We start from the raw sequence: 72089 nt of genomic DNA, 5'->3' as shown, positions 1-72089 counted from the left end.
ATTTAAAACGAACCAAGTATCATTTAAGTAAAGACTAAGCAGTAAGTATTATCATTAGTTCACTATTTCAGATTGCTCTATCTCTAATTTGTGGTTTGATGTGCAGTTTGATTGTAAAATTGGTACATTTGCTCAATAAGAACATGAAATATTCACCCGTCTAATAATTTCTCTCCTAAATAAAATTTCCAGCTACGCAAATCAGGTACTACAGTGACACATGTGGTAGAGCAAGTCAGAGGTTCAAACTCTGGAAGTGTCCTTCGCAAGACACTGAACCCTGAATTGTTCACTGGACGTATTTGGAGTGAAATGTGCTATATCTAAATACGATAGCGGTGGAGGGTGGTATAATATACAATGAGAAGCAGAAGTATTTGCACCCCTTGTGATTTTGTAAGCTCACCCACTTGGAAAATAGGTAAAGGTCTGAAATGTCAATCATAGATGCTTTTCCACATATACAGACATAATCTAAAAAAAAATCTGGAACTCACATTGTATGATTTTACAATAATTTCTTTGTTATTTACTGGTATTTGTACCCCTGAGTAAATCACTGCTAATATTTAGTGCAGAAGCCTTTGTTTGCAATTACAGAGGTCAGACGCTTTATGTAGTTCTTCACCAGGTTTTCACATATGGAAACAGGGATTTTGGCCTATTCCTCCACACACACCTCTCTAGATCTGTCAGGTCTTAGGGCTGTCGTTGAGAAACACAAAGTTTCAGCTCCATCCAAAAATTTTCTATCGGACTGAGGTCTGGAGACTGTCTAGGCCACTCCAGAACCTTGATATGCTTTTTATGAATCCTATACTTGGTTATTCTGGCCGTCTGCATCGGGCCATGGTCATATTGGAAGACCCAGTCACGTCCCACTTTTAATGCTCTAACTGAGGGAAGGAGGTTATTCCCCCAAATCTTACAATACATGGCCCTGGTCATCTTCTCTTTAATACAGTGCAGTTGTCAAGTCCCATATGCAGAAAAACACCCCCAAAGCATTATGCTGCTACCTCCATGTTTCACAGTAGGGATGGTGTTCTTTGGATGGTACTCATCATTCATCTTCCACCAAACACTATGAGTGGAAGTAAGACCAAAAAGTTCTATTTTGATCTCATATGACATATCTCACATGACTTTCTGCCATGACGCCTCAGGATCATCCAAATGGTCATTGGCAAACTTAAACCAGGCCTGGACATGTGCTGGTTTAAGCAGGGGAACCTCCCGTGCAATGAATGATTTTAAACCATGACGTCCTAGTGTATTACCAACAGTTATGGTGGTCCAAGGTCCTTTCAGGTCATTGACTAGCTCCTCCTGTGTAGCTCTTGGTTGATTCCTCACCATTCTTAGGATTATTGAGACTACGAGGAAGATCTCACATGGAGACCTAGTCCGAGAGAGATTGACACTCATGTGTAGCTTCTTCCATTTTCTACTAATAGCTCCAATGGTGAATCTTATATAACCAAGCTGCTTGGAGATTAGGTCGTAACCTTGTGCAGCCCTGTAGAGGTCTACAATTCTGTATCTGGTGTCTTTGGACAGCTCTTAAATGTTGCCCATGTTAGCAGTTGGATTATGACATTGTGTGGGGTGCAAAGGTGACAGTAATGAGCTGAAATTGGTGGTGGGTGGGTGGTTACTGATGGGGTAAAGACTTTTTTCAAGGTAGACTGACAACTCTTTGAGTGTCATAATTATTGCTCATTCTCAGGGGTACAAATACTTATGAAACCCAGTAAATTACAAATAAATGATTTGAAAAAATCATATGAATGATTTCTGGATTTTTTTTAAAGATTGTCTCTGTGAGTAGAAGTGCATCTATGATTGAAATTTCAGTTCTATACCTATTTCTCAAGTGGGTGAACTTGCAAGATCACAAGGGGTGCAAATACATCTGCTCCTCATTGTGTATGTATATATCTATACTTTCTAATGGGTGCACACTTTAGTTAATATTTGTCTGAATGCCTATTAGATTTTATTTGCCAGTTTGAGTTAATGACCACAGCTGTGGAAGATCTGGCACCTTCCATTCTGAAGGAGTTATTTAAGTTGATTTAATTATGATTGTTTGGAGTAAAGTTTTCACTGTTTGTTTAAATGTACATTAGTTATTGTTTGAATATATGTGTATTTTCCATATGTTGTTGTTGTATTAAGTTGAAAATGTTTGGTTAATTTGTCATACCTCCTTCAGGTGGTCGTTAGTAGAGTCCGCCCTGATTTAAACAGCCACAGAGATGTGTCTGGATGTCAGGTCAGTTTGGTTGAAGCCTTTTTGTTATGTTGGCCTCTTTTATGTTGGGCTCAAAGTTTGTGTTAAACTGTTTATTTTGTGACTTTATTAAATGGAATTTTTACCTAAGTTGAAACACCAGTGTCCACATGTATGTTGGTCCACTACATATATATATATTAGGGCTGTCAAACGATTAAAATTTTTAATCGAGTTAATTACAGCTTAAAAATTAATTAATCGTAATTAATTGCAATTAATCGCAATTCAAACCATCTATAAAATATGCCATATTTTTCTGTAAATTATATATATATTCTGTAAAATAAATTGTTGGAATGGAAAGATAAGACACAAGATGGATATATTGGCAGTGTATCAAATACTTGTTCTCCCCACTGTACATTCAACATACGGTACATAAGGACTGTAGTGGGCATTTCACTCTACTGTCATTTAAATCTGTCTATGCTGTTCTCACTCCGAAGCGTCTACTTTTTCTAAAGCTAGACAGCTAGTGAACGACGCCTTAATAATCAGACTTCTCCCTTTTTCATCTGATTTATTAATAAAATAGCCTCAAACCATTGTCCTCTTTAGACCGTCGTAAAACTACAACAAAAAAAAGTACACAAGCATTGCATTAGCAACAATGTTAGCTTAGCACGCTATACAGGTTCACTAAACATAAACAAAAAGCGTCTCATACAAAAAATAGAACATTTCGCTTACTAACATAATATGTACATTCTTTACAACAACCATACTTACGGCCAAATCCAAGGATCATATAAGCACAACATTACAACGTAGGCGTCAGCCCGAGACGTAGTGCAGCCATATTGAACTGGCAAGAAAAAAAATAAACCATGTCGCAAAGCGACCACAAGAGTTCACTGTTAGACAGCACAAAAAGCCTGCTGTAAAACTTACCAAAAGGCAGAATACTGTCTGAGCGGGACATGTGCGTTAATTGCGTTAAATATTTTAACGTGATTAATTTAAAAAATTAATTACCGCGCATTAACGAGATAATTTTGACAGCCCTAATATATATATATATATGTGTATATATATATATATATATATATATATATATATATATATATATATATATATATATATATATATATATATATATATACTGGACTGTCTCAGGAAATTAGAATACACAATATTCTAATTTTTTGAGACAGTCCTGTGTATATATACAGGACTGTCTCAGGAAAATTAGAATACACAATATTCTAATTTCCTGACTGTCTCAGGAAATTAGAATATTGTGTCCTGTATATATACACAGGACTGTCTCAAAAAATTAGAATATTGTGTATTCTAATTTTCTGAGACAGTCCAGTATATATATATACGTACAGTGATAAATGACAGCCCAGTGTCATGTCCACTTGTTAGTTGTGTTTTTTGTCTCCCTCTGCTGGCGCATTGGTGCGACTGATTTTATGGGTTTAAGCCCCATATGTAATTATTGAGATAAACAATGGCGAGCTACTAGTTTATTTTTGATTGAAAATTTTACAAATTTTATTAAAACGAAAACATTAAGAGGGGTTTTAATATAACATTTCTATAACTTGTACTAACATTTATCTTTTAAGAAGTAAAAGTCTTTCGATCCATGGATCGCTTTAACAGAATGTTAATGTTAATGCCATCATGTTGATTTATTGTTATGATAAACAAATACAATACTAATGTACAGTATGTTGAATGTATATATCTGTTTTGTGTCTTATCTTTCCATTCCAACAATAATTTACAGAAAAATATGGCATATTTTATAGATGGTTTGAATTGTGATTAATTACAATTCATGAATTTTTAAGCTGTGATTCACTCGATTACAATAACAAGTGCAAATATTTTGGATTAACTAGTGAGTTAATTAGACTTTATGCTCTTGGTTGGAGCTACTTGTTAATAGTAGCGTTGATGAAAGGAAGCTGTACTTTCTTCAGAAACTATGTCCGTTCTTGAATTTGTTGCTTTGTATAGACTGATATTATGATGCTTTTTTTCTTCTTCTTCTTCTTCTTCTTCTTCTTCTTCTTCTTCTTCTTCTTCTTCTTCTTCTTCTTCTTCTTCTTCTTCTTCTTCTTCTTCTTCTCTTCCTTCTTATTCTTATTTTTTTATTATTTTTTTTTAAATCAAATATTATGCGTTTTGAATTTGCTCATAATATGACAGTGGGCAAGTGGCCCAACTACATGCGTCCATAAAACTTACATTGTGGGCAAGCTCCTTGAAGGTCTTGAATGATATCTCCATACGAGGGCGCACATTCCCCACACAAATTTCACAAGAAAATCATTTCATGAAGTAATTTTCATTTTGCGATGGCCATGCGGTCGCCTGCACCAACCATGCGCTTCCCTCTGCACCCACACACTCTGCATTTAATTAAATTAAAACAATAAAATAAATAAATAAATAAAAACGACCACCAATGTGTATGGAATGAAAATTTGGTCCAGATTTTATGCAAAAACAAGAAGAACAAATTAGTTAAATATTAAACATTAAGTTGGCGGACGGACGGATAATTTATAACAAATGATGCACATTCTATATCATGGAATGGGCAATAGGCGCCACCTGCTGGCTGTTTGCCTCTGCACGAGGCCTTCATAATGCTTTGAAAAAATTAGACCATTAGCTCTGCAAATGTGTTTTTTTTCCCCCTTGCCATTGACGGCGTTAGTTGACTACACCTGTGTCAGAGGTAGGCACCCCTCTACTAATACACATAATCAGCTTTTAAGACGTAAAATGCGTCCTGTCCATTCTTTCCTCTTTTCTTCCCTGATCTATAAATACTCTCTCATCAGCTGAGGGTGGCTGTGAGAGGCATTGACCCCCGTCCTCTCTCCGTCCAGCTCAACAGTGATTGATGAGAGACTGTGCTGGAGCTAACCTTGCACTTGGGCCCTGGCAGTATAAATGATGACAGGTCAGTAGCGCCAAGCATGGATGGAGGCCTCTCTATTTCTTTGTGTTGCTCTCTCACTTCTGTCCTGTTATCATCCATGTGATGCAGACATCATCATCACCTCTTCTGAGTATAAATAATAGTGGATCAGGTGACAGCGCCTGCTCTGGCCATTGACGGGAGCTTTAATTTCATGCCTAATTTCTCCAACCACAGAGATGATCAATGCTGCCCTGCTCATGCTCCCCATCACTTTGCTTCCTTTGCTGCACAGAAGGACGAATGTTGATTTATAGACACTCACGCAGATTTTAAGCTTACCTGTAAACACGTATTGTACAGTTTTGTGTCTGGAATCCTTCACAAGGTACAAAAATTGCACGGAGGGATGTGTTCCAGCTAACAATCGATACAGCTGGGATAGATAGCTTTGAAAATAAGCGCAACAAGAAAAATATGAGCAAGCAGCTCCCCACCTGTGTGTTAAAGTGTGTTAACTATCACCTTAGTGATAAATGTCAAGCCTCAGTCCCTGCTCGCAGCCCCATTGGGAGACGTTCAACGCCAGCCCCTCCGTAATGACTTTGTCTACCTATCGATCCAGCTATGATCCATGTACTGTAATTCTTATACCATCAGGCCAAACCCCAACAATAACTCCAAGTCATGTTTTGGCCCGCCCATCCACATGACACCTTATTAGTTTGAGTTTGGACTTTTACCTAGCTTCCTCCCTTCCTTTTTTTTCCTGCTTCTTCCCCTGTAGGCTTCTAATTTTTTCTCCTTGTTCTTCCAAACTAATATCATCAGCGGTGAGCTCTCCTCTCTGAAGACGTCTCACTCTGAGCCACATATCTTCCTCTCCTCACTGCATAGCTCGCAGTATGATACGGGTTAGTGTCTGCAACGGCGCCTCATCTGTCTTTGATTTGGAGCACAGCCCCCGCGGGCTCCCGAGGAGCCGCCGCCATCCCTCTTTAGACTCTGTTCTTTTCTCCCCTTTGAGCCACAACTATATTTCACTTCATTTCAACCCATTCTTTTTTAGCCTGGATGTAATAGCTGCAGATATATGGCTTTGCTTCTGTAGCCTTTTGAGCTTCCTCTGCTTCTTATAAAACATTGTCAGAGTGACAAAACAGCCGCCCATGGGTGTCCTGGAACAGGTGCACCTTCATCCTAAGGCTATTTCTCAGTATCCCAAACGGATCCTTTTAGAAGACGATAACATCTGGGTCCTTGGACAAGAGTTTGAAAAGCCCGGACAGAATCGTAGCTCATCTCTTTTTGGCCACTCTGCCTATAAGCCAAAGATTGTCTGTCAACTGGCTTTTTATGAGTGCTGATTTAAAGAGCAGTGCTTGCGATGGGACCTAAAGCTGTTCTTTTCTGCTGACACGCCTAATAAGTGCTAATCAAAGAGCTTGAGATGAGCAGTTGAAGCTGTCTGTTGAATGAAGTATTTCACGGTGTGAGGGTAAAAGGCATAGAGGTGTGGGGGTTTGTTCATTACTGTCGCTGTTTGAAAGACTCTAATGATGTTCCTCCTGGCCACTGAGACACATAACAACCTACTACCTCTGAGGCATGACTGTGATTGAGATGTGAGTAAAAGCGAAGGAAGGAAAGAAGAGAGCAGATGGGCTCTGCGGAAAATTAAAGCTGCATGTTCTCTATCTTGACTTTACCCGCAGTTTCACTCCCAGCCCCCTTCTTCCCCATTTGCAAGTTTTTCTAACGTGTTTGTAAAGGTTCACATGACCTCAACAAAAGAAGTCGGCGTAGGGGTGTAACGGTACAGAAAAATCTCGGTTCGGTATGTACCTCGGTTTAGAGGTCACGGTTCGGTTCATTTTCGGTACAGTAAGAAAACAAAATGCAAAATATATAATATATACAAATATGCTATTTGTTTATTTCACACTTTTGTGTTTTCAACAATAGGAACATTAGCCTATACTAAGCTAGAATTCTGCTCAAAAGGTAGTGGGTATTCAAAGATAATTCAACAACAATGTGCCTTTCAGACCCCGCGTATTGGTCGGCTTTCTTTCTGAAAGAAAAGAAAAAAGAAGTCCTGTCCTAAAGAGAAAAGCAATCCCAATGACAAAGATTTTAACATGTTTTTCACAAATGAAATGCCTCAATGAAACTTTTTTTTTCCTTCTTATGAACGGTTTTCAAAAGCTTTATTGGTGGACTTTCTCAAGTTAGAGCGCCTCACAAAAATTAATAGATTTAATTGTGTAAGCAGGATGTGTGTGTTATTCTTATTATTTAATTACAGGTGTTTTAGCTCATTTCAATTTATTTTATTTAAATGGGCTATTATTTATTTCAGTATGTGTTTGTATTTTACAAATGTGATGTAGTATTCATTTATATTGTATATTTTATGTTGTATAACTTTAGTTCCTATGTGAATATTAGTTCCTACTTGTTTTGTTGTGGTAGGAGGGTTTTGTATTGAACACGGGGCCATGTTGGTTATTATTATAGCAGAGAAGACAACTGTAAATCAACAAAGACAAGTTAACTGTGCCCCGATCTACTACTCAAGATATCTGATTGATTCAAAAAGTGGGTTACGATGCATATTAGTTTGAAAATCGACCGGATCCACCGTATTTTTACACGAGTGACTTCCGGTCTGCCTGGTCTGCTAGCTAGTAGTGTTGACGCAGGAGGGCCGCGTCTCGCGTCAAATAATAAACTCTGCCGTTCTTTTCGCGTGAATCGCCTTGAGCCGCTTCTGGGACGTGTCTAACACGCGGCCGCACTGCGACTGGTGTGCATTGGCTGACTGACTCTAACGCCCGCGTTTCACTGCGTTCTCGCGGCGGCCACGTTGTCGCGCCGTTGACGTTTCTGGGTTCTATTGTCCTACCGTGTTGGTCCTCATTATAGTAGAGAAGACGGAGTAAATCTACACAAAGAAACTGTAACCCGATCGACTCACAGCCTCGAAAAGTAAGGGTTTTATTACGTCAGAAACTCGTTCGGAACGCGTCCGTTCCGAACCGAGCACCACGTACCGAAACGGTTCAATACTATTACATGTACCGTTAGACCCTTAATATTTATACGTATGGTTGAGAATAATTTCGCCTTGTGGACTTCTGATTTATCACTGAGTACCGTAAGTTTTGCAATATAAGGCGCACCTGTCTATAAGCCGCCACCCACCAAATTTGACATGAAAGCGGCATTTGTTCACAGATAAGCCTATGCCGCAGCGGTCATCACTGTATTGTGGGATATTTACACCAAAATATATTAACCGGTAACACTTTTTTTGACAACGGCATCATACAACTGTCATAACACCAAATGAACCACCATGAACCACCATCATTGCTTCAAGAAGCTTCATATGGTAATCACTGCCACCTTGAGGGAGACAGTCAACCTCTGCTGCCACCACTGTTGTCGTCCAACATGCCTTCTAGTATGCATTGCGGCATTAGAGATGGAAATAACACAGAAAATTTATGATCTTTGCCAATTTTTTCTTCAGTTACTGTTCTGGTTGTTTCAATAATTTCTAGTTACGGTATTTGGTAACACTTTATTTGACAGTGGCTCCATAAGACTGTCATTAGACAATCATAATTATGACATGACACTATCATGAGCATTAATGAATGCTTATAACAGATGTCATTTAGTGTTATCTGGCAAATTATCTCACATTAACAGAATGTACTAAAAGGTCCAAGCTGGATATAAATTAAGTTAGTGACGTAATTTGCCAGATGACACTTAAAGTCATATGCATTCAGTAATGCCCATGATAGTGTCATGTCATAATTATGACTTTCTTATGACAGTCTATGATGCCGGTGTCAAATAAAGTGTTACCTATTAGCCTGGACTATAAGCCGCAAGATTCAAAATGAAGGAAAAAAGTACCGGCTTATAGTCTGAAAATTACGGTAGTCTTTTTCCTTATTCTGATTTATGAATGATAGGTATTCTTTAAATTTCGCTCAGGTTCCACTCAAGTGACACAAAACTTATGTGGATGTAATGTAACTTGTAACAGGGGTATGTTAAACATAGAAAATCCCTTTTTACATGAATCGTATCTAGTTGAAACATATTTGCCATGTCTGTGGAGTATCGTAAGTTTTAAATGTGATGTTTTATGCCTTTTTCACAATGAGAAATGGTTCATGGTATCGTAATAATGTGTCGGTGACATTGTCTACCACACGAGACTGGTTCCTGGACTGTTCTTGGTCAATGACTTATTGGACACACATTTTTCTGTCAAGACCGTTTGGCTACCGGAACTGATCTACTATTCTACAACTTTATTAATGTGATAGTAAAGAAAAAGCAGAAGGTGAAGGAACTCATACCACCAATTCACGTGGCACTGATATAGGCCCACAGGCACAAAGCCTTTCAGCGCTTAGAAGAGCTGTCCAGAGGTTGCCACTTCCTGGTTCTAAAATGTGCCACATTAAGCAGGCAGTACATACAGTACATATAGCACTATTTAAATCTATACATGTTCTTTTACTGTGGTTTAGTACAATACTTTTGTCGCAGGACTAGTTCCTGCCTTTGTCATTTTTTTCCTGTGACCTCCACCCCGTCACTGTTCGGCATCTAGCCGAGAGGCACTTTTCCCGGTTTGCACGCAGGCAAAAGTCGGCCTCCTCGCCTGATCCTCCATCCTCTTTTTTTTTCTGTCGCCTGTTCATTGCCTCCAGACGCCTGCAAGACGACAATGACCTCCAGCCTTGACGCACTGTATGAGAGTGTTAGCGTCAAGTGAAAGGGTACCGTAATTTTTGGACTAAAAGCCGCTACTTTTTTCCATCTTTTTGAACCCTTTGGCTAATAGTCCAGTGTGGCTTATTTGTTTATTTGGTTAGGTAACGCTTTATTTGACAGCGGTGTCATTAGACTGCCATAAGACTGTCATAAGACTGTTATAATTGTGACATGACGCTATCATGGGCATTAATGAATGTTTATGACAGATGTCATTAAGAATCATATGGCGAATTATGTCACTAACTCCATTTATGTCCAGCTCGGATCTTTTACATCTATTCAAAAGTGAAATTTGCCGGATGACACAGAATGACATCTGTCACAAGCTTTCATTAAAGCTCAGTGCATTGTCATGTCATAATAATGATGGTCTTATGACAGTTTTATTGCACCACTGTCGAATAAAGTGTTACTAAATACTAGAGCTAGCAATTAATGAAATAAATGGAAGAGTAACTGAAGAAATAATTAGCACAGAACATGAATTTTTGCTATTCATTCATTCATTCTGTTATTTACCTCTGTAGTCCTGCAGTGCATGGTCGGAGGTATGTTGGACGATAGCAGGTGGCAGAAGAGGTTGACTGCCCCCTCCCCAAGTGATGGCCAAATGAAGCTTCTTTAAGCAATGAAGCTTTGCAGCCAATTGGTTCTCAAATTTTCATGGTAGTTCATTTGGTCTTTTGACAGTGTTATGATGCCGCTGCCAATGTGTTCCGGGTTAATATCTTTTGATGTAAATATCCCATAATACAATAAGGACAGCTGCGGTTTATAATGCAGTGCGGCTTATCTATCAACAAATGCCGTTTTTGTGTCAAATTTGGTGGGTGGTGGCTTATAGTCAGGTGCGCCTTATAGTCCGAAAATTACAGTAATTGAAGAATGACTGTAGTCTGCGTCCCCGCAATGTGCCAAAGTCATCACACGCATTACCAACACCCACAGGCTTCCCACCAACACACCCAGGTCATCGACAACCCAATAAAAGGAAAGAGTTGAAATTTAAAATATTGAATATTCAACAGTCAGCTTCACATGAATGAAAAACTGCACATCTGCAGAAGAGCCCCAAAAGGACCAATTAAAATGCCTTGAAAAATGACATTCTGGGCACTTTCAACACAAATTGTTGAGCAAACCTGGTAAAATGGCATTCAAGGTCAACTTTTGTGCCACTTTAATCCAGGCATTACTTCATCATCGGGCCTGATTTACACTTGTTAATTAGCATGCTGCTCTGTCTATGTATGTGACAAGTGAAGCAGAAAAAAACAACATTTTCCATCATACTGTATGTTCCCAAATTTGATTCTTATAGACAAGTTTCTGAGGTACTTCCACTTTACTTCCGGATTTCAGCTTGAGACTTACGTTTTACACGTTCTCTAACCAAAACAAGAATGGAGCTAGAGTGCCATTACTCGTCAAAATCCCCCCAAAAAGACCATGTGGAAATTCTGCATCCATCTGCCATCATCACGGCATGGGAGGACAATATTAAAAAATGGCTAAGTCGCCACAACCAAAATTTTTTTGTATTTTATTGATTTAATCGCAGTGGATGGAAACACAATCGGGGCATCCTGTGCCTGCACATCAACAAAGTTGAATGTGTCCGAATACATGAATACAGTAATTTATATTCATGAAGGCAGATGTACAACCAAGACAGTACTGCCACAAAGCAATAAGCAATAAGCTAAATGTAACTATACAACAATAAAGAAATGGAAAACAAACACGCATGTATTACAAGTCATACATGGGGTTTTCACCCTAAATGCTTAAATGCAAGTGTTACACGATTTTTGTTCGTTTACAGGTGGAAAACGCTGTTAGGCAAGGGAGGACAACTTGATGTGGCTCACAACAACACTTATGTCGATCGACATATATCGAGACTACGCGCATTCTACCTTGACGATGGAAGGATCGATTTATGCTCCACCTTCGTTAATATTTTTCTAATAATTTTATAAATAAAATATATATTGTTATTATTATTATTATGTTATATATTAACCTGTTTGCACATGCACCAATTGTTATAAATAAAACAAGAAATGGAATCATGTTGTCCAAAAGTTTAATTTGCAATCAATATCTGAAATAAAAAACAAATGACATACTATTTGTGTTTATATGTACATATGTGATGAGCTCATAATACCATAAATATAATCTAACCAGGGGGAAAATACCTTGTAGTATTTCCTTGTCACAACAAAATCCATGTCAGCATTTCTGCATTCGGCAACTGGAATATTATTTGTAATTTTGCCTCATTTTGGTAACTCAAATGGCCGCCGTATATCTACACCTCATGCTTACACAGGCTGCACAGATTGTTAGAATTTTGTCCACAAATGATTAAAGGAGTGATAAGAACAAATATGTAATCTATTAGGTGGATCATTTAGGTTTAAAGCAGCGAGCCACATCCTGTAGCTGGTCAAAAACTTTCCACTTCCAACCACATATAGCCTATATGCACTTCCAGGAGTTCACACCACCACGCCCAGCACAGAAAGTCGTGGAGCCTAATCTACGTCGTGCTGAATCCATTTTTGGAGATTCCGTGGGTTCCTCAGGTTTGATTTTGCAGTTCAACTACACCGTCGACACACCAGTTACTTCAACCACACTTCATGTTGTTCTGTCTAAACCGAAGTCCTTAGCAGGAAATGCCAAAGATGGCGCCACCCATGTTTCACTCAGGAAACATCTATAACATTCTGAAGAATTGGTACACAACCAAATTCAGAAAGCATCAAAATGGCCTTCTCTGGCAAATGCCGTTGAATAGATGATACGCAGGGGTGAAGTTGCATTGTCAGACAAGGTTCTAGCCGCATCAGATCCTCATCATCTGTGTCTCTTTGAGCTCTATTTTCTGGCTGGTTGTTAATTGGACTAAGGCTATGTTGAAATTGCATGACTTCATGTGCAATTTGGAATTTTCATTACCGTAATGTCCCGAATATAACGCACACTTTTTTCCCCCAAAATCAACTTGTAAAATCATGGTGCGCATTACATGGATGGAGACAGAAATATATATAAAAAACCGATTTTTTTTTTCATTGACACGGCCATGTTGTGTTGACGAAACGTATGCGGCGATCCGTTGCCGACCATTACGGTACGTGACGTCACCATTTTGTTTCGGTAATACTTCACTCTGATCGGCCGAATGATTTCGTCTGTGTTAAATTCTGCTTTTTTCACTCTTCATAAAGAACAGAATTTAGTTTCTTGAACTCATTTGAGTCAACCTTTGTTGCAGCTCCGCAACTCGGCCCATAACAAACATAACACAACACACACTTCCTTTGTCCGTCAACTATATCTGTCCCTCGGGAAACTCAAACCCAAATAACAATAGTTCCTATTGTTACTGTTGTGTCGACAGCAACGACGGCTCTCTCGGATTTCCGATTTACGTTCTCACTTTCATTTTACCGTATCAATCCATGGGGGAAACATTTATTCACCATGATGAAACGAGCAAGTTATACAGCAGCCTTTAAAACAGGCATGTCCAAAGTGCGGCCCGGGGGCCAAATGCGGCCCGTGGTCAAATTTCATCCGGCCCCCAGCCTCTGTCATAAGATCAGTAACGTCTGGCCCGCACACAGACTTAATAAATTGGTCAGCAGAACTGCTACCAGCATATGAAGTAGCTTACACACTAAATGCTGCTCCTCATTTACCCACTAAAAGGCAGCAGCTCTCTAAGCAACATTATCCCATGTGATCCTTGACTTCCAATTTTCTAAAATGGCGACAATCAACAACAAAAAAAGTTGACTGCGACGGCTGACGCTTCAAGGATAGGTGGAAATTGGACTATTTCTTCGATAGAATACGCAACAACTGTGTCTGCCTCATTTGCAAAGAGACAGTCGCTGTTTTTAAATAATTCAATGTGAGGCGATATTACCAAACAAGACACGCTGACATGTACAACAAGATTACAGGGAAGATACGCAGCGAGAAAACGTTAAAAACGTTAGAAACTTTTAAAGCTAATTTAATTTCACAGCAGCAGTATTTCACAAGAGCCCGAGAGTCGAACGAGAATGCTAGTTGCGAGATTATTGAAATTATTAATTAAAAAAAAAAAAATAATAAAGCAAATGTGACACACAGAATGGCTTGCTAAAATTTGCTTAAATATACTGTTCCGCGTAAAGGACGTCAGCCTAGGTCGGCCCCCCATATTTTCAGTTTACGGTAATGTTTTGAACTACCAATGTGCTATGCATGTCCTGTGTTTCACCAGTCAGTAAAATGACATTTCTGTATCTGTACACGAGCTCTGTTTTCTTGTATTCTTCTATTTATTGGTGCTAAAATTAGGGTGCGCGTTATACGCGGGTACAATAATTTTCCCTAGATTTTACAAGTAAATTTGGGGTGCGCGTTATACACGGGTGCGCCTTATATTCGGGAAATTACGGTAATTCCAATTATTTTTTTAGCCTTTCGTACCACAAAAAACAAAAGCAACTTTTATGTGGAGAAAAAATGTTGGTGAGATGACATGCATGCACACAAAACCTGTCGTCATATTTTGCAGTAATTTTGCAGAAGTAAATTTGTTGCCTTTGGCTGGTCTGTCTTCATGCTTTTGTGGCAATTTCGATGATTTTTTCCCCTTTATTTTCTTAACCTAATAACTTCGTGTGTGTCATCAAGAAGAAAAATTATTCTCTGTGCCTTCATTCGCCATTACTCATCCGTGCCAGGCATTGGTTTTGTAGAACATTGGTTGTTTTTCGCCTGTTGGTGACATGTAGGTTGGCTGTGTATGGATGAGTGTTCTTACTGCAGACGCACGGCAAAAATATCCGAAATATATCCATATATGAAAGACACCCCAGTCGCATTTGAAAAATTTGAAATTGGACTCCATGGAAAAACCAGATAGGAATACCTGCCGCATATGTGCAAAGAAATGGGAATTGACCTACAGCATGACTGCGTTTTGCTGGACAATGTGGTACTACACTGACAGTACTATAAAACCTTATAAAATGTTCACTTCAAAATCAGCAACATAAGCCCTTTTTCACACATATATCCAGGGAAATTCCCGTGTAAGGTGACGCGGGATTTACTCGTGTCATTGCTTTCACGCATGTAGAGATGTCCCAAGACTTTCACACACTTGTCCCGTGTTGCCCACTGGCGCTCTCTTCGCGGCGAGGGCTGCTGGCACAATTTTATAACCCGGACATTAAATCATTTTTGGTCGGCATCGGCTGTCACAATGTTGGTCAAATCATGTTTTTTAGAGAGCCGTTTGTGGGTGCGATCCCGACGTCGTAACTGCAGCCAATTCAAGCTCATCAATATATATTTCAGCCCAGGCGATCCAAGAGAAGGGTGTCGAGGTTTTAACTTGCTGGGTGCAATTCGACACCTCTGCTGCCCTTGTTTTGAAATCCCTTACGCCGTGCTGGTATTTGAGTGTATTTGTTTTGTTGTCTTATCGGCTCTCTCCCTACCGCTTAGGTTAGTATTATCAATCCCCGTCGAGCTACTGTCATGGACCCATTGTGTTATTCCCCCTTTTCCGCGATCACGTGTATTTTTGTTTGTATTTAATTCCCTCTGTTGTTTTTTGCTTTGAAGTACAACCTTGTTTACGCAGTAGCGAACTCTAACATCGGCAACAAAATAAACCACACATTTTAAAGATGGACGATGGACTCTCTTCCTCGGCTCTACGATCCCTTAGCTATTTAATTTTGTTATGTTTTCAGTTTAATTGAGCTATTTCCAGTTTGCTTTGTTGATAATTGCGATGTTTGTTTTCCACTTTTCGTCTTACTGGGAAGAAAGAGGAAGTGACTATGGGCCTGCCGTGATATTTACGTCATCAGCCACCGTGCTGTGACCCGGGAATTTAACACCTGCTTTCACGCACACCGCTTCCCGGTAAAAGTCCCAGATATTATACTAAGACACGACTCGTGAAATGTTCGCGTAATCTCTGTGTCAGTCGACCCGGGAAATTGTTTTCACATAAATCCCGTTAAATCCCGCGATATTTCCGGTGTTTCGCAGTGTGTGAAAGGGGCTATAGTGTGGGCATCCTGTATATAAGTGGTCTCCAAACCAGCTCTCAAGCGCCACTGTAGGTCCTGGTTTTGGTTTCTACCGATCGGGCACAGACAGTTTAACAAATGAGGTTTCTGCTAAAACAAGCAGCACCTGACTGCAGTAAAACACCCGATTTGGGAAAAGGTTGTTGTCTTGTTTTGTTGGAATGGAATCCTGCACCCACTGCGGCCCTATGTGGGATAGTTTGGAGACCCCTGTTGTAACTGTAGGTGACTCTTGCCTTAGCAGAGGCCTCTGTTCTGAGTTTTTCAATGCCTCATGTTTCTCCATCCAGAGACACTCTCATCCACAAGACACACAGTCTATCTCCTCTCTCGGCACCCCCCAGCCTTAATTGGGAGTCAGGGAGAGCAGTGGAAATCGCATTATCGCGGGCCTTGTCTGGGTGTGCCATCCATCTTCTTTTTTATTACGCCGCGCCGGGGCTGCCTGAGCGCTGCCGTTCGATTTGTCACCGGCCTCGTTCGCTGATAACAGGCATTTGTCATCGCCTTGCCTCCCTGTTAATGTCATCATCTCCTCCCTGACAGCAGCAGCCCTCCGCTGGGGAGCGCTGGCGACAAAGCACATCCGTCACGCGAATATTTCCACGGCTAAGGGGACCGCACACTGCAATAAGCCACATTAAGGCACTTATGAAGGCTGCAAAGCCGGCATGCGCACGCGCCTTTGTGCGCGCGCTTCCTTCAGACGCGTACGCAAGGAGTGTGCTCGTTAGTGTAGCGTTTGGAGTGGAGGTGGGGGAAGACAGGGAGAGGAAGAGGTAATTTGTTGCAATTAATTACACAGCCAGTCTGGCTTTGTTGTGTGGGAGAGCATTTTATCCGTTGGACTTCTTCCTTCGCCAGCCTGTGATGCTATTTGGTTGATTTATCGACTGGTTCTGCCGGAGGCCTGTGCGCTCTCACGTGTTTTATAACACTCTAATGTTATCCACGCAGTCATACAGTGTGGAGTGACAAGGAGCACTTTGTTGGGCAGCCAGTTTCTATTATGTACAACCACAGTTTGTGGTCATCTCTCATGGAATGAAACACTTTGTCATTTAGTGGCAATGCCACAACTCCAATTGTTGGCCTTCAGTGCCCCTCTTTCCCCTTTTGGCTCCACCTTTTTCATTCTTTTCTTACATGACGGCGTAATGCAGCAGAAATACACAAGAGATTGGAACGTGTGGTCCAACAGTCTACGTAGATCGAATTAGCTTATGTTAATAACGCTAGCCTATTAACCTATGAGGGTCCATCAGAAAAATAATTCAAGCATTATTATCGACGCATGTTAATAAAATGCTCTCATACAAACAACAGACAGCCTCGCACGCAAATTACTTTTTTTTCTTTCGTTTTTTTAATAAAACCCACCTCAGACACATGCACTACCAACTCACTCTGTACGCGCACAAACTACTGACCATAGGCATTTCTACACCATTTTGGGAGTGCTCAAGCACCTCTAAATTGAATCTTACCACCCTTAAATGAAATGATGATAAAATAATAATTATTAGTCGAGATGTGACAGAAAATTCGGTGCTGAAAACTTTCGGCCGAACGTTTACCACCGAATAGTGTGAAGAACCGTAGTCCTCTTGTGATGACGCAAATAAAACACGGCGAGAAGCAACACTTCTGGCTCACAGCCAGCATGTCTGCTGTTTGTATGTATTTTGAGGTATCAAAGAAATATCTAAATTAGTAAATGAAGGTAAATAATTTGCTTGTTCGCTGATACACGCTCGTTCTGAAGTTGCTTTCCATTGATGTCCTGCGTCACATCGAGTACAGTGTATTTGAGCCCGTTTGTGAGTACCGGAATTTTCGGACTATAAGCCGCTACTCCCCCCCCCCTCATTTTGAATCCTGCGGCTTATAGTCCAGTGCAGCTTATTTTTAAATTTATTTTAGTTGATAGGTAAAAAAAAAATTCACTCTCATAAGACTGTCATAATTATGTCATGCACTCATGGGCATTATTGAATGCGTATGACAGATGTCATTAAGTGACATCCGGCAAATTTTGTCACTAACTCCATTTCTCTCTTCCTTCCTTCCTTCCTTCCTTCCTTCCTTCCTTCCTTCCTTCCTTCCTTCCTTCCTTCCTTCCTTCCTTCCTTCCTTCCTTCCTTCCTTCCTTCCTTCCTTCCTTCCTTCCTTCCTTCCTTCCTCCCTCCCTCCCTCCCTCCCTCCCTTCCTCCCTCCCTCCCTCCCTCCCTCCCTCCCTCTCATGACAAATCCAAACAAACATACAGCATTTATATGTGTTTAGATTAATTCAACCTGAAAAGAAAAGGGCAGACGGGAGAAGCCGAACCTTATTGAATCCAACCTCCAGTATACCATAGGACGTAGAAAATATCAAATAACAATTTTTGACATTCGGATTGCGTAGTGATTTCAATATTGTTGTTTTGTTTTTTTTCCCCATCCCCATTGATTGTTCATTTTCCCAATAGTCCATTGTCGATCGGCAATGTGCTCATTATGTTGATTAAATCCAGTTGATTTGTTGATAATTCAGAGGTTAGTTCATTCAATTGATTCCATCCAGAAGATAGGGAATAGCTGAGGACCGATGGCAGGCCGTGTCCGCCACCCCCCTTTCGTCGACTTAATCCTCGTCGCTGTTTCCATTCCTTGCTGCATTCTGACGAACATTCATCTCAAAGTTGCGCAGCTTCGTAGTAAGTTTCATTACCATTACGGTTGTGGCAGTGTTGGATGCTGCCAGGTCATTCTTCACCTGTAATATGTCATCACAGGCCTTGTTGAGGCTGACATGCACTCCAGTGATAGCATTGACCGCAGTAGTTGCCAATTCCACCGATGGCTTTTGGCTATCCAACACTTTGAGGATGTTCCGACGAATTAAGTGTGCTCCAACCCCCTGCAGAAGAAACGCAGCCAGCAACGCAACAAAAAGAAAAACATCTTCGATGTCTTTCACTTCGAGTGTGGTCAGACACAGCAGCAGCCATTTTCCCCAGCTCTCCTCCACATATCCAGACTTCAAAGTGTTTCCCGGGCAGGCGCGTTGTCCAGGTTCTGATCACATTGTAGAAAAGATCTTGTCCAGGGCACTCAGTGACCAATAGACCAGTTCCATGTCATTACAGAAAGTCACAATAGTACTATTAGAAGTCAAGTGTCTGTGCATTTACAGCCAAATGATTATCTGTCCTTGTGATGTCTGGATGAGTTCTGTTTGCATTGGCTTTGAGTCCTTTTTTTTTTTTTTTTACCCTCCTTTGTTTTGGGTACACTTGGTTTTGTTTATAAGTTTGAGGTGTCACTCAGACATTATTTCCCTTTTGCACAGTTCTTATCGTGACCAAGAGTAAGCTTGAGTCAGCAACGTAATTGTTTAACAAAATTTGTTTATACCTCCTCTTAAAAACAGCTAATGACCCTGAGCTGGTCACTGCAGAATCTAATTTGTTCCAAAGCTGTACACCAGTGTAACGGATCGAAAATGATTTTAGTGTTGTTCTAGCATAGTTAAGTTTAAATACATTTTCACGGTCTTATGACAGTCATATGACGCCGTTGTCAAATAAAGTGTTACCGGTTGCTGTATTTTCCGCACTAGAAGGCACATCTAAAAGCCCTCCCCAAAAGGCGATCGTATGCCTTATAATCTGTTGTGCCTTATACAGTAAATGGATCGATATTAGTTAATCATGGCATGACGTTCCCTTTAATGCAGCTTCATCTAGTGGATGCATAATGCAACCCCAACAACTACTACTACTGCACCTTATAATGCAGTGCGCCCTACATATAAAACACATATAACAATTTTCAAATTGGCCATTCATTGAAGGTGTGCCTTATATTCCGATCTGCCTCATAATGCGGAAAATACGGTAGTTTGGAGTTTAATCAAGTGAGCAGTATACAAATAAAGCATTTAAATGCATAAATTTGCATTTGCTGTGGTTTAGTACAATAATTTTATGGCCCCCCCACTTCCTCTTTTTGTCACATTTACATATTTCTGCCACTTACACATCCCCTCTCAGTCGCTGTTTAACCCGGTTGGGAGCGACTTCGCTCAGCTTCGTCGCCGCTACGACTCGGCCCATGAGCCTTGGTTTCTATCGATTCCATTTGTTGCACAAGAAAACAGCTAATATTATTTTAAGGAGTACGAGATTGTAATACCCTAATACTAATACTAGTTTCGGCGTGTTTGTTGTGAACTATTACTAGGGTTCCCCGCAAAGGTACGTCGAGATCTCATTTAGCTTAGCAAGTGGAGGTTTGAAACCCATTTTTCGGGTGGCCCAAACTTCCAAGAAAGCTTATTTATTATGGTTTCATCGGCCGTGATGTCAAATGAAAAGAATGCTAGGACGACTATAGGACGCAGTTAGAGTTTTCCACAAAATGCTCACTGCCACCAAGGGGTTTCACAATCTGCACCTTTCAAACAAAATTTCTCGAGCCTCGTGGGTCATAGAACATTTTGTAAAATGTTTGCGTACCTGTGAGAAGGGACCATATTTTATTTTTACATGATCGTTAATTTAAAAAAAAAAAAAAGAAGGCCAAGTCAAATGGCATTAATGTGAAAATAATGAAATTAAATAATTTTATTAAAAAATAAATTAAAAGATGTGTATTATTCGGCCCTTTGGTTTTCGTTTTTTCGGCTAAGTGTTTCCAATATTGGGTTTCGGCCAAGAATTTTGCTTTCGTTGCAACCCTACTTATTATTATTACTACTTTTTTGTTTGTCCTTTTCAAACAAAACTACATCAATAGCTGTTCCATTGGCAATCGGTAATGTTTACTTAAGATTCAGCCGGAACTTGAAAACTAAAGGCCATGATTCTCAATTATTTAAACAAGCATGCCCAAGTGTGCAAAATTTGAGAACCAAAGGCATGCAAAACATTTTGTGTGGAAATATAAGAAGACGCTATAAAACATTACAAAGTACAGTACTGTACCGGACATAAAGACTTGAAGGCTCTAATAAGCCGCAATTGTTCTCTTTTACTAAAATATGTTATTAGAAACACATAAAATATTGCGATTGATTTAAAAATCTATGATATTTAGTACATGTTTTGACCTATGGAGGGCACGTTTTATGCGCCCAATGGATGCTCGGGGTGATGACGTTGTTTGTCACTGTCACGAGACGAACACTACCGATGTTCTGCAATCCCTACGCGGCGAGACGTCCAACACATGCGCACATCAGTTAAAAGCGGCGAGGACTTACTATTTGTTATTATTGAGTCTTTTATTAGCTTTTCATTGCCCTTAGAATACTTTTTGCATGTGTTTCCCTCATACTTTTAAACGTGTTAACGTTTTAAACGCACTGTGTTTTCTTGTGGTAGCTTTAAAGCAGGTTGTTGCTCTGTTAACCACAGTACTGTATTCAAACCACCCTTATTAGATATTACCATGTTTCAGTATTATCTTAGGGCATCTTTAGGATGTTCTGTCTGTATGCTGTATGTTTGTATCTAAACAAAACAAGCTGAAAGCGCACGGTAGTACTTTGGGTGTCAAATTCGCTTCGTGTAGGACATTTCGTCAGTGTAGCACATTTTGGCAGAACACCGGTTTTGTCTTACTCTCGTCTCATCCCGTCTTTCCTGTTCATTTTGCGTTTGCTGCTCATTTTGTGAAATATCGACAGTGCTGTCATGCTCATTAATGTCCCTCTCAGGTTCAAATTGAAAGGGCTGAACAAATGGCATGTTTAGGTCGCTAGAGTCATACTCTGGAAGCCTGGCAGCGTAACCCAGTGACGTCACCGCCCTGCGACGTCAACAACGATAGCGACCTACTAGTTAAGCTAATTTTACAAATTGTATAAAAATGAAAACATCAAGAGGGGTTTTAATATTAAATTATTTTAACTCATAATAACGTTTGTCTTTTAAGAACTACAAGTATTTCTATCCGTAGATCCCTTTAGCAACATGCCCAAAACTGGTTTTACGGGTATTTTAATAAATTGTACATGAAAAAAATGAATAAAATGTGATAATGTTGTCATTTTTCAATGTTCTTGGTGTAGTGTCCCTTTTAAAAAACAGCATACACACAGTACTTGATTGATATGGAATATACGTGTTATCTGGCCCTTTTTAGCTGGACAAGCATGTGACAATAATTTCCCTATTCGTGTGTGTTAGTTCTGCAGGAGGGCTGACAGATGGATCAACTAGCCTAAAGGCAGAAGGAAAGCGATCCTTTAGCATTGTGTATGGCTATCAATGTCACATGACACATGGTGCATTTGTTACCCTTGCTGCAGAGAAGCACTTTTACGACGGCAGCTTTAACACTCTGTGAGAGAGCAATGTCTTACTACAGCTTATTTGCAGCATGATGGCTCAATGCAAGCGCTGGACATTACATTTTTATATGTCGTTTCCATGCTAATGATAAAATAACATGTTCGATTCCAAAGCATGTGGCTCACATGCTGCCTGTTCCATGTTGGAATTTATTACATCATTTGTTAAAATTAATATCTACAGTTTGCATGACTTACTAGAAATGCTTTTCCATAGAGCTGTTATACTGGACTGTCTCAGAAAATTAGAATACACAATATTCTAATTTTTTGAGACAGTCCTGTGTATATATACAGGACTGTCTCAGGAAATTAGAATACACAATATTCTAATTTCCTGACTGTCTCTTTAATTCAAGATTAAAAAAAAAAAAAATTCCGGGTGCTTCAGGGATTATTTTATCATCTGACAACTATTCTGTTCATTCATTATTAGGTTTATAGCTGGTGCATGAATCAATGTGTTCTGACCAGCTACTTACAGTATATGACTTCTTAGATGAGATTTGGTAAGCAATAAAATACACTTTAAAGCTGTAGAAATGGAGCATTATAAAGCAATAATGCTGCCCTATAGGCACTAAGAGGAGAAAATGTTATGAAATATTTGAAACATTAATGGTTTTATAAATTCTTAATTTTATTGAATACTTCACCTTGTATTTGCCTACACATTCTTTTACACATAGTATTTTTTAAAGATAGACCAACACACATGTTGATAAGTTACAATTCAAGACATAAAATGACTACTACAGTAGCCACAATACCATCTCTCTCAAAGGTAGATTATGCAGTTTTCAAAACCATATTGATAGCAGAAAATTATTATTAAAAACAACCCTATGTATTGCCTCTGATTTTATTTTTAATTAAATGGCAAGAACTAGCCAATCAGCGACTTTAGAGACACGAGGCCAGACCGAATAGTTTTGTCAATGTTTTGCTCACGCTCACCTTGGTGCTTACGGAGGCTCATGGGGACACAGCAACCTTGCGCAAGAGAAGTTAATTATAATTACTAGACGGATTATTAAACTCCAGTTAACAACAAAGGTTAAAAATAAGAAATAGGACAACTCTCCACTTAAAATCAAGGGTTAACATATTCATCTTTGTAATGGGCAGGGATTACCTGGCACCGCCAGACTATTTTCCCTGTATTTTTCAAACACTGTGAGAAATAGTCTGGGACCCAGCACATTAACAGCTTCTCGAGCAAGTACAAAATGAATCGTCCAATCAGATTAGTTTATTTGCGTGACGTGTTCTTAACGAGTAACGTCAGTCTTCCGCGCCGAAAGTCGTCTCTACAACAACACAGATGGCGAACGGGAGAGCCGAGAATATGTTCCAATCCGCAGTAAAACCAGTTTTAAATTACCAAAACCACATCGACACAAGTCATTGACAAGGCTCGCGCCATGTTGAATAAACTTCTCCATTCTCTGCTTACGCTAATTACTTGTCGCTTTAACAACGTCACGTCTGCCCGTCGCTGATTGGTCCACTCCGCTTTCTGTTTGTTGTGGCTTGCTCCGCCCTCGGAATTTGATCCGCCGGACGGTCGCCAGACTCAATCGCTGGAACAGCGGTGAGTCTGGTATACCAGGCAAGGGCAGGGATGTTATAGGGTGAGGAGGGAAAGCAATTCAATATTTAAATCTAGCAAGCAGTTTGAAAACGGCAAGATCTACCTTTAAGTAAAAAGAGACCATCACATTTGCAGTAAAAGAAAAGAAAAAGAAAGGTTTGGACAAAACACTCAAAGTGCGTTGTGATTCTGATTCAGTGGTCATTTCCCTCTGATGTGTTTACACACGCAGAATATAAACATTCGTAAAGGGTCGTCTAAAGTTTGCCTACATGTGAAGTTGGGACTCAGGAACAAATTCCTGGAAAAAATGGATCTTTGAAAGCGATTAAGATGCTTTGGACAATTCATTAGAAAGACATGTCTTGTGACCTTGAAATCACACTAAAAACAAGTTTCTCATAACGACCTCTACATGAGGTGAGACCATACAGTAGTGTCTTTGTCTTAACAGTATACATTATTCCTTCACCTCTTACTTTATATTGTGATGGCCCAGCGTCCCATAACCGTTCATCAGAGACATTTTCAAGTGCCCGTTGGATGTCAACTCCTCTTCTAGGATGTTGTTCTTGGAGGCAAACATCTGACTGATCTCCATGAAGGTTTTGTTCCTGGTTTCAGGAATGATGAAGATGGTGTAGATGGCCACTCCAAGGCAGATGGCGCAGAAGATGAGGTAACAGTAAGGACCAGTAGCTTGCTGTAGAGGGCACAAATGAGGAAGAAATGTCTTGAAGTGTGTTGGTCATGTTGTACATCTGAATTACACTGGTATACTCTGCTTAATTACCTCCACCAGTAGTTAAACCCAATGAATGCTGTGGTTATGTATTTGGTTCCGTGTGTCTATTTGTCTGTTTGTTCTTGTTCAAGATAACTCAAGAATAAAGAATAAAGGGAGTATTATCAAACTTGCAAGATACGTCTACAATGAAACAGAAGAAATATTAACCCTTGTATTCTGTTGGGGTCAAAATTGACCAGTTTTCAAGTCTCGGATTGCAAAAATCAATCGTACATTTTAAATATCCAACCCTGAAAATGGGTCAGTCTTGATCTGAAATTTACTGCAAAGGTTTAATATTTTCTGGCTGAGTTGAATCACAGATCAGATTTAATCCACTAGTAGAAATGTGGGCAGATTTCTAACAGAGCACAAGGATTACATTTTGGTATCATGAGGTCAAAGGTCACAGGGTTCAGAAAAGGCATTTCGTGATAACTTGATAACGGATTAGTTTATTCAACTCAAATTTGAAGGACAGGTAATATAATGAGAAGACAAAGGTCACAGAGGTCAGAAATATGGCGATGCTTTGAATTTGGCTGCTTATTCCAAAGTCTGCTCTCTCAGAGTGTTCCTTTAGTTTTTGTTTGTGTTAAAAAAAATTCTTTGTTCCCAGAAAAATTGTATTAACCTGATATTTCCTCATTTTACAAAAAAATGCATTTGGAAATTTCATGGAATCCAAATATTCGAAGAAAATTCAATTCGCAATAACACTTGGGAAGACGTCAATAAACAGCTAAAAATTTCTTTCTCTCTTTTGTTTTGTGAATTCAAAATGGAATTCCTTTACCTTTGTGGCTAAGTAACTTCATGACAACGACCCACTAAGTTCTCTACACCATATCAAAAATAGTCCTTTAAAATATTCTGTTTGGACCAGAGATCACATAAATAGTGAAGAGTGGAAATTTTGATGAGTTCTGACCTCAAGGAAGGGAAAAACAAAGCCGATGGTGAAGTTAGACAACCAGTTGAGACAGCCGCCCAAGGTGTACGCTGATGGTCGGTGTGACTGCTTGAAGAGCTCCGCTGTGATCAGAAAGGGCACGCCGGCTGAAACAGATTGTGGAAAATGTCAATTTCATTTAGCAGACGTTTATAGTAAATGGTGAATAAAAAGCAGTTGGAGCATTTTTTGATACTCTTGAACCTGCTCAAAGTCCAAGTACTACACTATTTTTCTATAGTCAGACAATTCAGGCAACTAACTATCTAACTATGAGAAGGATTTTGAATGTACAGTATTTCAAATGTACAGGTCCTTCTCAAAAAAATTGCATATTGTGATAAGTTCATTATTTTCTGTAATGTACTGATAAACATTTGACTTTCATATATTTTAGATTCATTACACACAACTGAAGTAGTTCAAGCCTTTTATTGTTTTAATATTGATGATTTTGGCAAAAAAGTCACGAAAAATCAAAAATCCCTATCTCAAAAAATTAGCATATCATGAAAAGGTACTCTAAAGAAGCTACTAACCTAATCATCTGAATATACGAATTAACTCAAAACACCTGCGAAAGATTCCTGAGGCTTTTAAAAACTCCCAGCCTGGTTCATTACTTAAAACCGCAATCATGGGCAAGACTGCCGACCTGACTGCTGTCCAGAAGGCCATCATTGATACCGTCAATCAAGAGGCTAAGACACAGAAAGAAATTTCTGAGCGAATAGGCTGTTCCCAGAGTGCTGTATCAAGGCACCTCAGTGGGAAGTCTGTGGGAAGGAAAAGGTGTGGCAGGAAGCGCTGCACAACCAGAAGAGGTGACCGCACCCTGAGAAGGACTGTGGAGAAGGGCCGATTCCAGACCTTGGGGGACCTGCAGAAACAATGGACTGAGTCTGGAGTAGAAACATCTAGAGCCACAGTGCACAGGCGTGTGCTGGAAATGGGCTACAGGTGCCGCATTCCCCAGGTCAAGCAACTTTTGAATCTGAAACAGCGGCAGAAGCGCTTGATCCGAGCTACAGAGAAGCAGCACTGGACTGTTGCTCAGTGGTCCAAAGTACTTTTTTCAGATGAAAGCAAATTTTGCATGTCATTTGGAAATCAAGGTGCCAGAGTTTGGAGGAAGACTGGGAAGAAGGAAATGCCAAAATGCCTGAAGTCCAGTGTCAAGTACCCACAGTCAGTGATGGTCTGGGGTGCTGTGTCAGCTGCTGGTGTTGGTCTGTGTTTTATCAAGGGCAGGGTCAATACAGCTGGCTATCAGGAGATTTTGGAGCACTTCATGCTTCCATCTGCTGAAAAGCTTTATGGAGATGAAGATTTCATTTTTCAGCACGACCTGGCACCTGCTCACAGTGCCAAAACCACTTGTAAATGGTTTACTGACCATAGCATTATTGTGCTCAATTGGCCTGCCAACTATCCTGACCTGAACCCCATAGAGAATCTGTGGGATATTTTGAAGAGGAAGTTGAGAGACACCAGACCCAACACTGTGGATGAGCTTAAGGCCGCTATCGAAGCATCATGGGCCTCCATAACACATCAGCAGTGCCACAGGCTGATTGCCTCAATGCCACGTCGCATTTGAAGCAGTCATTTCTGCAAAAGGATTCCTGACCAAGTATTGAGTGCATAGCTGATATAAATAATTGAAGGTTGACTTTTTTTATATTAAAAAAAAACTTTTTTGTATTGGTCGGATGAAATATGCAAATTTTTTTAGATAGGGATTTTTGGTTTCTCTTGACTTTTTTGCCAAAATCATCAGTATTAAAACAATAAAAGGCTTGAAATACTTCAGTTGTGTGTAATGAATCTAAAATATATGAAAGCCTAATGTTTATCAGTACATTACAGAAAATAATGAACTTCATCACAATATGCAAATTTTTTGAGAAGGACCTGTAATCATTATAACATTGCATGATGCCCCTTGGAGCCATTCTGCGCAGGGATTTTTGAGGCTCCATCAAATTTTTATTATTTTCGGCCAAACCGCACTTCTCTTAAGCTGAAAAGAGCTCTCTGGACATCCAAAAACATTTGCGGCAATGCCCAAACACGAAAAGTCCCAGACTCAAATTTTCAAATGTAATAACTTACGTGCAAGATAAACGATTTGATGCCCCTTGGATACATTCTGCACAGTGGTTTTTGAGATTCCATCAAATTTTTATTATTCAGCCAAAGTGCGCTTCTCTCAAGCTGAAAGGGCACTTAGGAAGTCAAAACTCATTTTGGTCTCTGGGCAAAAACAAAAAGTCCCAGACTCAAATTCCGCCCAATGGTTTTTGAGATTCCATCACATTTTCATTATTCCGCCAAACCATTGGCGCCACCAGGGGGTTGGCCAGGGGTGGCCGCGCCCCCTCCCTATAAATTTGTTGGCCACCCCACTGGCCACCCCACTTATCATCATTAGTAACATCAAATATTACACAATACACCAAAGTATATCAGTAGCCGTGTCCTTAAGTCTTTCTGATAGTTTTCCCCTGACCTTTTTACTGCAATTATATAATGAAAACCTGAAATTATGGCTTTTAGTTTTGGTGTGCCACCCCAAGATTTTAAGTGGCCCCATCTGGCCACCCCTATGAAAAATTCCTGGAGGCGCCACTGCGCCAAACTGCACATCTCTCAAGCTGAAAGGGCACTTAGGAAGTCAAAATTCATTTTGAGCACTGATGAAAACAAACATTTTCAAATCCTGTAATTTTTTTTAGAATATAAACAAGCCAGGGGCTGTAAAATCACCACTAAGTAGCAGATGATAATAATGAACTTTCCTCTGCATCAATCAAAATAAAGCAGTATAATGCTTGCATCATGTCATGCAAAAATACTTAATTTTTCAATGGGTGCTTCATTTTAAGACCTGAAGACATTTGCCAAGTTAGAAAAGAGTGACCAAACCATATGAAGATGATCTTAGTCAGGGCTTGTGCAATTCATTAAGATGCTGTTTTTCCATTTGAAATTGTCCATCACTTTAAATACATGTAATTCTTCATTGTTAAAAGTGAAAGTGATTTAGGAGAAACTGGAATTTCTCTCTACTGCCATAACGTTAAGTATTACAAATGCTGTCCTCGTTATCTGCGCATGATAATTGCGCAGATGAGAGTTTAATATTGTCAGGCTAATAACGAGGCCATAATTTGTCAACATCTGCGGTATGTATGGGAGGCGTCATGTTGCGTGCAGGCTTTAGTCTGACGGAAGCTGCATTCATCACGCCGAGCTGATGAACAATGAGCCATTAAAAGTCTAATTGCGGCAACAGAAACCCTCGTCTGTGCGCTGAAGTATAGATTTTTGCCCGCTTGACGAATGACGTTGTGTACACCAGATTCTCCCCAATTCATCATCCTCGCAGGTCCACTCAACATGGCTCTCAATGTTGTAAATGATTGCCTCTTAATTCACTTCACTCAACTCTTTCTCTTGTATAAATGACTGTGTGAATGGATGTAGTGTGGCACTTAAGACTTCCTAATTTACAAGACTAATGAAATACAATATCAGTGTGCAGGCAAAGGGAGAGAGAGAAGCGGTGCTTCGTTGCATCATCATAAGTGTCCAGGAGGAGGCAGTGTTACCTTACTCACTGGACAAGACCTAGTTGTGTGGGGCTACATCAGATCTGTATTGAGCAGGTTAGTGTATTACGTCACACTGTGTTGCAGAATAACTACCCCAACCCCCCAAAAACAACCCTAAATAGAAATGTTGTATAATACTTTAATAAAACTGTGATTGGCTAGCAACCAATTCAAGGTAAACCCCACCTACTGGCCGTACAGTTGACTGGGATAGGCTCCATTATCTCCGCGACCCTTTGAGGATAGCCAGCGCTTAAGATGAATGAATTAGCCTTAGAAAGTTAAATAAAATTTTATTTTATTTTATTTTATTTATTTTTTGCCCCAATTTTTTTCAGCGTCTGTAAACGAAAGTGTAGGTTCAACATTAACAGTATACTGTATTTTGAAACTCTCATTGCCTATAAATTATAGTATGCAGCAAAGTGTCATTGCATGAAATTGACTTTCCTGTATATAGTATATATATAAAAGTTGTGAAGCAATAAAACTGCAACAAAAATGAATGAAATGAAAAAAAAAAATTTTTTTTTTTATAATGGGTCAAAATTATTTTTCAAACAGATCATGTGACTTTAGATAATTTGCCTTGCATATAATTCCCCCCCCCCAAAATAGGTGAGGCCAAATTTTATGTTTCAAATGAATTTTTTCTTTGATTGATAATTTTTTTTTTTTTTTTTTTTTTTTTGATTGAAGCAACTTTTTGGGGGATTGATTGATTTAGACACAAATGTCCTACCCATAATATGGCCCAAACACAAAAAGGATTGATTCAATCAAATCAAATTTTTTGATTGAAGTGATTTTTCTTTTGAAAATATATTTTTTGTATGAAGAAACTTATTTTTTGATTGAATAATAAAGACAAAAACGCCCTAGCCAAAATGTGGCCCAAACACAAATCAACATTACTTCAATCAAAAAAGTTGCTTGAATAAAAAAAAAAAAAGACCCCTATCAAAAAAAAAAAAAAAAAAAAAATCTAAGAAAAATGGCTTTCCCATGCATTTTTTTAGTTTCAATTTAATTTTTTGCATTTAAACACTTTTTTTTTATTGAAGCGACTTTTGTTTAAATTGAAAATATACGTATATTTTGATTGAAGCAACTTTTCTTTTTATTGAGGCAACTTTTTTTGGATTGAATAATAAAGACACAAATCTACCTCCATATGGCTCTGCCCAGGGGATACAATTTTTGACTGGGGTAACAACATTGGAACGACACCGGCAGGCGTACCATATTCAATGGATGACGATCTTGGCGAAAAGTATGGCTGTCCTAGGCAGCCTGATTTAGAATTCCCCTCAAGAATGATGGTAAACAAAAAATCGCTCATTGTCAACTTATTATTCTAAATATTCTTGTAAGTTAATTTTTTGGCTGACTTTGCATTTTGAGGTCATCAACATGTTGTGCCCCCCCTGCCCCAAAAGTCAAACTCCGCCTATGGGTACTTCTACTTACGAAATTAATTTGTTCTTAGAACTAGTTTTGTAATCTGAAAATTCCGTAAGTAGAGACGCGATTTCCATGAAAATGTCTGTTCCAAGCCTCCCAAAATTCAGACATAAATCTTTTATAGAGCATAAAAATGCATCAAAATATGGAACAAATACATGTTACGATTAGATTATTGCACAACAAAGATAAGATGAGAGTTATGTATAATGTAAAAAACAAAGAATAGAGTAGATAATAAAAGTTAATACACTCCCTTAAAGCTGTCGGAACACCTCATGGCGAATGAAGAGGACACTGGGGGACACACATACACATACAGTAGCGGTCTCTCTTAGCCAATCGGATGCCAGGAAGATGCTAGGCCATAGCCAATGGCAGAGCAGCTATAGGTATGTTACATTTAGTAAACTCCAAAACTTGCGAGTAGCAGTCCATGCTGTATTTTTGCCTTTCATATCGTGAAATGTCTTTCATAAGAAGAGGCAATATTTTCCCGGTGAGGCGTGTCGTAACCTGAAAATTCTGTATGTAGAGAATGTTCGTAAGTAGAGGTATCACTGTAGTGTTAAATTCAATGTCGATCTCCTTCCTGGTCTACTGTTCCAGTGCCACTCTGATGTTTTTGTCTTCAAGATAAATACATATTGGCATTCAAACTTTATGCCCTGAAGACAATTACAGAACATTTTATTTTAAGAGCAAAATGAGCATTAATAATTATTTTTACAGCTCTGTTCAGATCAATTATATACTTTATTGGAAACAAATTAACTCATCGGCTGCCACTGACAACAATGGATGTCCAATCCATTTGAAATGGGAAGGCTAGCAGGGAATGATCAAGGTTCAGTGCCAGTGATGACAATTGTCCAATCTATTTTGATGGGAGGAGCTGGCAGAGAATGATTACTAGTTAAACTATTACAGTAAAAATAGATTGGACGTATATCATCATTAATGGTAGACTAGCCAACAGGGGCGCTGGAAGTTACTCACAGCTGATCTTTTTTAGTTTTTCCCATCCAAAAACAGCAGTTTGGGTCCAAATTCTTCATGCTTGCGCGTTTTCTCCATACAAGGCATGCACAATGGCAGTACACACGCATGCAGGATAATCTACATACTAAAAAGCTACTACAAAGACAGTGTTCTATTTCACCTGCAGTGTTTGTTTAAGTTTTTATATTGTAAATAAAAGCGCCCGTGTTTTATAATACAAATCCCCATAGCTAGACAATGCAATGATACACAAACAGGTTTGAAAACTAAAAAGTCCAATAAGCCTCATTTTAACACCCGGTTTTCACAACACTAAAAATAATTGCACACGATTCTCCAGCAGTGCTCAGCATGGTGGCAGCTCAACAACAATACATACTGCAGACATACATACATACATACATACATACATACATACATACATACAGTACATACTGACATATAACTGTCGCTACTGACATACCTGTCAAGTCGTTTCGGTGTAATTTGTACTAGTGAGCACTGATTTTTAAATGTGTACGCCGTACGTTAAAAATCTGTACGTTTTTCGTGCATTACTTTTTTTTTTCTCTGTTCGGATTTTATCACCATTTCGGCAACGAGACAATGTGCGTTACTATGCGTTACTACGTTGGTTGAATGACGCGAGAAAAGTCAGAGACACGGAGAGAGAAGAGTGTTTGCTGTGACGCTGTAGCAAATGCGATGCTGGGCTAGATGGCTCCAATATTTCCTGACTGAAGCCGACAGCCTACAATCTACGCAAAGATTTCACATGCATACATGCGAAATGACAGAGTCAGCAATGTTAGTAAACAGCTGCCATCTTAAAGCAATAGACTTCTCAGAAAGGCTCTGTTGTAGTGAACCTTCCTAACGAACCTAAGTAACTTTTTTATCTAAAATACTCCTAAATCTGAAAAATCTTGACTTGACTCTATCTTTAAATGACGAAAGTTTTAAAACTTTCACATGTCGAAAGTAGACAGAAGGGGACTAATGCAAAAACTGGAGCAATTTTAACAACTTTAACAGTTGATTCCCAACATTAAATGACTTCCAAACATAGCAAAGGTTACTATGTTTTTTTTTTTTGGGGGGGGGGGGGGGGGGGGGCATGAAAGGTAACACCACTTACTTTGCCAAGTAACTAATTAGTCTTACATTCAGATAACTGAGGTACTAACTCAATTACTTTTTGGGAGAAGTAATATGAAACTGTAATTACTTTATAAAAGTAAGATAAACAACACTGTTCATAAAGATGAAGTCTGCAGAACAAAAAATCACGAAAGCCGAGATTTTATTTTGCCAATTCGTTGTCGAACACAATTTGCCTGCAACTATTGCTTATCACTTCTCAGAATTAGCAAAAGAAATGTTCCTTGACTCAAAGATTGCATCGGTAAGTTAATTTTATCAATTGACCTTGTTAATTTGTAATTGGACACACTAACGAACTACCTTCAATTCAAGCTGAATTGCGAGCTGAAGTGCCATGAAGTGCAGCCATTAAAAGGCATGATAGAAATTGCCAAATGTGCTACATACAATTATAACAAAAGTCTCTGTTAAATTTTAGTAATCATGACGTAGCTGAAGATATTGATTTTTCTTTGATTGCCCCAGGTTATATGTTATAATATTACCAATAAATTCATAGTATTTTAGAAATTGAGTTTTTTCGTTTTGTTTCATATTGCACACTATATACAACGTTGTAAGATTAGTCACCAATTTGTAAGGGCATACGTCACTATTTGTAAGATTGCCAATGGCCTCGGGTTGACAGGTATGCTATGTATATGTCAGTATTTATTTTTCCAATTAATCTAATTTTTCTAATTTCTGTCCTATATTCCTCTTTTCTGTAATAAAATAAGATAAAATAAACACATTTGTAGGATGTAGAAAAAAATGAAAAGCAAACAGTCATAAATGGCTGCCTTAATTTACCTGGACCAATACAGAAACCAGCAATAATCCCAACAACGCAGCCAACGCTGAGGTAGCGCATGAAGGACAGATGCTCCTGTGTTTGGGCAAACAAGTCATCATATTAGTTTACTATAATTGGAATGCTCGTTATTCATTAAAAGGACTGGAAACATATTTTTACTAAAAGTCATTTAACCGGATTGTCTTATGAAAGCGTCGAAAAATTCTCTAAAACAGTCTCTTTTTTTCCATCTGCATTTGTAATAATAAAAATATTAATAATGACAGACTCATAAAGTGCCGTCAAAGGTAACAAAGGAGTTCTCACTATAAGTCATTGGAGGTAATTAAAATGTATCTTAGAGACTGTGTGTCTGCATTCAGTTATTGAACATGTGCTTTGGTGAGCAGCTGGCACTTGATTTGTATTTGGAAGTGAAAGTATTTGTATTTTATATATTTGTAGAATCTGACCAAAAAGAAATGTAAAACCTAAAAGTTAAAACACTACGGGCCCTCTTTTCATACACTTTGCAAGTGCACTCGGGGTAAAACATAATGAATGAAATTCTGAGCCAGTCAGTGTCCCTAGTATGTTTTTGAATTTGGCAGATCGCTCTACCGCAAGAAAAGTGTACCAGCTCAGCAAGGGTATGTCCTGCCTATAGTAAAACTGCCTTAAAGGCCAGCAATCTACACTGCATTGAAACTGCTACTTGGTCTTTTAAATCCAAAATGCATGCAGCAAGCTTTGCACTGACACAAAAAAACCACATACACCATCGGATGGCAGTGTACCTGCAAGAAGAAAGACACGGTGATCCCAGCACAGCACAGGCTCATGAAGATGTAACCGCCAATCATCAGAGGTCTCCGACCTACACGTTCAATTGCAATACACTGCAAGATGGGAAACAAGTTTCCGTCACTATTTTTCGGCATCTACATTTGTTTTCAAAATTATTCAACACCCACAGTGGATAAGTATTTTTGCAAGTTCGACATTCATTTTTCATCTTGTTTATAATCACATCAAATAAATACATGTCAAATAAACAAATACAACGGAAATAACAAAAATATTTTTGGCACCATTACAATTTATGGCCTTTCTGTGATTACCTCATTGACAAAATTGTTCCAACCCCCAATTCCACCACTTTTAAGAACCAAGGTTTCCATCAAGTGTTGTCAAACAGCTGATGAAAGCATCTGTAGTTGTGAACGGAACCATAATAAGCAACAATTAAGCAGATTTCAAAGGACTGTGACACATGGCTCTTATTGGCAGTTAATGACACCTTTGCAAAGTGGTGAAGTCCAAGGAATGGTCAAAAAAGTTCAGGGAGGAGGTCATTTCACTTCATAAGCAAGGATATGGATATAAAAAGATAGCAAAAGGTAGAGAAAAATCCCCGGGTGACAGCTGAGGAACTACGACAGGACATGTCATAGGAAGGTATTCAGGTTTCATCCCAGACAAAAAGACGCACACTGCGAAAGGATGGCTTCCATGCAAGAACCCCCCTGCTGACTCCAAAGCACAAGAAGTATGCCAAAAACCATGTAGACAAACCACAAATACTGTTCTCTAAAGTGATGAGACGAAACTGGAACTTTTTGGGCCAATGGATCAACAGTACTTGTGGAGGAGATAGAATGATGCCTTTAAGAAAAGAACACCCTATCTACTGTAAAGCACGATGGGGGTCAGTCATGCTCTGGGGTTGTTTTGCTTCTTCAGGTACAGGGAGTTTTCAGCGTGTGCAAGGTGTTATGACTTCAGTTCAAGACCAGGAGAACTTGGATGCAAATGTCATGCAGTCATTGACAAAGCTGAGGCTTGGGTGAGGTTGGAACTTCCAACAGGACAATGATCCTAAGCATGCCTCAGCATCTACCACATCTTGGTTGCAAAAGAAGTGTTGGAGGATTCTGGAGTGGCCATCACAATCACCAGACTTAAATCCCATAGAAAATCTCAAGTGGTACTTGAAAAAGACAGTTGCAGCACACAAGCCCAAAAATGTTAACGAACTGGAGGCCTTTGCTCATGAGGAATGGGCAAAGATACCTGTGGATCACTGCAACAAACTTGTATCAAGCTAAGCATTACGTCTAAAGGATGTTATTGTTGCAAAGGATGTTGTACTAAGTACTAAAGTTATACATACTTAAGGGGTTGAATAATTTTGTCAATGAAGTAATCACAGAAAGGCCATAAATTAGAATATTCCCAAAAATATTTTTTTAATTTCAGTTGTATTTGTCTATTTTACATGTCATTATTTAATGTGATTATAAACAATATGAAAAATAAATGTCTAACTTGCAAAAACACCAATGTACTGTGGGGGTTGAATGATTTTGAACACAACTGTACTTACAGTTTTAGTCATCTAGTAATGGTTACATTCCTGTAAATCAATATAATGTTTGCCATAAATTTGTCATTCATTTGTGACAGGTTGTGAAGCATTACTAGTGATGTATTAATATCACACATTGTACTGTACATACAGGTATTCATCTCATAAGAGCACTCACCCCAAGCATTCCAGAGATGACCTCAATGGCTCCAGTTCCCACTGTGGTATACTGAATATGGGGTTCTGGAATTCCGGCATTCTTAAATATATCATTTGTGTAGAACCATATCTGAAATTGAGAATAACATGATGCTTAAAAGTTTGATGCAATTTATCAACATGATCATTATCGTCCAATTGCAGCCTATCAAGGTGCAGTACAAGGAAGGCACCTTGAGAGACCTGTTTGCAACCACTCAGATGAATCTTCTAAGCTCAAGATGCAAGACCTATTGTCTAAGCCCCAGTTGGATCCTGTTAATAACCTTACTGTCAGGGAAAAGGTGAGCTGCATAAAGCTGTGAATATCATGAAACTGAAGGTCACGATCCAGAATTAATCGTACACAAACTGGAGGGTAAAACGGTGAAGCTAATGTCGTTCGTTTTAATATGTCCTTATGTCCTGCTTTGGTTTCCAGCACATCCAATTAAATGACAAAGTACAACAGTTTGTTAAATGACAGATGGAATCTCACATGAGGAACTCCATTTCAACTAACTGCTGTCAGCGCATTTTGTGTAAAGTGTAAATGTTCTTTCTTTGAATGTGTGGAATTACAGTGGGGCAAATAAGTATTTAGTCAACCACTAATTGTGCAAGTTCTCCCACTTGAAAATATTAGAGAGGCCTGTAATTGTCAACATGGGTAAACCTCAACAATGAGGGACAGAATGTGGAAAAAAACAGAAAATCACATTGTTTGATTTTTAAAGAATTTATTTGCAAATCATGGTGGAAAATAAGTATTTGGTCAATACCAAAAGTTCATATCAATACTTTGTTATGTACCCTTTGTTGGCAATAACGGAGGCCAACGTTTTCTGTAACTCCTCACAAGCTTTTCACACACTGTTGCTGGTATTTTGGCCCTTTCCTCCATGCAGATCTCCTCTAGAGCAGTGATGTTTTGGGGCTGTCGTTGGGCAACACGGACTTTCAACTCCCTCCACAGATTTTCTATGGGGTTGAGATCTGGAGACTGGCTCGGCCACTCAAGGACCTTGAAATGCTTCTTAGGAAGCTACTCCTTTGTTGCCCTAGCTTTGTGTTTGGGATCATTGTCATGCTGAAAGACCCAGCCACGTCTCATCTTCATTGCTGATGGAAAGAGATTTTCACTCAAAATCTCTCGATACATAGCCCCATTCATTCTTTCCTTTACACACATCAGTCATCCTGGTCCCTTTGCAGAAAAACAGCTCTAAAGCATGATGTTTCCACCCCCATGCTTCACAGTGGGTATGGTGTTCTTCGGATGCAATTCAGTATTCTTTCTCCTCCAAACACAAGAACCTGTGTTTCTATCAAAAGTTCCATTTTGGTTTCATCTGACCATAACACATTCTCCCAGTCCTCTTCTGGATCATCCAAATGCTCTCTAGCGAACCGCAGACGGGCCTGGACGTGTACTGGCTTTACAGCGGGATACGTCTGGCAGTGGAGGATTTGAGTCCCTGGCGGCGCATTGTGTTACTGATAGTAGCCTTTGTTACTGTGGTCCCAGCTCTCTGTAGGTCATTCACTAGGTGCCCCCGTGTGGTTCAGGGATTTTTGCTCACCGTTGTTGTTATCATTTTGACACCACGAGGTGAGATCTTGCATGGAGCCCCAGATCAAGGGAGATTATCAGTGGTCTTGTATGTCTTCCATTTTCTAATAATTGCTCCCACAGTTGCTTTCTTTACACCAACCATTTTACCTATTGCAGATTCAGTCTTCCCAGCTTGGTGCATGTTTAGAATTTTGTCTCTGGTGTCCTTCGACAGCTCTTTGGTCCTGGCCGTAGTGGAGTTTGGACTGTGACTGACTGAGTTTGTGGACAGGTATCTTTTATACCGATAATGAGTTAAAACAGGTGCCATTAATACAGGTAACGAGTGTAGCCTCGTTAGACCTCGTTAGAAGAAGTTAGACCTCTTTGACAGCCAGAAATCTTTCTTGTTTGTAGGAGACCAAAGACTAATTTTCCACTGTAATTTGTAAATAAATTCTTTAAAAATCAAACAATGTGATTTTCTGTTTTTTATTTCCACGTTCTGTCTCTCATGGTTGAGGTTTTCCCAACCTTGCACAATTTGGTGGTTGACTAAATACTGATTTGCCCCGCTGTAATTGTGTAGATTTTCTCAGCTGATTTTGTCTCGCATAGTCTTTGGAATCATTCCAAGGTACGTTAGATCACATGCTTTCTAAGGATTCAGTAATTTATGTGAAGAATAAAATCTATTATAAGGTAGGGTCCAAGTTCCAAAGTTACTAGAGTAACCTTTTGAGAAAAATATATTTCTAAGAGTAGTTTTACTAAGCCATACATTTACTTTTACTTGAGATTTGTGAAGAAAAAAACACTACTATTTCTCCACTACTTTGGGGTACACAAGAGTCGTTCCATTTTTCCTCTTTATTCTACATATTCACATATTCGCCTGTTCAATCATGTGGCATCTTTAAAGCACCATAAAAAATGAAGTTTTGACATAGAGCATTGCTCTCAATATGACTCGAAAGCGCGGATTTAAACTTTTCTCCCTGTTTTCATCTGGAACCGAGTGACCACGGACAACCGGAGATATGATTAATTGTAACTATGAAGGAGCTATTCACTATTCAAACTAGGAACCCTTTTCTTCACTAGAGGGCACTCATGCTCTTCGGACGAATAATGCTTCAGTTTTTTTGTTTTGTTTTGTATTTCTATGTCTTAATGTGATTATGTAATGGGTTATTATACAGTATCAATATACCAATAGTTCACATAGATACGTTTGTGCTGAGAGAAAACAAATACCATTGTAAAAGAAATACAGTATAAATATATATATATCATAAGCAGTTACTCACAATGTTACTCTTTACTTGAGTATTCTTTTCACCAAACACTTTTTTATCTGCACTTACGTACATTATCTGGATCATTGGTTGTACTTTTACTTGAGTAATATTTTTTTGAAGTAACGCTACTCTTACGTGAGTAAAATTTTTGGCTACCCACCTCTGCCTATGGTCCATTCTGACTCTAAATGAGCTAACGAACTAACATGCGCCGCTGTGTGTTTAGGGTAAACACGGAAAAAACACTGTTCAACAAATTCGCTCATTAAACTGCAGAAAACGGGCAACCGGATTTGTAAATACAAAAGTTTGCTGTACACTCCATGCTGGCCACAAGGTGTTATCCTACTTGAGAAACATAACTTCAAACATGAAGAAACATTTAGAAGCCAGGTCGTGGGAAGTGCAATAAACTGTGTGTTGGAAAGAATATGGTTGTTACAGTATTTATATGTTGAGTCTACTGAATACAGATTTTAAAATGTAACTAGTAGGGCTGTCAAATTCATCCCTTTAACGGACGTTTTTTTTTTTTTTTTTTTTTTTTTTTTTTTTTTTAAATTAATCACCTTAAAATATTTGACCACAATTAACCCTCAAATAGTTTACGATGACGCTGTTTTAGCACATTGAGAGCGAAAAGGCAGAGAAATGCGTTGGGCACAGGCGTTCATTGGACCACGCCTTTTATTGACTTAAGCTTTGGCAGCCACTACTAACAGTCATGGTTCCCATCATGCATTTGGGCGGAGCAGGACACATTCTTTTTCTTAACACTCCTAATTGAACATAACGCAGAACATACAGTATACCATTTGCAGCAACCACTGACAGTCATGGTTGCCCAACGTCCCATCATGCATTTTGGCGGAACAGTTAAGTCACTACAGTATTATTTAGTGAAAGCACAACAAAAATAATATTCCTATCCCTCAAAAAAAGAATGTTCACAAAAAGAAAAGCGATGCGGCTGAAACGAAAATATTTAAAAGGGTTTTAATATAAAAATACTATAACTTGTACTCAAATTTATCTTTTAAGAACTACAAGTCTTTCTATCCGTAGATTCCTTTAAAAGAAAGAATGTTAATAATGTTAATGCCATCTTGTGGATTTATTGTTATAATAAACAAATACAGTACTTATTTACAGTATTTTGAATGTTTAAGTCTGTCTTGTGTCTTATCTTTTCATTCCAACAATAATTTTCAGAAAAAGATGGCATATTTTAGAGATGGTTTGAATTGCGATTAGTTACGATTAATTTATTTTTATGCTGTGATTAACTCAATTAAAAATTTTAATCGTTTGACTGCCCTTGTAACTAGTAATCTAATTTAGTTACTTTTAAAATCGAATGATAAATAACTAAATTGCTTTTCTAACTAGTAATCTGCAATCCATAACCATATTACTAGTTTAACTAGTCTATTCCAGACATCTGCTGTTGGTGATGTTTTTAAATGTTCACATGAGGTTTTTCAGCTTCTTGTGGCTGTAAGTGTAAAGACAATTGTGCTAAGCTAACAATAGCTGTCAACAATAACCAGTTTCAGGAAAAGACTGTGGGGCTGGAGCAGCAGCAGCATCACTCTGACTGAATATAGATATTAATAACCCCCCTTTTTTAGGGGGTGGGTGGCGGTGGGGGTTCTCACACATCTCATTCACTTGCATGGATGGGGGCACCACTGACATTGGGAGTGTACAGGGCCCAGAATTTGGTGCTACACCCCAGATGTCCACACAAAACAAATAGAATATTGAGGGGCCATTACGACCGTGAAAATCTTGCACAGGACCAATGACACTTCGGAGAAATGGCTGATATTGAGATATTATACAAGTAGCTGATCTGACAGCACAGACACACCAGAAAAAGACTTAAGCACCAGATGTTGAGATGGATATTATAAGAGGCTAAATGTTAATTTGTGACATTGTGCACAGAAACTGTTTGTGTTGAGAGTGGGCAAGAAGTCTTTAATTGATGAAAAACTCCTCAATGGTGGTTAAGAATGACCAATTGACATGCGAGCAGTCCAAGTCCTCAAATATGCTGTAATGGGCTTTAACTGTCATGTAATTGGATAAGTTGTAGAGAAAATATAGGTGAAAAATGCATAGCAATGAGTGTTTGAAGATGCACAACACGCTCTATGTTCATGTTCCGGTGTTCCAGTTTGTAACATCTGGGACTGGCAGACCCAGCGGGATGCACCCCTGCTGGGATTTTCTACTAGTATGGGAACCAGCATGCCTGCAGTTTCCAGCGGCACAGTGCAGTGAGTACCAGAGTGTTGCCTGCGTGTATGTCGATGGGTCAACCCTCCAATGGGGGCCAGCGTGGGGAAAAGAGACCTGAAGATAATGAGGCGAGGTTGTTTACCCCCTGCTTACAGGGACTGTGATGTATGGACAGGAAAGCATACAGACGGGGGAGCACAGCGGGGAGCTGTGATAATAACTGCGCAGCCTTTACACAAACATGGGAGAATCAATCCAACTTTTTCCCCCACTCACCGCATCAATGCCAGACAGCTGCATGCCGATGTTGACCACTACAATGGTGATGACTTGCCAGCGAACACAGTGGTCCATAAGGAGTCCACATACGGATACAGTCTGGATGGAGGACAAAGAACGTTGTTCCTCTTGCATCTCCTCCACCTCCAACTGGATGTTGCCTTTAGCACGGAACCACTTGAGGGCTGAAGCCAAGAGCACATGACATTTTCAATCTGGTATGTGAAGGAACAATTAGATTGCTTATGTGACAATTAACAGGCTGGTTAGGCGCAAACCTGCAATGGTGGCGTGAACATTGCCCTTTTCTATCAACAGATAACGTGGGCTCTCAGGAAACCATGGTAACAGCATCAGCTGGACCAGGGTTGGAAATACTATCAGGGACATGAGCAGAGGCCAGTGCTGTTCCTATAAGAAAATGTCCAAATTTTATGGGAACTTTGCAGAAAACAACAGTAATTCCTAGAATGTCCATACATTTCTCAGTCACAATCAGTGTTGTTGATAACGGTATTAGAGTGTAACAGCGTTTCTGGCAGTGTTATTTTTTGAGTAGTGGGTAATCTAATCAATTACTTTTCCCATCTTTGCAACACTGCTACCGTTACTGAGGATGTGAAGGGGCGCTTTACAACTTGGTTGCATGAAGATAGAGAGCAGAGCGGGAGCGGAGTGGAGGAAAGGGGGTGGTGACGCAGCTGCAAACGCAATGATGAAAGGCTAGGAGGCTTGGAGCTTGGACCATAGCGTTTGCGTGCTCGTCATAGACTTCATAATATATTGACGGGACACGGGGCGCGGGGCCGATTAATAGGGGGCCTACCTTTGTCAAAGCTGACCGAGTGGAAACACAAAGAGCTTTTTGCTCATGCTTATTCATTATAGATATGAATGTAAAACAGTCTCGATTCTTGGTTAAAAGCAAAAAAACAGGCTGTTAGCATTTATTTTACATAAATATGTCGAATGTGCTGCTAGTCTATAAGGGACTGTGGCGCCTTATCACCACAAAGAGCTTTTTATGTTGAAAATTCTTGTGAATAAATGCGTAAATCCCTGGACGTAAAAAAAAACGGGCAGTTAGCATTTATTTTACGTAAATATTGTAAATTATGACGCCAATGCCGTAGTGGGTAATTTTTCCCATTGATTTTTTTCACAACGTTTCAAAATCAATGCATGGTACGAAAAATATAATGATTACCTTGGATCCTCGAACAAATCACTCCTGAGACAATCCTTCCTGTTTGTATGTGTTACAGCTTTTGTACTTTTTCAACCAAAATCCGGCGTTGGATCGCTGCATGTGTTTGAGACTTCAACCGACTGAAGCGGACTGTTGGACGGCCCCCTACTTGAAGGCGTGGCGCAGTGTCTGGGGAATGTGTCCCGTCAATATCATTATGAAGTCGTTAGCATTAGCATTTAGCGTGGCGAGCGTCATCTTAAACTCAGGGGCAACTTTTTTTTTTTTTTTTTTTACTTACAGTTCGTGGCATTTAGGTGGGTACAATTAATAGAAAATAATGTACTGTTTTCCAGCTGAGTGTGCATTATCAGCACTAAGTTGGCGTTGTCCTTGTAGACGCAAAAATATAATCTTTTTTTTTTTTTTATTATTATCAAATATAGTCACTTGTCCTAAAGTATTCATGAATGACGTATCCATGAACCTTTAGTGATGTTTTTTAATCAAAACTAGAGATTCAAAGCCTCACCTGCATATTGAAAAATATATATACTAGTATATATTAGGAGTGTTACGATACACTTAAGTCACAAGTTACACACAAGTCAAGGTTCATCAAGTACCTACATACGTACGGATATCATGGTTTGGTGCGGGTTCAGTACAACAGAAAAAACAAAGAGGCTTTTTTTGCACAGCATTTGAAAGTTTGTATACCGGTCCATTACACTCTTATATAGGTGATTTTTTTTTTTTTTTTAAGCAAAAAGTGTGATCTACGTTTTTCCTGTTTTCACGGGAAAAAATCAGTTCAATTTAATCAGTTATTATAAACATATTTGATGTGAAAGATGTTATAGATTGTATAATAAGGTGTAGAACATGAAAAGTAACGTCAATTACTTTGCTGATTAACTAATTACTCTTCCAATGAGGTAACGCAACTCAATTACTTTTTGGGAGAAGTAATTTGCAACTATTGCTAATTACTGTTTCAAACTAAGATGAACAAAGCTGGTCACAATTTCATTCCAAACAGCAGCACAATTTAAATATTTAAGTAACTGATGACCAACAAGATGAAATTCAAAGCATTTTAAGCATAATATTTCAAGATGAATACATCAGAGACTTAAGAACCTGAATATACTGTACACTCATTAAAACACTGCCATTACCATACCTTTCCCATCAGCTCTTTAAGCCCCAGGACCTGAGCAATGAAGACTCCGAGGCAAATATGGATGCTCGGAATCAGACCAAGAAAACCTCGTAGATTCTTGGGGGCAATCTCACCAAGGTACATAGGAACCACACTGAGAGAGATACCTGTTCTTTGAAGACAGAAAACTTACCACCAGCTTTTAACTTCAAGCCCTGATCTTTTTCTATATATCTATATCTAGGGCTGCAAACGATTAATCATAATTAATCGCAATTCAAACCATCTCTACAATATGCCATATTTTTCTGTAAATTATTGTTGGAATGGAAAGATAAGACGGATATAAACATTCAACATACTGTACATAAGTACTGTATTTGTTTATCATAACAAATCCACAAGATGGCATTAACATTATTAACATTTTTTCTGTTAAAAGGATCCTTGCTCCACAGATAGAAAGACGTGTAGTTCTTAAAAGACAAATGTTAGAACAAGTTATAGTAATTTTATATTAAAACCCTCTTAATGTTTTCGTTTTAATACAATTTATAGAATTTTCAATCAAAAAATAAACTAGTAGCTCGCAATCGTTGACGTCGCCGAGCGGTGACGTCACATGGGATCCCTGCCGTTCTTCCTCAGTGTATTTACTGTAGTATTTACTGTAACTATGTAAGGTAGTGATTGAAATACACCACAAGGTGTCAGTGGCAAGTGTTAAATTACAGTACTTAGAAATCAAGGTAATGAGTGTGTTTTGTCCCTTGATGGACACCGTAGCTCCCTGTTTTATTATTCTTGTTTTTTAGAATGGGTCTATTGTCACACACACATACTGTATATATATATATACTACTTTACTTTTCAATACTAAATTGAGTTATTTTGATGATTTTGATTTCTTTCTTATCATTCAGGAGACAGAAAGGCTTACCCGAGTGTACTCCAACAATGAAGCGTCCAATGACGACCATGGATGGCTCCCTCCATGCTCTGCTAAGGCCCATGAGACCTCCTCCAACAAACACGAGGACAGTTGATCTCACCAGCGTCCCCTTCCTGTTCAGAAACATGCACACATTTTGACTACCGTTAGATATACAGTGTATTAAAAAAAGGTTTACTGTGTGTTACACTTTTGCCTTGACATACTAACCTCCCATACTTGGTTACTAGTTTTCCCACTAACAGAGCTCCGAGCATCCCACCAATGGCAAAGATAGACACAGTAAGGGAGTATAAGATTGTGATATACCGCTCATCTGGAATCCAGCCATACTTTTCTTGAAGAGTTTCATTGTAGAAGTCTTTGATATACTGATAGAGGTATAGAAAAATACAGTTATGGTATTTGAAACACAAATCACCAAACTTGCTGTCACTGGACAAGAAAAGAAAATAATGGGGAAAAACAAGTTCCGTCATTCAAATAGTACATGTACAGTATGACGATAGTGCTAATAAAATGCACCATTTTATTCTCATTGCATTCTCTGTGAACATTAAATGAGCAACAATGTTTTTTAGACAATAGTGGCTTCCTCCCATGAAAACCATTCTTGGCCATAGTTTTACATATAGTTGATGTGTGTGATGTGTGAGATATCGGACTGTGGCAGTGATTTCTGTAAGTCTTTAGCAGACACCGTAGGGTCGTCTTTGGTGGACGGCCACTCCTTGGGAGAGAAGCAACAGTGCCAGACTCTCTCCATTTGTAGACAACTTCTCTGACTGTCGATTGATGAACATCCAGACTTTTAGAGATGGTTTTGTATCCTTTCCTAGCTTCATACAAATCAAAAATCCTTGATCGAAGGTCTTCAGACAGCTGTTTTGACCGAGCCATGATGCACATCAGGCAATACTTCTCATCAAGACATTTCTTACCAGGTATGTGCTTTATAGTGAGCAGGGAGCTTTAAACCACTCATCAGTGATTGGGCACACACCTGACTTAAAATTTTTGGTAAATATTGGTTTCAACTGCTCTTTAAGTCTCCTTAGGCAGAGGGTTCACTAACCTAGGGGCCGTTTACATGGTGACTTTCTGAGAATAACAAAAATTTCAAAGTTGCATTTGCGTCTCCATTCGAACAATGTCGCAATTCCGCATGAAAACCAGGCCCTAGGGGGCAGTGCAGATTTACAGGGCGACAGAGAATGATGCACTTTGACCCCACCAAGCTCCCTCAGCCCGGAAAAAAATATGCCCGCCCACTCGAAGCAATGGCATTTTTCTTTTGTTCAAAAAGGCACAAAAATGGATACATTCAACATATTTAATTTAAAAATATTATTAAAACAGTAAATTAAAACCGACATTCCACCATATTTGCTGTTTTTTAATGTTCAGTAGCACCGCTGCGCACGGCCAATGTGACGTGTACGAGTGCTGACATTTCCGCTGCGGTCTCGCGCCGCGGGTGTCTTTGATATGCATGCCGAGGAAGCACCCCTCAATCCCCCGCAATCGGATTCTTCCACTTTGGAGGCAGGATTCAGAATTTTTCGTCTTCGCCTTCCGTCTTCGCCGACATCATATGCACGCGAGGCGAGTCCGCTACTCAGTCATTGCGTCTTTGCGTCGCAGAGTCGACATGTAAACTGCCCCTTATTTTCCCACTTTCTGTCATTGTTTGCATGCTATCCTCATTAAAATATGAAAACCTATAAATGTTTGGGTGGTTTTAGTTAACCCTTTAACACCTAAGCCTATTTTGGCCGAATTTGCAAGCATTTGATGTTGCCTTTATATTTCAAAGAAAACATTGTTTACAATGGCCAAGTTGGGTCCCTTTTTTCAGGACACCTTGAACTTCATGTCTAAACTGTTGTTTTCTTCACTGACCAATTATAATCCACATTTTGGTCCCAAAAAAGACAAAAAAATCCCAAAATCTTTTTTCAAAATTTGTAATGTTGATGTCCCATTGACAACCAAACATGCCCGACCAACCGTTTTGAAGCTTGATAATATTAATTCAACTTGTTAGGATAAACATTCAATAGAAAAAAATAAGATTGAATAGTTTTATGTTTGACAATTCAACACAAACAGCAGGTATGGTCATAGGCGTTTTTTGCCTTTACACATACTATGGTCAAAACAGGTTATATACTGTGCAAAATAGTGAGAAAAAAAATTATATAGGCCTATATATCATCTAACACAAAAAGGGTTTGGAGGATATCTCTTTGTGAAGTTAGGTGTTGTACCCATCACCTTATCAAAAGTATATACGTACATGCAATCAAGCTTCTCCAACACACATCTACATAAAAAGTGAAAAGATTATAGTTAAGAAAAAATATATATAACGTTGAAAAAAAGTATTTTAAAAAATATTGACAAGTAGTTCAGTTCAATCCAAAATTTTCAGGCATGCGACCCAATAAAGTTTTTTTTTTTGGGGGGGCGCACTCAATAAAGCTTCTTCTTGAACAGGTCACGGAGCTGCGTCACACACAACGTCACGCAGCCTACTCTTTCGCTGTTCGCGCGGTGCTGTCACTTCTACTCGCCGAGACGCTGACTCATCCCAAGAAAACAACGACAAATACGGCTCATCTTCTTCCTTGAGTTAATGAAATAATGCATTAGCTTGCGCTAAATGTAGTTTTAGATTAATTCTCCACGTTTCAAAGTCGCTCGCGCGGGGCGGCTATTTTTCGGCACAACACCGGCCGTTGCTTGCTTCGCATGCCTCCCTTTCAATAGTTGGCGCCTCGCTCGAAAATTTATTAATAATGATCACATTCGGTTCGTCCTTCTTGACATCACAACGGCTCTTGGGATATGTAGTCTTTTGTGCTGCTTTCGGTTTTGAAAAAGGACAAGTAATGATGGAAATATGGAGATGGATACATGGTCCATGCAGCGTTTTAATGCATATTTATGAGTGCAATAAAACTATAAAACTCAAATGACATTACAGTGCCTTGCAAAAGTATTCGGCCCCCTTGAACCTTGCAACCTTTCGCCACATTTCAGGCTTCAAACATAAAGATATAAAATTTTAATTTTTTGTCAAGAATCAACAACAAGTGGGACACAATCGTAAAGTGGAACAAAATTTATTGGATAATTTAAACTTTTTTAACAAATAAAAAACTGAAAAGTGGGGCGTGCAATATTATTCGGCCCCCTTGCGTTAATAATTTGTAGCGCCACCTTTTGCTCCAATTACAGCTGCAAGTCGCTTGGGGTATGTTTCTATCAGTTTTGCACATCGAGAGACTGACATTCTTGCCCATTCTTCCTTGCAAAACAGCTCGAGCTCAGTGAGGTTGGATGGAGAGTGTTTGTGAACAGCAGTCTTCAGCTCTTTCCACAGATTCTCGATTGGATTCAGGTCTGGACTTTGACTTGGCCATTCTAACATCTGGATACATTTATTTTTGAACCATTCCATTGTAGATTTGGCTTTATGTTTTGGATCATTGTCCTGTTGGAAGATAAATCTCCGTCCCAGTCTCAGGTCTTGTGCAGATACCAACAGGTTTTCTTCCAGAATGTTCCTGTATTTGGCTGCATCCATCTTCCCGTCAATTTTAACCATCTTCCCTGTCCCTGCTGAAGAAAAGCAGGCCCAAACCATGATGCTGCCACCACCATGTTTGACAGTGGGGATGGTGTGTTCAGGGTGATGAGCTGTGTTGCTTTTACGCCAAACATATCGTTTTGCATTGTGGCCAAAAAGTTCAATTTTGGTTTCATCTGACCAGAGCACCTTCTTCCACATGTTTGGTGTGTCTCCCAGGTGGCTTGTGGCAAACTTTAAACGAGACTTTTTATGAATATCTTTGAGAAATGGCTTTCTTCTTGCCACTCTTCCATAAAGGCCAGATTTATGTGAAACATTAAAACTGTTCAGAATCCGGGCACTTAGACTTCCATTCTCTGTGTCAAACAGCTGAACAGGACAGGTTTAAAAAAAAAAAAAAAAAAGAAGAAGAAAGTTTGGAAGGACGGCCGGGTCTTGGTAGATTTTTAGTGGTCTGATGCTCCTTCCATTTCAATATGATGGCTTGCACAGTGCTCCTTGAGATGTTTAAAGCTTGGGAAATCTTTTTGTATCCAAATCCGGCTTTAAACTTCTCCACAACAGTATCTCGGACCTGCCTGGTGTGTTCCTTGGTTTTCATAATGCTCTCTGCACTTTAAACAGAACCCTGAGACTATCACAGAGCAGGTGCATTTATACGGAGACTTGATTACACACAGGTGGATTCTATTTATCATCATCGGTCATTTAGGACAACATTGGATCATTCAGAGATCCTCACTGAACTTCTGGAGTGAGTTTGCTGCACTGAAAGTAAAGGGGCCGAATAATATTGCACGCCCCACTTTTCAGTTTTTTATTTGTTAAAAAAGTTTAAATCATCCAATAAATGTTGTTCCACTTCACGATTGTGTCCCACTTGTTGTTGATTCTTGACAAAAAAAATTACATTTCATATCTTTATGTTTGAAGCCTGAAATGTGGCAAAAGGTTGCAAGATTCAAGGGGGCCGAATACTTTTGCAAGGCACTGTATCTCCCGTTTTTCTTTGCCGATTGACTTCAAATAAAAACTGGTGTGGACATCAACTTCCACACTTTCAAACGAGACCAACCAGCGGCACGTGGGTGACATAATTACAGCGTGACGAAGCTTCAAAGACGATATGCGTAAATGCGTCGCTGCCGACACGTTCGGTGTTAAAGGGTTAAAGCAGACACTGTTTTTACCTCTGTGTGATTTTGACAAAGATCAGATCACATTTGATGGTGATTTTAAGCAGAAATTTGAGAAATTCCAAAAGGTTCAGATACTTGTTCATACACCTGTTGTTTCAGCTGGCAGGCTGCAATTGACGGTAGATAGACATCTAATTTATTTTGGCTGGATTGGACGTCTAACGCCATCAATGGCACTAAAACCAGAGCATTCACAGCCAGTCTTTTGTGAGCATTTGCAGGTTACTTTTTGTTAATTTTGAGTCACTTCTTATTCATTTGGGGGCATTCTTAAGTCACTTCCTTTCCAGTAACCCAAAATCAACACAAAATGGTGTGAAATGCCCAAAATGACTAGTAGGCCAGAGACGCCCAATCCACCTGCAAAAGACTTTTCATTCAGGACAAAGGGAGTCAAAACTATCAAGTCTCACATAAGAGGAAAAAAAAACTGTGGTCTGTGGCAGAGTTTACAGTGAAATAAAATTTGTTTTTAACTTCATTAGAAATTGTTGCAACATGTTTCGGTCTCAAATTACTTTTCAAGGTCTTAAAAATGTCTTAAATAACTATAAATTTAACGTTTAAAAGGGTGCAAGAACCTTGCATTATTGAGAGCTCTTTTCCCAAATTAAATAAACACCATATTAAGAATGTAGACAAACACATTTACTTTACATACTTTAACAAAAGCAACAACAACAACAACAAAAACATGTCCAAACCAGGTCAATTTAACAGGGTAAGGAGTTAAATTTTCACATGCATTGACCTGGGATTCATGCTGGACCAACCTACCTGTGAACCACCACATTTTCTTAAAAGATCTGATGAAAAGCTTTCATAGTACAGTAATCTATCATCTCAAACTCAACTGAATTAAACACAAATGAAAATATGGCTTGGACAACACTAGTGTAACAAATGCATAACCAATCCTAAAAGTCACATGTACCATGGTTAAAGCTTTGTCCTAACCACATTAGGAGCATGTCAGTTTCTAATATTGCATGACGTGCATGTAGGCATATGGGATCTTGAACTAACTGGACACATGGTGTGTAAAAATATATAGCTAGTTCTCAGATTTGCACATCAGAAAAAGACAAGTCATTTGATGTTATGGCAGAGGGTCAGCTATAAATTTGTTTCAGCGTTTATTAGATCTGAAATCAATTCTCAAGCAGACAGGAAGCCGGCGTGAGGAATCTGATGACCTCAGAGCTAGAACAATATGATCCACTGACGAGATTTCATTGTAGTTCTCTAGTTAAACATTGCACACAATGCTGGGTGAATCAGGATGGTTATCACGTTTGCCTCACAGTCAAAGCATCAAGATTAGAATCTTAGCTATTCAACCTTTGTGTGGAATTTACATGTTTTCTATATGCTTGCATTTATTCATTGGTACTCACATTTATAGGTTTACTTAAAACTAGAATATGTCTGTTTGTTCTGTTCGAATGATTGCCTGCCTTTAATAGTTAATTTTGTGATTGACCGTGTCAGTCTTGGGTATACTACCTCACCGCTGATGTCAAAGAATTGCTCCAGCATCCCTATGGCTCTGAACAGGATAATCACTACAGATGATAAATGGATGAACCACCGTAAAAACAACGCAGAAAAAATATCGTAAATCATAGTATAAAAGTGCCTTATTTAGCACTGCACACCAACCACAAAGCACACGCACATCAGCAAGGGATGAAACGGGAATGCTTCTCAGCTCTCTCCATTTGTGGACTGTGTCAAATTTGGTATTGAACGGTTGATCAAGGCACATGACGGAAGTACTCTTCAATTTGACATGCAAAGCCACATGACCCCACATGACAATCAGATGTGTCCTCTCACACGTTGCTTCAAATGGTATCTTGAGAGATTAGTCAAAGAATGAAAACGCTGGTAGCAGCGACACAAACCTGCGCGGGAGAGTTGACCACAGCAAGATTAAATCCATAGAGCATGGAGCTGCCGAACGAAGCCAGAAAAGCAACTGCCAGCAGGGACTTCGTGAGGTTCTGAGAGGATAGACAGACAGGCATAGAGATTCCTTATCCAACATTTACTTATAATATGGACCTCACATGGTCTCTATCTGGTATATTAAAGTCCAAATTACTATATAAAAAAATAGAAATTGCAGCAGTATGGTGGTAGAGTGGTTAGCACGTCCGCCTCACAGTTCTGAGAGTTCAATGGTTGAATCCCGGGCTCTGGTTTTCCTCCGACTTCCCAAAAATATCCATCGTAGGCTGATTGAACACTCTAAAATGTCCCTAGGTACGAGTATGTGCGTGAATGGATTTTCGTCTCCTTGCGCCCCGTGATAGGCTGGCAACCGATTCAAGGTGTACCCCGCCTACTGCCTGTAGTTATCTGGGATTGGCTCCAGCACCCCCGCGACCCTCGTGAGGATAAGTGGCTGAGAAAATGAATGAATGAAAATAGAAAATGCAATTTCTGCAGAAATTCCGTGGTGATGCTTTGCCCTCTAATGGATCACTTGCCGTTGATTTTCCGTCATTTCCTCTTAATTTTGGGGCATTTTTGGGTCACTCCTTGTTAACTTATTGCTATTGACAGCGATATACGTCCAGTCCATTTTGAATGGGAGGGGTTAATGAACATTAATTGGACGTCCAGTGCTGTCAGTGGCATTGAAAGATGAGCAGTGTCTGAGTCTTTTCAGTTTAAATGAATAGCGTACCATACGAATGCTATTTTTAGACCATGACGTCGCCATCGTAACGCGGAAATGGGTCATTATAGACACACCCTCGCATACAATCCATGTTATTTCTGCTTGTTTTATCCGGTAATCTTTCAAAAAAGAACATGCCGATCAAACACTGCTGCTATGGAACTTGTAGAAACGACTCTAGACATTACAACATATGAAGAATTTTTTTCTTGTGATCAAACACTGCTGCTATAGAACTTGTAGAAACGACTCTAGACATTACGACATATGAAGGATGTTTTCTTCTTGCCTGGTATACCAGACTCACCACTGTTCCAGCGATTGAGTCTGGCTACTGTCCGGCGGATCAAATTCCGAGGGCGGAGCAAGCCACAGCAAACAGACAGCGAGTGGACCAATCAGCGACGGGCAGACGTGACGTTGTTAAAGCGACAAGTAATTAGCGTGAGCGGAGAATGGAGAAGTTTATTTAACATGGCTAGCACGAGCCATGTTGACTGTTGCCAATGACTTGTTTCGATGTGTTTTGGTAATTTAAAACTGGTTTTACCGCGGACTGGAACATATTCTTGGCTCTCCCGTTCGCCATCTGTTTTGTTGTAGACACGACTTTCGGCGCGCAAGAGTGACGTTACTCGTTAAGAACACGTCACGCAAATAAACTAATCTGATTGGACGATTGATTTTGTACCTTGCTCGGGAGGCCGTTAATGGGCTGGGTCCCAGACTATTTCTCACAGTGTTTGAAAAATACAGGGAGAATAGTCTGGCTGTGCCAGGCAAGTTTTCTTCATATGTTTCACTAAAATAAAAACTCAGAGGAAAAAATATGAAGAATGGATCAACTTGCGCGGACGTCCAAAAGACCAGTTTAACGCCAGCAAGGCGAAGCCATTCACATTTCATATGCAATAAACATCTGACAATGAATGACCTAAAAAAATTTAAATTGTTTCTGACTGTCACTGTTACTTTTTCTGTTGTAAAAAAAAAAAAAAAAAAAAACTTTAGTCAGCAGTTAGCAAAGTGTAAATAAATTATAGAATTAAGATTTGTTATTAATGAAAAAATTAAAAATGTTCGTTGGCTCTCACTGAGTAGCATTTGCATTTGCTACACAAAAATAGGAATGTAAATTGCCCCGAAGAATGGTCAGAGATGTAAGACAACCAGAGGATATAATATATAAGAAAGACAGGGCATATGGTGGTAAAGGACAGATTGATGAAACAGGAGAATGTCATCGTCAGTGTCGTAAGGCAATGCACACAAGAAAAAGGTGTCGATGAAAAAGCTAACTCTGGATCAGGTCGGCTCTTTATCCCGTCTTATTCAGCCCTCGACACGATCTCTTTAACTGAACATTTGTATGTACTTCCACATCTTTACCAGTGAATTTGGCACCAGGGACATCACTTTCAGACAGAATTGGTAGGTTGAGCTCAGTAAACATCTTGTTCGTACACTATTTCCATGCATTTACTTTTAGGGACAAACGGGGGGTTGACCCGCCTAGCAGCAATTGCTAACGTCATGAATATTAACGAGCAAAACTGACGTGTCGCTTGCGGTACGCCATTGGATGTCTACCGTTGTCAAAGGCAGGCAAGGAGTTCATTTTGGGTCACCTCCTTGTTAATTGTAGAGTGCTTATAGGTCACATCCTGATGATTTTGGGTTATTCCAAGGTCAATCTGTACACCTTGGACCATTTCCTGTTGATTCCAGGGCATTTGTGGATGACGTCCTGTTCATTGGTCACTTCCTGTAAATTTGGGGACTTTTTCAGGTCACTTTGATATCAGGTCATATTTTTCCCATTGGAAATGAACAGGGATGTTCTTGTCAAATTTTGGTATTGTACGTTTTTGGCAAAAACTGTATACAACTTTTGTGCACTTTGATTTAATGAATTTTTGGGATGTGCAAATTATGTGAATCTGGGGAAAAAATGTAGGATGAGATACAACTCTAAATATGAAATTTAAAATGTTTTTGCCATTACAAATGAATGGGATTTTTTTCTTTTTTTTTTTTGGTTAAAAAAAATCTATTTTGCAGCAACCATAGATGTTAAGGGCGACATAGAAATAGAGTGAATTTTTGGGACATATCAAAGATGGAACAAAAAGAATGACAATGGGCTGTGCATCGCTCCAGAAAAAATTTAAATTAAAAAGATGTGGGGGGGGGGGAATAATATGCGGGGAATTTTGCCTTGCAAATCTACTCAGAACAAGACTGTTAATACATTTACAGCAGTCGTTCAAGTTATTTTAGGAATTTAAGTTTTACTTTCGTCAATGTTTCTGTATAGAAAGTTGGTCCTTGGAGAGTTTTAACTGACAGGAAGCAGAGACCATCTGCTAATACAACGCATGCACAGATAGACACCAAAAAAACTTAATTCAGAAATGTAATGAAGAGTTAAGATGACAGACAACATGTGAACATAGCTGGTAGTGGATAATGCTGCCCAGTCAGCAGTTAATTTAGCCTCATTACAAGAAAGACGTGAATGTCGTTTAATTTTTAGAGGCCAGACATCCACATGCGGTTGGTTACTCTTTAATTCAGACTTCCCACCAAATTTGTACATGTTTGTTTCCAAATTGTCAATGAAAACGACTTTCAGCAGAATTGAGTTAATTTAATTTTACCTAATACGATATGTCAACAATGCGGATTGTTTGAAACATTCCAGTATTTTTACAACCAACTCACCCTACTGATTTTGGCCTCCTTTACCACCAAGAGTTCCTCCACCATTTTGACCGCAAAAAGTAAGTCCCGCCGTAAGAAATGATGGAAAAGCTCACGTGTGAAACTTTATAACCTTCCCACATGGCATGCTTATTTGTACTTTCCCCGCCACTTGCTGTCACACAGCTGAGGGTGTGTTGGGGGCGGAATATGCAAAGATGATTCAACTCCAAACTGTGGATCACGTGAGCCAACATGGGACTTTTTCCTTGTGCTACTGGTATCCTCCCAGCAAACAGAAATGAGGCAAAACTAAAAACGTTCGAGCAAGTATAAATTAGGTTGTAATTCTTAATTCTTTTCTTTATTTGCATTCATCAATATTGCCTCTTTTTTTTAATTCAGCCATGCAGTGTTTTGCATTAAAGAAGTGTCATGGAGTCATGTGAAATAGAAAACAAATCTCTCATATACCATGCTAAAACAATGATGATATAATCTTTTTACTCATAAATCTGATTTCTCAGTAAGAAATGTTACTCTGTTAAACACAAAGCTATTATTATGCTGGATAAATGCAAAACAGTTGGATTCACAGACTAGTTGTGCCTTTTGCCATCTGATGGTTAAGCATTTAGTTGTTTGGCCTGACACTGTATATCACTGACATGAATGCAAATACATCTTATTTGTTAGAAAATTTTTTTAGTACCTGCTAATATGAAGTAAATGGAGAAGTTTTTGTGGAAGAATTTAGAATTTGTACCACCCGAAAATGATTGTGGTGCATAAAGGCCTCACTGAACTTAAAGCGGAAATGTGAAGTAATTTCATAACATGCCAAATAGGGTCACAATCAAAGTAATTAAACATTGTCCAACAAATAAAGCATGAAAAAAATAATTTATATGTTGTATATTTGACAAAATAATCGCGTTTCCGAAGCTCGAGCCTGAAAGGGGACGAACCCGGAAGGGATACGTCACACCGGTAACAGCAATGGCAGCTCCATACATACGGCCGCCACACAAACAATGATTCAAACAACGATATAAGCGATATATCGAGCGCAAGGAAGGAGATCCAAGTTTTTGAAGAATTGGAGGAAGAAGAGGAGGTTGGAATTTTATGTTGGACCTAACATGTATTAGCCAGACGCTAATCAGGATGCAACCAATGTGCCTAGACTACCTGACATGGAATGGATACAAGACCCATCGAGATTACAAGATTGGTAAAATATAGGCTGTTATTATTTTCATGATTTGAAGATGCAGGCATTTGCACATAATTTTATGTTTTTGTCTATCTGATGACATTGTTAAAAAAAATAGTAATCAGACTTCATGTTCATTTTGGCAGATCTGGCAGCTCTCGTGCATACAGTTGTGGTCAAAAGTTTTTTTTTTTCTCTGATAGAGTGATTGGGACAGATACTTCTTTGTCACAAAAACATTCATGAAGTTTGGTTCTTTTATGACTTTATTATGGGTGAACAGAAAAAAGGGATCAAATCTGCTTGGTCAAAAATATACATACAGCAGCGCTAATATTTGGTAACATGTCCCTTGGCCATTTTCACTTCAATTAGGCACTTTTGGTAGCCATCCACAACCTTCTGGCAAGCTTCTGGTTGAATCTTTGACCACTCCTCTTGACAGAATTGGTGCAGTTCAGTAAAATTTGATGGCTTTCTGACATGGACTTGTTTCTTCAGCATTGTCCACAAGTTCTCAATGGTGTTTAAGTCAGGACTTTGGGAAACCTTAATTCTAGCCTGATTTAGCCATTCCATTACCACTTTTGATGTGTGTTTGGGGTCATTGTCGTGTTGGAACACCCAACTGCGCCCAAGACCCACTCTTCGGTCTGATGACGTTAGGTTATCGTGAAGAATTTGAAGGTAATCCTCCTTCTTCATTATCCCATTTACTCTCTGTAAAGCACCAGTTCCATTGGTAGCAAAACAGCCCCACAGCATAATACTACCACCACCGTGCTTGACGGTAGGCATGGTGTACTTGGGGTTAAAGGCCTCACCTTTTCTCCTCCAAACATATTGCTGGGCATTGTGGCCAAACAGCTCGATTTTAGTTTCGTCTGACCACAAAACTTTCCTCCAGAAGGTCTTATCTTTGTCCATGTGATCAGCAGCAAACTTCAGTCGAGCCTTAAGGTGCCGCTTTTGGAGCAAGGGCTTCCTTCTTGCACGGCAGCCTCTCAGTCCATGGAGATGTAAAACACGCTTGACTGTGGACACTTACACCTGTGTTCCAGCAGCTTCTAATTCTTGGCAGATCTGCTTTTTGGTAATTCTCGGTTGAATCTTCACCCTCCTGACCAATCTTCTCTCAGCAGCAGGTGATAGCTTGCGTTTTCTTCCTGATCGTGGCAGTGACAAAACAGTGCCATGCACTTTATACTTACAAACAATTGTTTGCACTGTTGCTCTTGGGACCTGCAACTGCTTTGAAATGGCTCCAAGTGACTTTCCTGACTTGTTCAAGTCAATGATTCACTTTTTCAGATCCATGTATGTATATTTTTGACCCAGCAGATTTGATCACTTTTTCTGTTAGGGTTAAATAAAGTCATAAAAGAACCAAATTTCATGAATGTTTTTTGTGACAAAGTATCTGTTCCAATCACTCTATCGGAGAAAAATCAGAGTTGTAGAAATAACTGGAAACTCAAGAGAGCCATGACATTATGTTCTTCACAAGTGTATGTAAACTTTTGACCACAACTGTATAATAATATAATATGAAAACATTGGGGGGAAATAAGGAGATGAGTCGTTGATGGCTTTCTCCACTTTATTGTGGCAACAATAAGAAAATGAAATATTAGCGGACTGCCGCCAAATTCGACCGCGAAGTTTTGCTTTTCGCTGATCTCCTCCTCGCCTCCTACTACTCCAGCGTCTCTTAAACGGATCGTGCATAGTGTCTTGTTATGAGTTTTTTGTTTACAAGTGTATCGAACACACGACCTACTGACAACTTTGTTTCTTTATTAACACATGGAGCTAACAGTACGAACACAGCTTGGGGCTCTCGGCAGGAAGTGTCGTCTAATGGCGTGAGGAAATGTAGTTTTTTCACACAAGCGAACAGATTACAAAGCACCACTTCAGTGTTGTCCCGAGATTACATTTCCCATGATTCACTGCGTGATCTGCGCGCTCGCTGATTTGCTGCCAGACATTAAAAGCGACACGCTTGTTGTTGTCACCTGTCAGCGGCTTTCGTACGTAAAACACAAACTAGAAGGATATCAAGCGATCACCGTGAAAGAAACGCCGAACCGTACAAATGCAATGCAATGCTTGAAGCATGAAGGTGGAAATACATAATACAAATACAAATAAATGTGCACAAACTCACCGGCGGTGTGTGTCTCTTACGGCAACGTGACCGTGAATTACCGCGACGCCGACCCGCTTATATGCACATCCACACCCCTTTCCCGATTGACAGTGGATTAACCCTTTCGGACAAGATCGTAGATGACGCACAATTTAAACAAGCTTGATCGGGAATTGCCACGAGTTAACTTTCGGCCAACGTCGCTAGCTTATACTGTTCATTCCACAACAGTTGGCAGCTCTGCTTTGACAAAGTCATCAGCCATCTATCCAAAAAACACACTTACTTTTTGGCAAATCCTTGATCATAAGCAGACCGGTTAAGGAAGAAGGCATCTTCGAAGTGTTTGCCGCAGAGAACACTACTCGATGATGGCGTGAAATTCATTCACTTCATGCGAACGAAAGATGTCAGTTACGTGCCCTGCTATCCTTTGGCCACTCATACAACTTTTCGTTTGAGTGAGAACAAAACATCGTCACACACTGCCGTGGCATCTTAACGAGAAGCAATGCAACAAACAATACTGTTCTATGGCGGACTTCCCTCGCACTTCCCAGTGTGACGTAATTTCCGAAGATTGCCGAAGGAAAGCATTTTCGTTGTCAAGGGTGTTGCTATTGGTTACACAAAGAATCTGGAAGGGCTGCGTTAAAAAAAATAATGAAAATATGCTTATAATTGTTTGGCCATTGATAATTTTCAAAAACATGGTTGGCCAACCTTAGTTCACATTTCCACTTTAAGTGGTGGACCATAAAGGCCAATATTTTTCTTTCCTTATGCGATCAGTTTCCAGCCTACAAATGTTGCCATAGACTTCACTATGAGTTGTCAAGACAGCTTCCACTAACTTTGCGCCACGCTTTCCCGTTGGGGGCCGGCCCAGGCAGAGCTGAGTTGGCTTTGACTGTGATAAAGTCAAACACAGGTCGAATTTATGTGGAAACAGCACGATTTTTTTTACGCATACAAGCAGGAAGGATTGTCTGAAGAGTGATTTGGTCTAGGATTCACGGTAATTATTATGTAACAGAGCCCCTTGCATGCGCTTTCAACTTAAAAAGCGCTTTGCTTTGTGACGGCTGCCGCCACATTGGATTATACAATAACATAATTTTAACTCGAAATATTTATGTAAAATGAATGATAACTGCCCGTTTCTTTGCATTTAACCAAGTATCTAGATGGTTCTATGTTCATATCTTTAGAAATTCCGGTGATGTATGCATTTATTTACAAGAATTTTCTTAAAAAGCTCTTTGTTTTGTGATGGCCGCTATGTTGTATCCATACACAGTAGCATAAATTTGCATTCAAATGATCAGGTAGTATTCGGCCAACTTCCCATTTTTTGGGGCAAAAAAGTAGTAATTTAGACATTTCTGCGTCTATCCAAAAAAAAAATAATCGCCTTTTACGTGTTTTATTTAGCGTAACATTTCAATCTAAAAACGACATGGCCAGATAGCAGGCAAGATGTGCTTCCGTGCTGAGGCAATAGCAACATTGGAATTCAACCTAAATAAGAAGTGATTGTATATATTGAAAAATGCAAATTCTGATTTTGTTAAGTAAAATTAAGATATTTCTGCATGCTTTCCTCAAGTATTTAGTTTCTGATATGAAAATTGAGGGATTTATTGGCCGTTGAAGACTTATGTAAAATATGCACTGAATTAAAAAAAAAAAAAAAAAAAAAAGGCGTAAAGTGATTATCTCTGCATTTGGTGATTATTTTGCATCTAGCGTAAAATTTGACAATTTTACAGGAATTTTAAGTTTTGCTATAGTTGTATAAAAAAATAATCAGGATTTATCAGGGAAAGACTTCGAATTTTTTTATGTCGCTGCTCATGGAGACTAAAATATGCCTAAGGGAGGGGCCTGTTTTGGTTTTAGGTTGCTAGTATGAATTTTAAGTTTTTGAAAATAGGCCCCCTACGAATCGTCCCCGAGCCTCGTGTCCCGTCAACTAATAGTGAAGTCCATTGTTTTGCCATGTCATTATGATTTCCTTTTTTTTCATCGCATAAATTCGGCATTTCTGGTCAGTCAAGGACACAAAATTGTCCATTGGCGTGAATGAATGTGATTGTTATTAATAGGCTGCCTTGCAATAGGCTGGCTTCAGTTCATGATGTGTAATCCACCACGAATGAGGACAGCTGCTCGAGAAAATAGATGACTTGGTATTCGTGAGGGCAAATCACAACTGTCACTTTCATTGCCTTCATCGTAGAAGTAATCATTCATGACAAAATTATTTGGCATGCTCATTGTACCATTGAGCAACAGATAATAATAATTATTATTAGATTATAATGAATTTCAAGCAGAAATCTCATTATTGAAGAGTAGTCAAGACAAAGTCAGTATAGTCACCAGTCTAAATGCGTGCTGACAAATTCTTCCACATAATCAATGATTTGGTACGCCCACAATGTCCCACTAGTGAGCATACGATCAAATCTGATACTCATATTTGCTTTGTGCACATGACTTATGTGAGGTCATATGTAGAGTACCCTTAATGGCCTTTAGTTCTACTATTCAGAATTTTCTATATGACCTGCCATGCCCACCCTGTAGTAAATTCATAATTTAGTCTTTAGGACCTACTCTCATCGATTACTAGTAAGTTCTGATGCAAAATAGGGTGTAAATATATTTTTAAACCAGCGCACACCATACTGCATGTATTGCGGAATTTCAGTCACAAGTGATCTAACGCGTTCATTTTTCCAAACCAGTAATTTGATTTAAGTTAGTTTCCTTAGTGTCTGTACGCTACTATTTTGTTATTGCCTCATAATGGATGTAGAATGAAGAATAATGTAGTCATGTATGAAGAGAATTTTGAATAGAAAGTGCAAGAAAGGTTTCCCCTACGTGTTCGTTTCCATGGTAACCGCTGACAGTTACTTCCTGTTTTGTTATCGAGTTACAAGTGTTTTGGGCCAGGCTGCCAGCGGGGGTGCACAGTCGAGTGCAGCTACATGTTGAGATGTGCGAGGGAATGTTGATCTGTTTACCTCAATGAATGAACGTGAGGTTGGACCCCCTACTTGCACGGCCGTTTCGTAGCTTTGCCATTGCAATGGCGGGTAGTCATCGCTCCAAGTTGCCAAGCATTGTTTACATCATATTCGTGTTGCACATTCATGTCGTGAGGTGACTTGTTTGTTTATTATCTTTGGGATGTGTTGTAATCCGATAGCGTGTAAAGTGCTTAGTTGCCCCCACGTTTTGTAGCCAAATTGACTGCGTGCGTGTACAGCGTACTTCCGGGTTGTGCGTGTGCATCTGCACCCGCCCCCACCTTCGTGTTTATTGCACTGTGCAGTTCATTTGTGTGTTGTTGATTATTGTGCAATTTATTTGCATTGTTTTACATTGGCATTGATATGCTGTTAACCCTTTCCCGAAATTGAGAGTTTTTGACATTAGGCTTAAAGTGCATGTGACACGAAAAAGCATGTTTATTTCATAATACACGCGGTATTTTATGCTCCTGAATGACATGGACCGCTTGGATGTGTGTGAAAGCGATCGCTATATTTATTTAGTTTTTTGAATCCCGCGCCATGAAAATGAGTGACTTCCGGCTTCGGTCTTGCATTGAGGAGGAGGGCGCTGTGACGTGTACGGGTGAAGGCGTCCTCTTTACTAAACAGCGGTACTGTTGTGTATGAGGACTAAGGATTCAGCTGATTCTGCGGATTCATACGTTTATTTATCACATCACGCCAGCCAAACGGCTGCAGAAAAATCTTGCTTTATGAGGGAGAGGCGTGTGCGCCTTTTTGGAGTTTCAAAAGGTTCCCATTCACCGTGGATATTGGCCAAAACAAGCCCTACTACTGTGGGACCATTGGACTTACGAAGAAGTGAGTAAACATCTTGTTTTGTATTATGTCAAATACGAATACAGCGATTACAAAGTAAACACTACAAACTTTCATTAAATAAAGGACTACTTACGTTTGATCATTGATAGGCATATAAAAAGCTCTCCTCATGCACATTAGCTGTATGTTAGCTGCACAACAACTGCAGCCGCCCTCCTCCGGGGAACAAACTGTAAATTGCTCTCCGCCGGGCGGTTTGCCGATCCGCGAAGACAATCGACAACCGAGTTGTCATGTCAAATAATCCGGGCTAGTTATGTGTGATTTTCTGCTTCGAAGACTTTGAAACATCACTCGGTTTGGGTTAGCATGTCGGCTAGCTGTCACGCCTCTTGGTTTGTTTACATTCTCCGAAGCCAGGAAAGGGAAATGACATATGTCCGATTTAGGTGTCATAAAATATCGTTCGGGAGGTGCGACAGTAAAGGTGAAGTCGACAGTTTTGAGCATTATGGAGTAATTTCGCCATGTCGTCCTGAATAAGTGCATTTTTATTATTTCATATTCCATTTAGCACAAGACTGTTATTTGTCATGGCCAATGCATTTATTTAGCAATTGGGGGAAATACTTGGATAAAAAGAATATCCTGTAAAAATATTGAAGTAAAGAGACAGAAACAATGACATTTTGCAGCTCTCTTCATCGCGTTTTCCTCATTGTGAATAGTTCCCCCTCGACGGGCTGACTGGTCCTTCTCAAGCCATTTATTTAGCTATTGGGGAAAATACTTGGATAAAAAGAATATCCTGTAAAAATATTGGAGTAGACAGACTTAAACAATGACATTTTGCGGCTCTCTTCGTCGCGTTTTCCTCGTTCTGAATAATTCCCCCTCAATGAGCTGAATAATAAAACCGATGAGCCCATTCACCCGCTGACGTCATCCACCGGTTGGGGATGCTAGAGGCCTATAATGGTAGGTGTGGCTAACCGGCAGATTAAAAGACTAATTTCTCGTCATCTGCGCTTTGCTAAATTGTTGTATATAGTCGAATCGTTTCAAAATATAATTCTAATTCACATAATAATGCTATTTAAGACTTTTTTCTCCTGTCGTATGCTCTTTAATCTTCGAATTAGCTGGGTTTAATTAGTCGGTGGAGTTGATTTCAACAAATTCCATGCAGTTTGTCAGTTATTTGTTAGTCTCAGGGCTCCGGGGTGGCTAAGCTAGCGCAAGTCAATTGTGGTTGAAATCAACTCCATCCACTAGTTAAACCTCCGCTAATTCGAAAATTAAGCCTTATGTGAAAAATTCTGATCTTCCCCTCAAATTTAATTATTGGAAAGTCAATTACATGCGATGACATTTTTTTGTTGTCGTTCTAATGTTAAGACAGCAAAGTGAGAAAAATAGGTAAAAAGTAACTGATAAATTACTTTTAAAGTAACTTAGATACTCTGATAACGAAGTAATAAAGTAATCGGTAATTAGAATCATTTTTGAGTCGTTATTAGTAATCAGTAATTAAGTTATTTTTTCAAGTAATCTGTGACAACATTGCTAATGAAGTAGCTGGAAATATCTTTTAATGACTTTGACTACTAAACTATGAACGTCTATTCAAAGCCAGGATACAGGCCAAAAAGTGGGAGTGTTTGGAGTATATAGACAAGTCTTGAAAAGTTGTGTAATCCAGAGGTAGCAGGCCAGTTGATGCAGATACGTGTAGTCTTAAACCGCAAATCACAGAGAACAGGACAGGAAAGTCACAACTTGCTGTCTTAATAGCATAATTCCAGCAGACAGGGAACTACTGAATAACATGCTAAAGCAGAACTGGGACAACCAGCCAGAAAAGTCAAGGATGATCTAGCAAACTTTATGGTTGGTGGCAAAAAAGAGATTTAATCATTTTGATTGTCTTATGCATGCCATGAATGCAAAAGGCACAGTAAAACAGATATGCAGCTCAGCTGGCATGTGATGTGGTCATCTATATATCAATTAATTTAACGCATGATTGTTTTTATCATCTTTTTTATATTTTTGGAATCATCTCATTGACTGCGGCAGAGTCAAAGGTGGGAGTGGTGGTGGGGTGTGTAATCGGGGAGAAAGGTCAAGAGCCCATTTCACTATGCAGATCTCCCTTGCCAAATTCATGTGCTGTGCTCAGTATATCTGCTGCATGTCCTCATACAAAGCATAAGTCATCCTTTCACTGAGTAAAACAGTTTCTCCTTCCATCAAGTAGAGGGCATGCTGTGCCAATAAACGTGCCACTGTTAAAGGGAATGCGGAGAAGCCTGCTGATTGGTATGGGTCGACAGTTTTCACTCCCATTTCCAGCACATCCCGCCCTTTTTATCCAAGCGCAGACTTGTGACGGTCCATGCAAATAACAAAGCAAGGTCTAAAACACACATTGTCACGGTGCAGATTTGAGCTGGGCCTTAGTTTTGATAAAAAACGTAAAAAACAATGTAGTTTCAGCTGAGAAATATCTTTTTGCAAATTTCACGACTATTGTTCTTGGAGCTGTAAATCAGAGGTATACATGAGTCCTCACACAATGAAGGTGATAATTCCTCAAATTTGAATTTATAGTTATCCGGCAGTCTTGGTAGCACACCCAGCCAAGTTCAGCTTTCCATTTATGTTAGACTCGTGTCGTCTGACTTTCTCATTGTGGAATCTCTACTGCTAAGGCTTGTAAATCTTTGCTTTGCTATCCGACGGAAACAAATAGCAAGATTTGCTCTTATAATGTTTGCAAAACATCAACTTACTAATGAAGAGTGCAGAATAAATACATACTTTTATTGTAGTCCGTAATGCTTGATTTACGATATATGTTGTGTGTTATGCAAAAATAAAGAGAGATTGTAGCATTCTTTCAGCATAAACAATGAGTTTAACAAACACACTGTAATATTTTTCCCCCCACATATTTTTATTGTTTTTCAAAAAATAAAATATAAAATGTTTTTAGAGTGTTGATACAATGTGCATATATGTGTCCCAAAATTTCAAAAATTCTTTTTGTTTTCCTTTAGCGATATAAGTCAGTCTTTCCATTCCTATGCCTTCCGAAAGTTCCTAATCCATTGGTGTAACGAAGGAGGTTCAATGTTCTTCCAACTCAAAGCGATCACTCTTCGTGCAAGCAGTTATCTAATGTCTCACTTTTTTTGTTGTTTTTTTGTTATTACAACCTCTGTTGGATAAAAATTCCCAAAACACAAAGTTTGACCGAAGTAGGTACATTCACTTTAAATACAAGTGATAAACATTTCGTAATGTCTTTCAAAAAATTCCGAATTTTTGTACACTCCTACACAGAGTGTATAAGAGTACCTTCATAGTTGTTACATTTAAAGCATGTATCAGGAATGTTGCCAGACATATGGTGCAGTATTTCAGGAGCTATATATGTACAGTGGTATTAAAAAGTGTTTGAATCTTTTGGAATTTCTCACATTTCTGCCTAATATCATCATCAAATATGATCTGATCTTTGTGAAAATCACACAGATAAAAACACAGTGTCTGCTTTAACTAAAACTACTCAAAAATGTAAAGGTTTTCATATTTTAATGAGGTTAGTATGCAAATAATGACAGAAGGGGGAAAATAAGTATAGTGGGGCAAATAAGTATTTAGTCAACCACCAATTGTGCAAGTTCTCCTACTTAAAAAGATTAGAGAGGCCTGTAATTGTCAACATGGGTAAAACTCGACCATGAGAGACAGAATGTGAAAAAAAAAAAACAGAAAATCACATTGTTTGATTTTTAAAGAATTTGTTTCCAAATTAGGGTGGAAAATAAGTATTTGGTCACCTACAAACAAGCAAGATTTCTGGCTGTCAAAGAGGTTTAACTTCTTCTGATGAGGTCTAACGAGGCTCAACTCGTTACTTGTATTAATGGCACCTGTTTTAACTCATTATCGGTATAAAACACACCTGTCCAAAATCTCAGTCAGTCACACTCCAAACTCCACTATGGCCAAGACCAAAGAGCTGTCAAAGGACACCAGAGACAAAATTGAAGAGCTGTTCCATTTTTCTTCCACACATGACATTTCAACTTTGGTTTCATCAGTCCACAAAATATTTTGCCAAAACTTCTATGGAGTGTCCAAGTGCCTTTTTGCGAACATTAAACTGGCAACAATGTTTTTTTAGACAGGATTGGCTTCCTCCGTGGAGCCCTCCAATGAACACCATTCTTCACCATAGTTTTACATATAGTTGATGTGTGCACAGAGATATTGGAAGGTGCCAGTGATTATGTAAGTCTTTAGCAGACACCCTAGGTTTTTTTTTTACCTCTCTGATTATTCTGCGTTGAACTCTAGACATCATCTTTGGTGAACGGCCACGCCTTGGGAGAGAAGAACAGTGTCAAACTCCCTTCATTTGTAGACAACTTCTCTGACTGTCGACTGATGAACATCCAGACTTCTAGATATGGTTTTGTATCTTTTCCCAGCTTCATACAAATCAACAATCCTTGGTTGCAGGTCTTCAGAAAGCTCTTTTGTCTGAGCCATGATACACATAAGACAATGGTTCTCATCAAGACAATTTTTACTAGTTGTGTGTTTTATAGTGGGCAGGGCAACTTTAAACCTCTCCTCAGTGATTAGGCACACACCTGATTTAAATGGTTTGGTAAAAATTGGTTTCAATTGCTCTCTAAAGTGCCTATGACAGAAAAAAAGCATGTTTCACGCGGTATTTTATGCTCCTGAATTAAATGAACCGCTTGGATGTGCATAAAGCGATCGTTTTATTTATTCAATTTTTTGAATCCCCCGGCATGAAAATGAATAACTTCCTGTTTTGAGGAGGAATGCGAATGTGACGTCACCCGGGTCAGCATCTCACAATACAGCATTCCTTTATGAATGAATGAATGAATGAATGAATGAATGAAATATTTATTGTCATCATCATCGGTATCAATGACAGTTACAAAAATGTTGGATAGTTAGGCCAAAGAAAGAGAATCATTGACAGTCAGAAAATATGGAATAATTTGCCCGAAAAGACTGATGACAGACAAAGGAAGACGGGAAAAAGCATATGCTTATCAATACCCGTCCCCCTACAGCCCGGGATGCACAGTCTAGCATGGTAGGGTTGCATTGTCACATTACATGAGCTTTTATTTTCCGTTTTTTTTTTTTTTTGGTCTGTTTTTTCACTTATATATCTTCCCAAAAGTCATTGATTGCCATGGCACTTTACGCAATATTGTCAATTCGAGTAGGTTCATTGTATAGGTTGACTTTCAAGTTGGTGTAGTGAGGGGTGGCCGAGGGTATCATGGAGGCCCACGTCCGCTGTAATCCGCTCCTGAAGATTAGTCATCATCCGCCCTTGCCCGGTTCCCGCGAGCGAGCCTTTCTTGATCTCGGATCTCCGTGATGATTTTCGTGACCATTTGAGTGGCGGCATCACTTAACGCTGCTTGTTCCTTCCTCACCTGGGACAATTCGTCGCCAATGTTACGAGCAATCTCCATTGCCTCTTTGTGTTGTCGCATCATTCTCACCGAAAATCGTTGTATCCAGAGGGCACCAATAAGCAGCGGGAGGGCGAGCACCATCAGTGAGCCGAAGATAAAGAGGTCTTCGACGTCCTCAATCTGGAGAGACGCTAAGCATATGGTCCTCCATTTTCCCCAGGCATCCTCTGCATATCCAGACGTGAAGGTGTTGGCCGGACATGGCCGTTGGTTTGGTGTAGGTCGCATTGTAGAGAAGATTCTGTCCAGTGAGCTTAGAAACCAGTCAAGCAGCTCCATTTCAGAGACGTTGAAAGCACATTCAGATGGACTGCGGATGCAGCTGATTTTGTGGATTAATTTGTTTATTTTTTACATCACGCCAGCCAAATGTGCTGCAGGGTTTGGTTGCTGCACCAGGAAGAGGCGTGTGAGCCTTTTTGGGTTTCAAAAACCGCCACCCGAAGATTGGCCAAAATAAGTCCGACAACTGTGGGACCACTGGATTTACGAGGAAGTGAGTAAACATCGTGTTTTGTATTATGTCAAATACTGGGATCATTGCACTGGCACACGTTTTAATACGGAGGTGGCTTGCATTTGTTCTTGTCCTTGTCCACCGACAATGCCACTCGGTCAACGACAGCTTGTCGCACCTCCCCGTCGGTCCTCTTAGCTTGCCCGCCGGGAGAGCGCGATACTCGGCTTATTGCCCTCTTCATGTGCCCAGTGTTCTGTCAAATTTTGCACCCCATCAGAAATTGTAACTTTGTGTTAAAAATGGCCGCGAATACAGTGATTACAAAATAAACACTACAAACTTTTTTTAAAATAAAGGAATATTTACTCACGTTTGATCATGGACGGACATGTAGAAAAGTTCTCCTCAGACACATCCTGCCATGTTAGCTGCACACAACAACTGAATGCCGCTCTCTCACTGTTTATGTCTTCGCCGTGTAGTTAAGCATTAATTTACGCCATATTCATGCTGAACATGTATGCTTACGATGTTACTTGTTTATTTTGCACCTGTGGATAACATTGAGAGTCCAACTGAATGTAAAAGAGGGCTTATTGATAGCCACAACAGCTTTGGGAGCAAAATATTATAAGGGTGGAAAATTTGGCAGAACACCGGCAATAGACCACTATCCTCGGGTTGGGCTGGGGCAGCTACGCGCTCCTCCGACGTCGCCCGGTTTGTCCGGCGGTGATTCTCCAGCTGCTTCCCTGACAAATGAGCTCTCATGGGAAAGACGGGCTGTCACTTGCTCGCCGCCGGGGAGGTTGCCGAACGGCGAAGACAATAAACAACCCTGCCGCCATGTGATATGATCCGGGGTAGTTTTGTGTGATTTTTCGCTTCGATAGGCGAGAATAAGACCTGGAAACGCCGCTCGGTTTGGGTTAGCATGTCGGCTAGCTGTCACGGCTCCTGATTTGTTTACGCTCTCCAAAGCCGGAGCAGGGAAATGACAAAAGCCGGACTAACTCCGGTGGCATAAAATATCGTTCGGAAAGTGCAAGAAGGTGACAGTTTTGACCAATATGGAGTAATTTTCCCATGTCGTACTGAATACATGCATTTTTAATATTTTATATTCTATTTAGCACAAGACTGTTATTTGTCATGACCATACCATTTATATAGCAGTTGGGGAAAAATACTTTGATAAAAAGAATATGCTGTAAAAATATTGGAGTAGAGCGATTGAAACAGTGATGACATTTTGTTGCTCTGTGTCGTATTTTCCTTGTTCTTAATCTTCCCTCTCAATGGGCTGAATTTTAAATCAGCTGCAGTCGTGACCCTGCCCGACATCATCTTTAGCTGGGGACGCTAGAGCGCTATAATGACAGGCGTGGCTAAATGGCAGATTAAAAGACTAATTTCACTTCATCTGCACTTAGCCAAATTGTTGTAATATAGTCGAATTGTCGCAAAATATGATTGTAATTAATACTTTAATGCTATTTAAGACTTTTTTCATCCTGTCATAGGCTTTTTAAGTGTACTTAGGCAGAGGGTTCGCTTACTTATTCCCCCCACCCCTTCGGTCATTGTTTGCATGCTATCCTCATTAAAATATGAAAACCTATAAATGTTCGTGTGGTCTTAGTTAAAGCAGACACTGTTTTTACATCTGTCTGATTTTGACAAAGATCAGCTCACATGTGATGGTGATTTTTTGCAGAAAAGTGAGAAATTCCAAAAGGTTCAGATACTTTTTCATACTACTGTACATCCTTGTTAACCACTTGTATTAAATCAGTTTTAATCTAGTGTTTATTGTATTCTTGGGGGGCTCACAACCAGGCTTCATTCAAATCATTCTCATTAATAATTTAGTTCAAGTCATTTCTTCAGGCATTCAATTGATGATTCCTTACGCTTAAACATATGTAAAATGTAGATCCCCATAATGACAAGGCAGTTTTATCAAGAACTAAGCATGTCTATAAATGATCAATCACTAAAATGTGTCTTTACTGCAATCAGGGAACACACTATTATAGCAATCAATACTTTATTATGAGCCTTCATTGGTAAAAGCAAATATTAATAACCATTTAATTATCTTATATACAGATATTTAATAACCATTTAATAATTATCTTATCAGACAGCAGACCAATTCTTAGTTCATTAGTTAATTCCTCGATCTGCGATAGATTAAGAGAATGTATGGGATCTCCACTGTTTGTGTAAATGAAATTCCTTACTTGCAAATATTTGAAAAACATAAAGAGTTAAATGTAAGCAATATTCCATTTTCATACAAGTCCCCAACTGTTTCGATACCCTTGATTTTCCATAATTTAAAGCTTGCTTTGACGAACTAATTATTATCACATTTGGTGATAATAATCAGTTCGTCAAAGATAAGTGACTTTATCTGCACTGGAAGGGCAATATGCATGCTTGACTTTAGTAGTCATAATGCTAAAACAAAAGTCCGTTTATAGCCTTTGTGGCTATAATAGTGATATACTATAAAGAAAAACATCCATCCTGGCCTATTACACTATCATCTCTTTGTTCTGAATGTATCGATATATACAAAAGATATTTTATTATAATCTAGTATGGTAAGTAAAAAATAAATGATGATGTATCACCCCGAAATCCCACAGAATCCGTGTGCGCTCAGCATCGCTCTGTTGCGGACCGCCTGCGTGCGGGCTGTGTTTCCCAATGTCCACTGAATACGTCTCTCATCCATTCCATCCACCCGCGGACTCTAGACGAGCATGCGCAAAATGGAGGACAGCCCGTCCAGTTTCCTTTTTGATGCGTACTAAACGGCAGGACTTGATCTGGCCGCAGGTTGACGGACCAGAAAATAGACCTCGTACGTATTTTTAGTTTGACGGACCGGAGAGGATGGACTCAAGTGGATTCAGATCGGAGCTGAGCAGTTGATGTCGACCACCTTGTATTGATTAAAATAGAAACCTATTTGTTGCAATGGAGCAACGCTGAGAGGAAATGGACTATGTGGAATATGTTTTTCCCTTCTCTCATTTAATTACTTTTCTGTGTAGTGTAGAGATATTTATTCCCCTATATTTGTTCATTTTACTTGATATATTCATTTCTATATTGTTTGTCTTTTTTCTGACATTATTTAGATAAGAGTGCAGCTCTCAGCTTGTTCTCTGAAGCAAGGCCCTTGTAAACAGATAACACAGCAGCCTAGTAAAATTTCACATTCTTGTGGGCCAACTTCATGGGCTAACAGGGGAGCCTGCCTATTCGCATTTGGAATAAGAAAAAGTCTACGCGTTGGAACGTCTGGCCGGAATTTTCTCAAAGGCAGTTGGGGCATTCTAGAGATTCAGTCCTGGCAGGCCAGCTTTTGTTCTTTTTTTTTTAAAATAAATGTAGCGAGTGATGGGATGTAACAAAGTAAAAGTACTTAGCTTGCTGTCTAGCTAGGACTTAGCTCCAACGTCTTGGCGAGGGCAGTACAATAATGTATAATACATGTTTTTGGATAGTTGCTTTGAAATTTAGGGGTACTTAAAGGGGTATTTCCGACTTACGTGGAAATTCAGGTTACTCCGCCAGCGTAGGAGCGGAACTCCTTCGTAA

The 72089-nt window shown here is 39.4% G+C and overlaps 1 protein-coding gene across 1 annotated transcript; it reads right to left on the bottom strand.

Moving 5' to 3' along the window:
• Nucleotides 1-23267: 23267 nt before the first annotated feature.
• On the bottom strand, nucleotides 23268-55328 carry slc2a15b (solute carrier family 2 member 15b). The gene is made up of 12 exons (XM_057843859.1): nucleotides 55271-55328; nucleotides 51765-51863; nucleotides 45271-45431; nucleotides 45049-45173; nucleotides 44130-44275; nucleotides 42033-42165; nucleotides 41752-41939; nucleotides 36353-36463; nucleotides 34604-34705; nucleotides 33824-33899; nucleotides 25764-25891; nucleotides 23268-24748 (listed from the first exon to the last, which is right to left on the bottom strand). The coding sequence occupies exons 1-12, from the start codon at nucleotides 55313-55315 to the stop codon at nucleotides 24521-24523; spliced, it is 1542 nt and encodes a 513-aa protein (XP_057699842.1). The 5' UTR covers nucleotides 55316-55328; the 3' UTR covers nucleotides 23268-24520.
• Between the last annotated feature and the right edge of the window lie 16761 nt (nucleotides 55329-72089).

The sequence above is a fragment of the Corythoichthys intestinalis genome, chromosome 8 (genome assembly GCF_030265065.1).
Source record: "Corythoichthys intestinalis isolate RoL2023-P3 chromosome 8, ASM3026506v1, whole genome shotgun sequence".
Classification (NCBI taxonomy): domain Eukaryota; kingdom Metazoa; phylum Chordata; class Actinopteri; order Syngnathiformes; family Syngnathidae; genus Corythoichthys; species Corythoichthys intestinalis.
This window is presented reverse-complemented; position numbering and strand designations above follow the sequence as displayed.

Excerpts from the sequence above, each read along its gene's own strand:
- slc2a15b (XM_057843859.1), bottom strand. The coding sequence starts at position 55,315 with ATGGTGGAGGAACTCTTGGTGGTAAAGGAGGCCAAAATCAGTAGG. Across the intron at positions 51,864-55,270 it reads AGGAGGCCAAAATCAGTAGG|AACCTCACGAAGTCCCTGCT; the intron begins GTGAGTTGGTTG and ends CTATCCTCTCAG. Across the intron at positions 24,749-25,763 it reads TTGTTTTTCCCTTCCTTGAG|CAAGCTACTGGTCCTTACTG; the intron begins GTCAGAACTCAT and ends TGCCCTCTACAG.